The sequence below is a fragment of the Abrus precatorius genome, unplaced genomic scaffold, assembly GCF_003935025.1.
Source record: "Abrus precatorius isolate BTA unplaced genomic scaffold, Abrus_2018 Scaffold5, whole genome shotgun sequence".
In the NCBI taxonomy this organism is placed as follows: Eukaryota; Viridiplantae; Streptophyta; class Magnoliopsida; order Fabales; family Fabaceae; genus Abrus; species Abrus precatorius.
In genome coordinates, this window is record NW_020874395.1 from 9015133 (window position 1) to 9087221 (window position 72089).

General features: G+C 29.3%; 5 protein-coding genes and 1 non-coding gene across 15 annotated transcripts in view; all 6 read right to left on the reverse strand.

Moving 5' to 3' along the window:
* Positions 1-20481: 20481 nt before the first annotated feature.
* On the reverse strand, positions 20482-21854 carry LOC113867724 (UDP-glycosyltransferase 13-like). The gene has a single exon (XM_027503167.1). It carries the CDS (start codon positions 21817-21819, stop codon positions 20482-20484), a length of 1338 nt encoding a protein of 445 aa, XP_027358968.1. The 5' UTR covers positions 21820-21854.
* Positions 21855-26594: 4740 nt separating this feature from the next.
* Positions 26595-34460, reverse strand: LOC113867013 (SPX domain-containing membrane protein At4g22990-like). 7 transcript variants are annotated; one of them, XM_027501918.1, is made up of 12 exons: positions 34161-34390; positions 33959-34065; positions 33378-33456; positions 33129-33249; positions 32597-32908; positions 32402-32506; positions 31809-32263; positions 31172-31473; positions 29666-29841; positions 28415-28605; positions 28035-28168; positions 26638-27231 (listed from the first exon to the last, which is right to left on the reverse strand). In XM_027501918.1, the coding sequence occupies exons 3-12, from the start codon at positions 33428-33430 to the stop codon at positions 26993-26995; spliced, it is 2088 nt and encodes a 695-aa protein (XP_027357719.1). In that variant the 5' UTR covers positions 33431-33456; positions 33959-34065; positions 34161-34390; the 3' UTR covers positions 26638-26992. The 7 variants fall into 7 exon arrangements, with proteins under 7 accessions (XP_027357717.1, XP_027357722.1, XP_027357719.1 ...); XM_027501919.1 differs by having other exon boundaries at positions 26650-27231; positions 33378-33451; positions 34161-34370; XM_027501920.1 differs by having other exon boundaries at positions 26749-27231; positions 29666-29838; positions 34161-34460.
* Positions 34461-48111: 13651 nt separating this feature from the next.
* Positions 48112-53753, reverse strand: LOC113867672 (trafficking protein particle complex subunit 1). Of its 3 annotated transcripts, XR_003505183.1 has the most exons (6): positions 53548-53753; positions 52701-52977; positions 52315-52429; positions 50166-50284; positions 48445-48572; positions 48225-48398 (listed from the first exon to the last, which is right to left on the reverse strand). XR_003505183.1 is itself a non-coding variant. In XM_027503098.1 (5 exons), the coding sequence occupies exons 2-5, from the start codon at positions 52922-52924 to the stop codon at positions 48521-48523; spliced, it is 510 nt and encodes a 169-aa protein (XP_027358899.1). In that variant the 5' UTR covers positions 52925-52928; positions 53548-53753; the 3' UTR covers positions 48112-48520. The 3 variants fall into 3 exon arrangements, 2 of the variants coding, with proteins under 2 accessions (XP_027358899.1, XP_027358898.1); XM_027503098.1 differs by having other exon boundaries at positions 48112-48572; positions 52701-52928; XM_027503097.1 differs by having other exon boundaries at positions 48114-48572.
* A 2695-nt stretch (positions 53754-56448) lies between these two features.
* On the reverse strand, positions 56449-56521 carry TRNAR-ACG. The gene has a single exon. It is a non-coding gene; the product is annotated as a tRNA-Arg (tRNA).
* Positions 56522-57052: 531 nt separating this feature from the next.
* LOC113866613 (cation/H(+) antiporter 4-like) lies at positions 57053-60345 on the reverse strand. Its single transcript, XM_027501430.1, has 3 exons — positions 60124-60345; positions 58778-59803; positions 57053-58183 (listed from the first exon to the last, which is right to left on the reverse strand). Exons 1-3 carry the CDS (start codon positions 60343-60345, stop codon positions 57053-57055), a joined length of 2379 nt encoding a protein of 792 aa, XP_027357231.1.
* Positions 60346-64854: 4509 nt separating this feature from the next.
* LOC113867187 (protein SGT1 homolog) overlaps positions 64855-72089 on the reverse strand; it is a 7391-nt gene continuing 156 nt past the window's right edge. Inside the window, exons 1-10 of one of the 2 annotated variants that reach the window (XM_027502301.1) lie at positions 71876-72089; positions 70733-70802; positions 68720-68844; positions 68403-68526; positions 67509-67605; positions 67311-67376; positions 66926-67064; positions 65603-65688; positions 65415-65519; positions 64855-65170 (exon numbers count right to left, since the gene is read on the reverse strand). The exon at positions 71876-72089 is cut by the window's right edge and continues 156 nt beyond it. In XM_027502301.1, coding sequence (XP_027358102.1) covers positions 65063-65170; positions 65415-65519; positions 65603-65688; positions 66926-67064; positions 67311-67376; positions 67509-67605; positions 68403-68526; positions 68720-68844; positions 70733-70802; positions 71876-72035 — 1080 coding nt within the window. In that variant the 5' untranslated portion in view covers positions 72036-72089 and the 3' untranslated portion in view covers positions 64855-65062. The remainder of the gene's footprint in view (positions 65171-65414; positions 65520-65602; positions 65689-66925; positions 67065-67310; positions 67377-67508; positions 67606-68402; positions 68527-68719; positions 68845-70732; positions 70803-71875) is intronic. The other variant, XM_027502302.1, reaches the window with a different exon arrangement.

Genomic DNA, 72089 nt, shown 5'->3' on the forward strand with positions numbered 1-72089 from the left:
CAACCTGAAAGATAAAAGAGATTCCTTTCTCGCATGTTACGTCCGTTTACACATCCTCCTAATAGATTTAGTCCTTCATTAATAAAGAAGAAAAAGGAAAAATGAGGATAGTAATTTCTATATTTGTTTTAGTACTTGTCATTATGGTTTCTGTAATTTGTGTCGTAGTTGTTTCTATACTTGTCATTAAGATTTCTGAACTTATGAGTTGTAATTTGTGGAATTGAAAATCAACGATGTTTTAGATTAAATTTTTAAACTTTTGATTAATTTTAAAAATTTGATTACATTTAAAGATCATTGACAAAGACTACAGCAAATTATACAATCGTTGATTGTTAACAAAGTATAACACACCAATTTCACAACATAATATAAAAGACTACAACATGGATGTTAATCAATACCAACAACATAAACACGCCAAAAAAGCATCACTATTAATCTTTATGAATTAGGGCCAGCAACATTAGGACAACGGGCACAACTATGGTTTTCGCTTCGACATAGACTACAGCGTGGTGCTTGCCTCATTTGTCTCATATCTATTTCATTAATAAAACGAGTTGATTTGGGACGTCCTTTCAAAGTACACTTTAAGGCGGGGTTAGGACAGAGCTTGGGACCTTGGTATTTGCGCCACTTTGATTCATTCCCTACAACCCCAAATTCTTTTTTGTAAACTTTGCATACTTGATTGATGGTATAGATTTCATTCACATAAACATGCCAATCAATATTTTGACTACAACAAGCAACAATTACATGGCAGCATGAATATCGATCAGTTTTCAAGTTTCTACAGTCATAATAACTTTGTCTCAGATAAACTTGATATTCTTCGTTGTTGGATAAATCCTGAACATGAAAAGCCTTATTGCGTCTGTCAAACTGCGTGACATGAAGGTTTCTTAAGTCATGCTCGTTTGATTGAAGATAACTTGTAATATTTTCTGAGAACAAATGTCCAGCATTCTTCCGTGCATATGCCTCGCTTCCCTTATGTGCAAATAACTGTGCCAGTCGGAAGTAAGTAGCTCTTATAAGTGCTGTGATAGGCAAAATGCGGGCACCTTTTAAAACAGAATTAATGCATTCAATGAGATTCATCGTTATTTGACCCCATCGATGTCCGCCATCAAATGCTAAAACTCACTTTTCTCTTGGTATTTCACTAAGCCAATCTTCATAAACTTGTCCACGCTCCCGTAATCGTTGATAATGAATATTAAATTCATACTCGGTTCTTGAGTAACACCTAAATAAAATCAAATTTCATTAGCATAGAAAAGGTCATCTAGTAATATATTAATAGTATTATTCAAAATACAAAAATCAAGTTTATTACTCATCTGAACAATAAGTTTATGCAAGTTGGGAGCCTTGAATCTACACAAGAAATTTGCAGCAATGTGCCTGATATAATACATGTTGAATGCTCTTGGAGGTTCCCACTGGCCTTTACTTCTTCTGATTGCTGCTATAATTGACTCGTGACGATAAAAAATCAACCCAACTCCATCTTTAGTAACGACATATTTTTGTAAATTTTCTAGGAAAAAACTCCAAGCATCTGCTATCTCACCCTTAACAACAGCGAATGCAATCGACAATATATTCTGATTTCCATCTTGTGCAACAGCAACTAGTAGAACTCTCTTGTACTTTCCATATAAATGTGTCCCATCAACCTGCACAAGTGGCTTGCAATGGCAGAATGCTCTAATGCAGGGACCAAAAGTCCAAAACACTCGCTGAAATATTTGAACATTGGGAACCAATTCATCATTGCGATAAGCCTGTACAACATCTAATTTCACAACAGAACCTTGATCAGCATCACATATTGCTATGCACCATTGAGGCAAAGTTTCAAATGAGGCTTCCCACTTACCAAATACATTTTCAATTGCCTTTTGTTTTGCCAACCACACATTTTGATAACTTATCATATACCCAAAGCGTGACTGAATTTTCCCAATTACTACTTTGATTTTAAAAGAAGGATCAGATTCTACCATTGGCTTTATACATTCCGCAATTATGTCTGTATCCAACTTTCTGTGATCTTGAGAAATGATTCCAACAGTACAGGTGTGTCGACCGTTGTATTTTCAGATTTTCCAAAATACTTGTTCTTCCGGAAACTACATCGAAGAAGCCACCTACAATCTAAGTCATACCTTATACATTTACAATAAAATGTATTTGATTCTGACTTGAATACTTTGTAGTCTACTCCTTTTGATTTACTATAATGCTTTACGACTCTTATCACAGCTTCTTTGTCACTGAATTGCTTTCCAATATACAATTCACCATCTATCTTTGTGTTACCTACCAATAGCGAACATAAACTAATTAACAAAAATATAATTAATCATACTAACATAATTTTAAATATCACATACCTAAATTTACATACTCTGAAAACTCAGTAGCATTCATAGCACCAAGATCTAACTCACGCATGAAAGGTGGCTCTCCAAAAAGATGTTGCCCACCCATATGGGACTCCTTTTCATCATTATCATCGTCAAGATCCTCATCGTTGTCTTCGCCACTTCTATATTCTTCTTCAAATTCGTACTCATCACTTTCGCTGTTGTCGAGTTCCTATTTTATCTTTGTCTCTACCATTGTGCTCAAAAATTCTGCTTCAACCTCTATATTTTTGAAAACAACGTACAACTCAATCATACCACTTGGAGGAGGACGTTACTAGTGTATCTGAAACATTTGTTGAACACCTTCATCGTTGCAAAATATTTTTACTATTGATACTGGACATCGATACATAACACTTTCTACTATTTTTGGAAATGAAACTTCATGAACGTGTTGACAAAGCCAATACTTTAAATCTTCAAATGATATATTATATGAAATATTCACACATGTGAGAAACAAAAGCTTTAGGGACGACTCGTTCTGAAGGCAAATTGCAGTATTTATAGTCTCATCAATTCAAAATCGCCAATAGCGTTTTATCACGTTCTCTAATATCTGTAATTAGTCAAAGGTCGTCATTGGCATTTTTAAAAAAGTTAAAGCAATTTCTGACAGTCAAAGGTCAACATTGGCAATTTTAACCAGTCTTTCATATATTTTCAACTTCTAAAATTACTATTGGCGATTTTACTTTTACAATTTTTTTATTCAAAATTTTCATTGACATTTTTATATTTTAACTAACTTACTGACAATTAAAATCGTCATTAGTGTTTTTATACATTCACCATATTTTCGTCATTTTATAAAAAATCCCATATTTTAGTAATTTTTCTAAAAAAACCCATACTAAAAAAAATAATCCTATGTGACGTTAAATTTAATAATAAAAGTTTCATAGAAATATCGTAAAGTAAAAACAAGTGCACTACCTGCTCATCATTGCAAAATGTTAAGTGGAATAAAAATAAAATTAAATGCATCAAAAACCATCCATCAACACTGTTAAGTTGGTGATGCTATCATCATGCTAACGTACCCACAACAATTATTTATACAGAACAAGATTAAGGCTGCATGGCTGTCAACAATTCATATCACGGTCATGTGTTCATATTATCCGTTCACTGTGTTCATTGCATCGTCGGCAGAACATGCTCGATAATGTGATCACAATTTTAGTTTTCTCCGCCCAGTTGGAATGGTTTTGAAACACTACTAATCTGTTCGTAGAAAGAAAAATAAAGTCTTTATCTATTTCTGTTAACAAAAATTAAATTAAATTATTTTAAAGCATGTTTGAGTATATAGTTAATTAATAATTTATTAAATAAAAATTTATTATATAATTGTAAAAAATAATTTATTTTAATAAATTACATTTACAAATCTATTAAAATAAAATATATGAGTTATAAATTATTTTGATAAACGATTCATAAACTCTCATAAAACACTTCTTGAGTTTGATTAATTGAATGCTTATTCAAGTTTACGTGTATGTTTAGTTAAATAAATAAGTTTAAATTTAAAATTAAACTTGATTATTTTAATGAATTAACCTATAATTTTAGAAAATTGACAATATTATCATTATATTTTATAGTTATTTAAATAAATATTTTTATTAAATTTAAATATTTTAATTACTTAAAATTTAGTCTTTTGATTACATTTTTTAAAATTTTGATTGAATTAATTTCTTTAAAAACACCAAGTTTCTAACATAGGTTAAGTAATTTTAATATAGCGCAGATTGAGCTGGATCTTCGAGCAGAGCTTCTAGAATGAGAGAAGATAACGAACGAGGCACATGCGTTAGTAAGGGGATGATGGCATCGTCGCAATCGAATGGCAATGATAAGATATCATAAACCATCTCAGGAGTATACGTAACCAAGCATTACGTGACCTTTTTTCCTTCAATATATTTATATTATTCTATAATATTTATTAAATTGTATTTTATGTGGATATGAATTTTATTAAATAATATGAATTTTACTTCTTATTTATTAATAACAAAACATACACACAGTGCAATATCTCTTTTATATAAATTTTATAATAAAATAATTTTAATATTTAATTATAATTTATTATATTTAAGTTAAATGAAATACTTAAATTCGATGTAAAAATTTTTAAATTTAGATTATAGTAAGAAGATTCTGCCTCTATATATATATAAAATATAATGATTCAGGTATAAATTAATGTATTTTTTAATGGCTTCTTAACATTGATATGTTATTTCAAGGCTTATATATATATAACTCATATTTATATAATATAATAATAATTATTATTATATGCATAAGTATAACTTCTAAAATAAAGTTTTGAACAACACGTATTTTAGAATTTTGTTTTCGAAAGTCATTAGAGGACATTTTGAAAACAAATTTTTGGATGTCATATACACACATATTTGAGAAATTTGTTTCTAAAATGTTATTTAATGACTTCTAAAAATAAAATTCTTAAACACATGAAAAAATGACTTTCAAAATCTTAGAAGTCAATCAACAATATTGTATAAAAAAATTAGTTTAGTAGTCTAATGAAATGCACGTTTTATTTTAAATAAATATACATATAATTTAATAATTAAAAAATATAATTTTATAAACACAAAACATTAGAATATACTATGGATACAATAGATCAGGGCATTAATGGAAAGTTATAGTTTTGAATCTGTGTTTCAATCATTATGCAATTGGTAAGATTAAGATAATTTTCTAGAATTATGAATATAATTCTTTGTTGAATTTTCACTTGAGTTTTTGTCTCTGGTTTGAAAATTTTGTAAACAACGTTTAGTTGAAAAGTAACTGTTAGAACTAAATTAAAAATAAATATACTTATAATAATATTATTTAAATTTCATTTTTATCGGTAACAAAATGATTGTTTTATTTTAAATTTTTCAAAAATTTATTAACTAAACTATGTAATTTTAGTGAAAAAATAGTTGCCTTTCTTTGCCTTTTTCTTTTTAAACTCATTTAGCTATTGTCACTTATTAATTTGACTTTAACATTGGTTTATACAAGACAAAATGCTAGCTCTTATTTCTGAAGTACATGTCATTCTAAGTAGAATTTCTAGTTAAATCTTATATTTGGATTCTCTCCTATTATGGCATGAACTGTATGTTTAATTTTATTTTTATTTAAGTAAAAATAGATTTATTTAAGCAAAAAAATGTATTAAATGACAAAAGAAGTTACACAATTTGCTTAAACAATTGAAAATTCACTTAAATGAATTCCATACTTTGTTTATGAGTCTGGTGCCCTCTCCAACCTCCCTCTTCTCCCATATCCAACACCCCTTCCCCTCCACTCATACCCAACCCTCCACTTATTAATTCTCTCTCAAAAGTTATTAAAAATCTTGTAACTTTTAGAAATATATTTGTATTTAATTTTATAGTTTATATTGTATTAGTCAATAAGTTTATGGAATCATTTGATATAAATAAAATGAAAAAAGCTTATAGCTTTTAAAAGTTAGTTTTTCAAAAGCTATATAAAAAAATATTTAACTTTCAAAAGTTACCTACTAATATTTCTATTATATTTTTATTTTTATTTTTTAAAGAAATTTTTTTATTATTTAGACAATTAAAACTCTCAAACTTTAATCTTGTTTCTATTTTATTCTTCCTTTTCCTTTTACCTTTTTTTTTGTTTTTTATATTATTATTATTATTATATTTTGTTAGAAATATGAATTAAGTAGATAAAACAAAGAGGCTCTCCTCATCTCCATGGAAAAGAAAAAAAAAGCTTCAATTATTTAAAAGTAGGAATAAAAATAGGCTAAGCTAAGTTAAGCTAGACTTTGCGTAAATAGGTTTGATACATTTAATAATTTTGAAGCTTAAATCTAGCTTATTACTTGTCATAGACTTTTATTAAGTCTAGTCTGACTTTTTTAAAAGCTTGATTTGACCTATTAACTTTTTTAATGGCCTACTTTGTATTGATACATTTAATATGTCATTAAACTATCTTATAAATAGATTATTAAACCATCTAAATAGGTATGTCTTTTTAAAAGTCATAAGATTTATATCTAAATAAACTATCAAAAGAATAATTTAACATCTTGAATATGTATAATAAAATTACATATTCCTATTTATTACTTTCAAACCACATATTTAATTTAATAAGTGAATCACTACACATACAAAAAATACAATAAAATAAAAATTAATTTATAAATCATTAAGCAAATCTAATAGCATAAAGTCTTGCACATTAAATCAATAAATACAATATAACTAAATAAGTTTTAGACTTAAAATTAGCAAATGTAACAAAAAAAAATTATTCACATATAATATAATATAAACAAGTGCATAAGATTGTAAGAAGATGATGATGAGATAAAACAAATCAGTGATAAACGTAATCATAACATCGCAGTATAAATCAATGTTATACATATAAGATATGCAAAAGACTCCAACAAGCATAGCTCTCTTTTAGATAGTACATAGTAGAGACATTCTTTAACTCTAATGAAAAGAATTAAGGTTTTTAATTTAAAATTTTATTATTTTAAAATTTAATTAATTTAATATATTATTATATTATAATTTTTATATAAAATTATTTAATATATTATTATAAATTTTAAATAAGTTATTCTAATAAATTTAATATTTTTTTAAAATTCAAATTTAACCTATTTAATAAATTAAATTTTTTAAAAAGTATAAATTAAATCTATTAATTAAATAGGTTAAACCAAGTTAAACCTTAAAAAAGTTAGACCGTAAACTTTTGTTGAATAATTTAACTTATTTTCATCCTTATCTAAAAGAAATTTCAACTGTTATTTGCTTGAAAGTAGTAAACGTTTGTTTGAATTAACATATAAATGTTTATAAATCTATATTTACTTTAATTTGATTAATTATATATAATTTTTAAACTTAATGTTCATAAAATTTTCAATTATTTTCAGCCATACAACAACACATCATGGACAGTGATGCTCAAACAACCATTTCCTCTTTTTCCAGGATGGCCTTATTCCTGTTCCTACCACTGTTGCAGGCATAATTGGAACTTAAAAAGGTAAGCTTTTTCAGTCTCCTGACTTTTTTTTTTTTTGGATTCTAGCAATTGGAAACAAATTAGATGCTCATTCGTTGGCGGGCTAGAGAAATTAAAAGTATGTTTGTTTGTTTTTTAAAAAGAATTTTTTTTAAATGACAAATAAGTGTATTATAAAACAAACATATTCTAAATCACTATGCTGTCAAAGGTCCTACCCTCTTTCTTCTAGATGATTTTTTTTGTCTTTTTGTTTTGAACGATGAATGGCATTTTACATAAAAGAAGAAAAATATGAGTACATAAAAGGGAAAAAACAAAAAAACATGAGCGCTTATCATTAGACTAAGTTATACACGTACTTTAGTTTAGCCCTTGTGCAACTCTTTCTAAAGCCTGAAAAATAATTATTATTGTTAATATTGCATAATAAATAATTAAAATTATTAGTTTATCATAAAAAAAATACAAATGTTATTTAATTTTTAAAGTATTAAAATAATCATAACAGTTAATTTAAAAAATATAAAATAACACTTAAGCAAATATTTTTTATTTTTCTTACGCAAATTTAAATTTACTCAAGCACAAATTTCGGAAGAAAGGAATCCCTGTGCCTGCTATACGACACCATACAAACAGATTCTACAAATTTGAGAATGACGCTTGAATTTTGTTGTGAGTGATGGCGTCTCTAAAATCACCATCTCTGAGGAGCCTTCTTTTCCTTCTAGCTGTTAAAGCTGAACCTTTTTGGTCAGTGGAAGATATTGATGGAATTTGTAAGACACTGCAAAAAAGAGCATTAGTTAGTGTGTAGCTTCTGATAAACTTTACCTGAACTTTTAGCTACTATATTGTCCTCTTCCTCTACTGAATTATTCTTCTGCTCAGTTTTTACAGCACTCAGTAGTGACTTTGACTCTTCTTTCAATCCAGCAAAACACTCGAGTGCCCATTCTATGAGAGACAGAAGAGGAGGAAAGGAGACAACAAAAGTATTTCTCGGTCACATATATTATTTAAATGTGTCAGAATCATTATCTGATTAGTAAAATTTATAAAGTGATTTGTTAATATTAAATTTATGGCTAAGAGCATAATTGTTATGAAAAGTTATTATATAAATAACATAAGTAATATTTTGATTTGATGAGGAGTCAAATTAAAAATATTAAATTTAGAATGTAACCGATAGAAGTTACATAAATAAGTTATTGTCCCTATTTATAGAGGAAGTTACAGAATGTGTAAAGAACTAATTTTGTTCTTTTCTCTTCATCCCCATCTAAAGAGATATTTGAAAAGGGAACTTAAGTACTCTACATTTAGAAGATCACATACCCACTATTAATTTCATCACCTTTATCGTTTCCAATGACAATTTCAAGTATGCTTCCGCATTCTATTTTCAACATGAATTAGAGTACGGGTTTAAAAGGATCAATCTGTGATTGTATTGTAATGTTGGTTCTATATAGGTAGAAGCATATGGTTAGGCACAATTATTATTTGTTAGAAAATCCAACAATTTGTATCAGACCTACTCATACTTAATTCATGTATGATTTTAGAAATTTTGAAATTAGGGTTCTAAAATTGGGATTTATTAATTTTCCATAATTTTGAGTTGTAGTATATGGTGTTAGTTTGGTGTTATGTGAGTCAGTTTGCGTTAATTGAACAAGGGAATCAGCACATGATGCAATTGGTATCAAATTACTCTTGTTGTTGGCGCTGTGCAATGGATAAAGTACAACTTAATTTGAGTTTCCATTTGGGTTTCTAATTGTACTATGATTTAATGATGGGAATGCCTAATAATAATTGTTCCATAAGTCCAAAAATATCTATGTTGGTTCCTGTCAAATTAGGTTCCTCTTACAATAATTTGGCTTTGCCATGGGTTTTTGGACAACTTAGTCTTGAAACACACTTTTATAGATAATTTGTGTCAGATTATGCTCTTCACAATTTGCGTGATATTTTTTCATTTAACTCTGGTCATTATAATGGTTGTTGAACAATCTATTTTTTTAAACAAATTCAATGTCGATACACACAAACCAATGGTCTCCAAAATTCATGATGAAACATATCACTACGTTGTTTAAGTTATAACACTACTAGAAAAGCGCTATTTACAGATGGTCATTACAGACGAATTTTTTATTTTTATTTTTTTTAAATTTTTCAAAAAATTCTTCTGTAATACAGACAGATTTTTATCTGTCTATAATGACCGTCTGTAGTTGGCTTGTCATTTGGCGTGAAATATTATAGACAGGGATTACAGACAGATTTTTCCTTCTGTAATTTGAAAATGGGAGGGAAATTTGGAGTGAGAGTTACAGATGGGGAAAATTCGTCTGTAAATATTATTTTTTTGACCGACTTTTCATCTGACAATTTACAGATGGATAAATCTGTCCGTAACTATATTTGATGAATTTATAGACAGATAAATCCGTTTGTAATTGAACATTTAAAATGCACCATTTCATTAAATCATTTATACACAGATTTTTTCATCTGTAATGTCGAAACACATAAACCCACGCCTCCTCCTCTTTCTTCCTCATTTTGCATAATTTCCTCTCTATCGCCTCTCTCTCTCTCTGTCTCTCTCTAGGAGCTTCAGTCTTTTGGTCTTTTTGAGTGATTGGAGCATCCATTTGAAAGATAATTTGCATCATTGTGTTCTTGGTATGAAATTGTAACTTTTAATCGGTTTAATTTTTTTTTTATGTATTTTAGAAACTTAAAATTTCTAAGATAAAGTTGTAGGATTGGAGATTGTATGACTGGAAGGAAGGGTGTAGAGGTCCTTCTCCGAACCTGATTATTGTGTGCTATGAGATTGGTTTGTGTTTGCGGAGTTTGTAGAATATGCATATTGTGGAGTTATAAGGGGATGTGCTCTAGAACAGTTTAAGATTGTAATGTGTATTTTTTTATGTCAGCTAGAGATGGATCCACAGTCGGCTTGTAGAATATTTCTCTAAGAAAACATCTAAGACTTCTCCACGTTTCACACAAAACATTCACTTGTCCTCAATTTGTCTCTTGCTGAAACCTGCTTCCACCCTCTCCTTTCTAAAATACCCTTCTCTATGAGTCTCTAATTCTCATATAATTATTAATTCCCAAAACAAATTAATTAAGTTCATATCGCCTCGTTTACCATGGACTTAAACTACCCAGAAGAGTATTCCAAGAGCTCTAGCGAAGAAACTGAACGATCATCAGAGCAAAATCATGATATGGGAACTGGGAGATCTTATGGATTTAAAAACAATTATTTTTAAATTTCATAAATGAATTACAGACGAATATTTCTGTCTGTAATTTACAGACAGATCTTTCTATCTATAATTACAGACAAATTTTTTGGTCTGTAAATTACAGATGGTTTTTTTCATCTGTAAATTACAAACAGATTTAAAAATTTGTATGTATTTATTTACCGACACGCATATTATAGACGAACTGGAACCGTTTGTAATGCTAAAATTCGTCTGTAATAATGAAAAAATTATCTGTAAATCTATCTATATTTTCAGGTTTTCTAGTAGTGTAAATCACTTGAATTTTTGTTTTGTTTTGTGGATTTGGTATATCAATATCAAATTTTTGATTATTGTTTATATATTTTATACAATAGTTTAGCATTTTAAATGAGCTAATTGAATCAAGAAATCGCCAAAGTGACCTATCCTATGTAGATTGTTCATAAGAAATGTTAAATATTTGTATGTATATTTATCCATGCGAGTATTAATCGGCCTAAAGGAAAATTAGTACTTGGCCGGATTGCATGCACACTTGTGATGGTAAACATGTGATAATTGTGAGGTTTTGCTTGTGAATGTTAAATCAATCCAAAGAGAGGTTTATTGTTTGACATGTTTTATTATCAATGTTTGATCATTACATTAAGGGTACCACTAGCAATTAACGTCATTGTCCAAAGACTTGATATTGATGATGCACTAGGTATCTTGAGATGGGTTATGCCATTATTTAAACATATTGATGATTGAATTTTTTATTATGATGTGAACATAATTACATTATTTATTTTGTTTTCTTTTCAGTTACTATTGCTTCAATATCTGCTAATATAAATTTAGTTTCGATTCTTAATGGAAACAAATTTTAAGAACTGGAAAGAGAACATGAAATTTGTTTTTGGCTACATGGATCTTGACCTTGCATTAAGGACTGAGAAACTCACTTCTCATACGGACTCCAGTACCTCTAAAGAGAGGAAAGATTATGAGAAATGGGATCGCTAAAATCCCATGAGTCTTATGATCATTAAACGCGACATTCCTGAGGTCTTTAGGGGTACTATCCTTAAAGAGATAACAAGTATCAAAGATTTCCTTGTTGAAATTGAAAAGCATTTTGCAAAAAGCGATAAGGCAGAAACAAGTGCTCTTCTTTAGAGCTTGATTTCCATGAAGTATCAAGGCAAAAGAAATGTGAGGGAATACATTATGGGAATGTCAAATATTACTTCAAAACTTAAGGCACTAAAGTTTAAGTTGTCAGAAGACTTGCTTATACATTTAGTATTGATTTCTCTTCCTTCAAAGTTTTATCAGTTTAAGAGATCTTATAACTGTCAAAAAGAGAAATGGTCTCTTAATAAGCTTATCTCATACTGTGTGCAAGAAAAGGAAAGGTTGAAGCAAGAAAAGACAGAAAGTGTTCATTTTGTAAGCACCTTTAAAGACAAGGGCAAAAGAAAGAAAACTGAGGAGCTCAAGAATGAAGCTGCTAAGGGTCTAGCACAAAAGAAACAAAACAGGGTGACAATTGATTCTTTTGCAGTCAGCCTATACATATAAAGAAGAAATGTACCAAATATCATGTTTGACGCGCAAGGAAAGGTATGGTTCTTACTTTGGTCTGTTCTGAGGTCAATTAGCCTTTAGTACCTAGAAACACTTGGTGGTTAGATTCTGGTGCCAGTATTAACATTAGTGTTTCAATGTAGGGTTACCTGAACTGCCGAAAACTAATTGATGCTAAAAGATAGATATATGTCGGAGATGGCAAATCGGTGGAGGTGGAAGCTATAGGACATTTTAAATTATTATATGTACTGGATTTTATTTAGATTTAAAAGACACCTTTGTTGTTCCGTCATTTAGGTAGAATTTGGTTTCAGTTTCTTCTTTGGACAAATCGGGTTATTTGTGTTCATTTGAAAACATTGTATTCAGTTTGTCTTTTAATTTAGATATTGTTGAAACTGGTTCACTTTTGGCTTATGATAATCTATATTTGCTTGACACTGTAGCTACTTACAATGAATCCTTAAATGCTGAATCACATGGTACTAAGCATAAAATTAACAATACTAGCTCAAGAGTATTATGGCATAGGCGCCTCGGTCACATCTCTAAAAATAGAGTTGAACGACTTGTGTCAAATTAGATCTTGGATTCCATTAACTTCACAAACTTTGATGTTTGTGTTGAATGCATTAAAGATAAACAGACTAAAACAAAGAAATTAGGTTTGTATAGAGCTACAAACGTCTTAGAACGGATATTTGTGGGCCATTTCCTACACCTTCGTGGAATGTCATCAATATTTTATATCATTCATAAATGATTACTCTAGATATGCATACCTATTTCTTATACATGAAATTAAAGTCACAATCTTTGGACGTGTTCAAATCATTTAAGGTTGAAGTTGAAAATCAACTTAACAAAAGAATTAAGAGTGTCCAATCTGACCATAGTGGTAAATACTATGGCAGATATGACCGTTCAGGTGAACAACGTCTAAGACCTTTTGCCAAGTACCTAGGGAAATGTGGAATCGTCCCACAGTACACCATGTTGGGGTCATCTAGCCTGAATGGTGTGGTTGAAAGACGAAACTGGACTTTTAAGGATATGATAAAGAGCATGATTTGTCATTCTACTTTGCCATAGTCACTATGGGGAGAGGCACTAAAGACTACAGCTTATATTCTAAATAGAGTGCCAATCAAGATAGCTGCCAAAACACCTTATGAGCTATGGGTTAGGCGAAATCCTAATTTGAAACATTTTTATATATGGAGATGTCCCGCTAAAGCAAGGCCTTATAAGCCAAATAAAAAGAAATTGGACTCTCAAACAGTGAGCAACTACTTTATTGGTTATTCTAAAAGATTTATGGGCTATAAATTTTAAGATCCCAAATCAAAGACAATTTTTGAGACAGGAACTGTCACATTCTTTGAGAATATTGAATTTGGCAGGAAGAATAAGGTTAGAGACTTTGACTTAGAGGAAGACGGTAACAATTCCAGAACCGATTCATACATTTGCTTTTGATAAAGCAAGTTTGGAACCTCTACAAGACATTTTTATTGAATCTCCTACTCAAGACAATTCGATTGTTCATAAAGAACAAACTCAAGAACCTATGCTTCATGAACCAATACCTTTGCAGAGATCCAATAAAGAAAGGAAAAGTGCTATTCCAGATTATTACGTGGTATTTCTCCATGAACATGAGGAAAATAATGGTATGATGGAAGTTGACTTAGTCAACTTCTGCCAAGCCACGCAAGATTCCAACTCAGAAAAGTGGATTGAAGTAATGAATGAGGAGTATAAGTCCATGTAAGACAACAAGGTTTGGGAACTTGTATCATTACTAGAAGGCGTGAAACCCATCTGTTGCAAATGGATATTTAAGACCAAATGAGATTCCAAAGGTAATGTGGGGAGGTATAAGGCTGGTCTTGTGGCTAAGGGCTATAACCAAAATGAAGGGATTGACTTTAAAGATACTTTCTCTCTGACTATGGCTCTTGTTGCACATTATGGCTCTTGTTGCACATTATGATTTGGAGCTCCATCAAATGGATGCCAAGACGGCATTTCTCAATGGCAATATTGATGAAACAATCTATATGGTGTAAACTAGAAAACTTTGTGTTGGGAGACCCAATGAATATGGTTTGCATACTGACAAAATTCATTTACGGGTTAAAACAGACGTCTCGTCAATGGTACTACAAATTTCATCAATTAATTTTCTCATTTGGTTTTGAGACGAATCTTGTTGACAATTGTGTGTATTACAAATTTAATGGGAGCAAGTACATTTTCCTGGTATTATATGTTGATGACATACTACTTGCCACTAATGATATAGGCATGTTGCACGAAACTAAGAGATTTCTGTCAAGAAACTTTAAAATGAAAGATCTTGGTGATGCCTCCTTTGTATTAGGAATTCAAATATACCGAGATCAATCTCGGGATACTCTAGGATTGTCACAAAGGAGCTATATCGAAAAGGTACTTAACAGATTTGGCATGCAGGAATGTAAAACGAGGGATACTCCAGTTGCAAAGGGAAACAAATTTAGTCTCAATCAGTGCCCAAAAGGAAACTTAGAAATTCAAGAAATGTAAAAAATTCCTTATGCATCAGCTGTAGGGAGTCTGATGTATGCCCAAGTATGTACGCGTTCAGATATAGCGGATCCTCTTACGAAGGGTGTTTCACCCAAGGTCTTTCATGAGCACACTGCTTGCATGGGTGTTTTAAAGTTTGAGGAAATTTTAGTTTAGTAGAAGTTAGTCATTTATGTATGTTACGTTCTATATTTGGTATTATGTATGCACACTCTTGTATTTGAATATTTTTCTAATCAGATATAAAATTTGATATTCAATTATTATACTTTGTATAATAATGTTGTTGAATGATCTCACTAAGGTAAAGTAGGATCAGTTGAAAATTGACATGTACAAGCTACCTTCATGTGATTTTCATGCTACACATTTCATGATAAGTCTATGTCTTTTGGTTGTGTCAATATTAGTAATCATTAATGGGTTTAGTTATGATGAATATAACAAAAACTGTTTTGGTTCTATGTACTGATATAACTAATAAACAGAATTATTTGGATATGCCTAAGGTATACAATGGCAAATTTTGAGTTCATAAAGTCTGACACATTTGTAAGGATACATATGTGACCAGAGGGAGATTGTTAGTATTTTTGGGTCACATATATATTATTTAAATGTGTTAGGGCCATTATCTGATCAGCCAAAATTATAAAGTGATATGTTAATATTGAGTTTATAGCTAAAGGCATAATTGTCATGAAAAGTTAGTGTAAATATTCTAAGTAATATTTTAATTTGATGAGGGCCAAATTAGAAATATTAAATTCGAAATGTAACTGACAAATGTTACATAATAGGCTATGGTCCCTATTTATAGAGGAAGTTATAGAACATATAAATTAAGAACTAATTTTGTTATTTTCTCTTCATCCCTATCAGAAGATAAACTTGAAAAGGGAACCTAAGGCACTTTACATTTAGAAGATCACATACTCAATATTAATCTCATCACCTTTATCATTCCTAATGACAAATTCAGGTACACTTTGGCATTTTGTTTTCATCATGAATTGAAGTATGGGTTCACAAGGATCAATATATAATTGTGCTGTCATTTTGGTTCTATATTAGTAGAAGCATGTGGTTAGGCACAATTATTATTTGTTAGAAAATCAATACAAAACACCTCAGTTTTCATGCTTGAATATTTTGAACTAAAAATTGATTTTAAAATACTACGTTTATAGGCTTGTTATATCTAAATAATGTTGTTTAAAATTAATTATCATTCTAGGTTAATTCAGCAGTAAAATTTTTGTGCTAAACAAAAACAAGAGCCACTACTTTTCAAAATTTTAGTGTGTGGCGTATATTTAATTAGCTTCAGACCGAGAACGCGACGCATGACGCGTTTTGATGTGTAGAGCCAAGAGATAGGCACCACATTTAGTGTTTGACGCCTTTTAATTACCTCTGTTTGATATGATAAGTTTACTCATAAATTGTCTTATCATAATAATTTATTTTTTAATTTCATTAAAATAACTATAGTTTCATTACATCAATGTTAAAATTTAAAAATAAAAATTTAAGAATTAAAAAAATTAAAAAACTAAAACAATAAATATATTAAAATATTAATATTAAAAATATGTTTTAGCTAAAAAGTTACTACTCTTAATTACTTATTTTTAGTCTCAAGAATTAAAGTTAATTTTTTAAAATAATAAATATTTTTAAAACTTATACTAATTTGGTGAAAAACTTGTTATATGCACGTTGTTTGATAGAAATTCAAAATCATCATTGGAATCAAAATCATCGACATGTAGTTAAAAAAGTACAACACTTGCAAATAAAAAAATAATAATCTTATAATAATAGGATACTTGCTAGTGTATTCATATTGTTTACCAAATCTTTGACAGCATATACTAATGCTTCATTACTTGAATTAACTTTTCATTTCTTTCAAACATATTATCTTTTACTTCTTTTAAATATTCTACCATTATTCTACAATAATAATTGTACTCATTTTTAATAAAAACAATACAGGTACAACCAAAACATAAATCAATTCATTAAAGTATAAAAATAAAATATAAAATATAAACTATATTTAATTTTAACAATAATAAATATATAAATTAACACACAATTTTTTTTGCTGAAATAAATTAACACAGTTCAGAGACGTTGGCGGATTCTTTTTTGTTTAACAATCTGTCCACCTTGAAAATGGCTCAGCCAAAAATAGGATCCAGTGACTGGAAGAGCACTGCACGTCGCATGATATCTGATGCATCATGACGGTCCTTGAAAATTCAGAGGACGAGTGTCTCCTATGCCTGATCGTATTCATAAACTAACACAGTTACTTTCACGTATCCAAAACATATCATATATCACATTTTATAGCATGTAACGTCTCTATTTTTTTTGCTTGAACACAAAAAAATTATTATTTAATTAACTTAGATTGGTAATTAATTTTCTAACATCATTCATTGTTTAGATAAATAATTTTTAAAATAACATTATTTATGTAAAAAAGCCTAAATTATGTTAAAGAAGAAATTCTTTTATTAAAAGAAGTATTAAATAATTAAAAAATTGTTGAGGATAAAAAAATTGCATATAAGTTACTAAATAATAAAAAACTTAATAACTAAAAATTAAAAAAAAATACACTTTCGATGCATGACTTTTAAGATATCAATAATTAATTACCTCATGAACATCAACAAAAATTAAAGCAATCACAAACTTTAGCAATAATTTTATTTTTGTTAACATGTCTCTTAAGTTTGAGGATAAATAATTAATAATAATAAAATTTTATTTTAAAAAAAATATTTTATTTTTATAATTTTATAATATATATATATATATATATATATATACATATTTATACAAAATTATTTACCAATACTTTAATCTAAAGTTAAGAAAACCTTAAAAAAAATAAAAATCATGTATCATTTGATTTTCGGAATTGCCACCGTCATGAAATAAGCAAGAAAACAACAAGTTGTTCTCCTTGAAACAAGTTCTTTTTCACCTTTTTATTTTTTACTTAATACATTACCTATCTAATTTTTTAACTTTATTTCTTAAAATATCCTTTTCATATTTAAAGTAAACTTTCACATTTTTTTTATTTTTTATTTTTACAGAAGTTTATTTCCAGAACTCATTTGTAAATATTCTACTCTATGCACTCTGTGGAAGGAATCGAAACTATCTGAACCAAAAGTTGCAGTTTTGCGTACCCTTTTCAAACTTTACAGCAAGGTATGTGCCATGCTATGCTATGTTTGCATCCATTAGATTACAACACTCTTATTTATTTTCTATTTTTGTGACAGTGTAATGGGTGTTTGTGGAAGCGTGGAAAGCTAAGACTTGAAGGCCTAAAAACACAGTCTTATGCATTAAAAGAGATTTATTATAAAAAAGTATAAAATTTTCTCTGCCTCAACTTACGAAACTACTTCAAATAAAGAAAAATATTCGTAACTCAGTTTAAAACGACAATAGTGCTTAGATTTATAATTTTGTTAGCGTGTTTTATTAATTAAAATTTTATATTTATAAAAAGTAATTTTTAATCAATAAATCATATTAAAACAACTGTATTTGAGATTTGTTATTTTTTATATTATACAAGTGTTATTAAATTAAAAATAAATATTCATTATAATTTAATAATTTTTATATAATAAATACATATTTTTTTGTAAATTTTTTTATTTATAAATATCTAAAATGAGTAGCAAAATCTTAACATTATATTTTTTTAATATACATTTTAATATATTTGGAGTTATTAATTAAGTTAATTAAAAATTATGTAAACTTTATTCTTTTGTATTTTTAAATTAAATATTTTTATTTTTAAATAAATTTTAACTAAATATTAGATTTTTTTTAAAACTAATTTTGTAAATTTAGTTAAACATGCAAATAGCGTAATTCTGTTAATTTTATATAGATAAAAACTTATTAGATGATGATATATAATGCAATCTTATACTTTTATCTCTCATAAAGATAAAATTTAATTAATATAAATAAATTTTATTGTATACGACTCATAAAATAAATCAAACAAAAATATATTTAAAAAATATATTTTAAAAATAATAAATAAATCTAAAAAATAAAAAGGGACAAAAAAAGTGACTATTTTGCGTTTACAATGGCTTTAATTGAAATTTGATAGAAAAAATTAATATAATGCGATAATTGTTGAGCGTTATTAATAAAAGATCAATAAATTTTTATTGATGTATGATCAAAAGCAAAGATTACTATTATATTATTTTAGAAGTGTTTTTTTCATGAAAAATACTTTAAGAATAATAATTTACAAAAATTATTAATTGAGGTGTAAAAAAAATGGATGCAAAAAGTAATCCCACCATATAATAATGCATTACGAGCAAGGTGGCACGACAATTGGGCCTCGATCTATGGAAGAGGGTTTTTCGTTGAAGCATGGTAGTGATTACTTATAGATAAATTTTGTAGACACTTCCACCAAAACAAATTTGTAGACACCCTATTTTAACTGAAGCCAGTTTTTGGAAAAAAAGAAAAAGGAACATATTTTATTCTTTATCTTTTAGAAATTAAAAATATAAAATAAGGATGTTGACTAAGGTATTCAAAATATCTAATGGAAATAGAATTAATTATTAACCAACAATCACGTAAAAAAAATTAACCAATATAGATCAGTAAAATTAGAACTGGAGAAGATTCAAAGTTACAATCAGAAAAAAGCAACACTCGTACCGTTATAGCAGCTCATAAGCCTCCTGTTAATATTAAAATTAAAATAAAAAGTAGGACTTTTTTTAATGATATTTTTTTAAAAAAAACTTGGTCATATTTGTGAAGTGATACTTCTATTTTTCTAATGACATAAATGCGGTATCTAACTTTTGAAAAAAAAATCTTTAAAATGAGTTTATTTGTAAAATAAAATAATAAGAGATTATTCACTTTAAATCTTTATGAATTAGTATCATCATATATTTTAAATTAATCTAATATAAATATTTTTATTTTTATTTTTACAAATAAACTCAATCTTATCTCTAACTTGTATATATCGATTAAAGAAAATACTGAATAACTTACGGTAGTTTCTAAAAGATATATATACATAATACAACTTATATGTGCTAGTACAAAAATAAACAAACATGAAGAATATGACTTTGTTTTATGAGTTATGAGTCACACTGTCACTTTCGACTTATAATAACCTATGCTAGTTTCCAATATTAATAAATAATAAAGATAACAATGCCTACTGTCTAGCATTTTTGTAGACACAATTGCAAGCAATGTCTCTTGAGGAAGAGATCCATGGTTTCCTACTACTTGTTTAAAGTTATAGAAGCTGTAATATAATATATTTTAGTAATTCTCGCAGGAAAAACAATGATATTTGATGTGAAGTATACCAATTATGAAAACACAGAGTTGACCAAAATAAATTACAAGAAAATAATATATAAATTACAAAAAAAAAAAAACACTCTTTTGACTCAGTCTCATTGTGTCCACAACTCAACCAACTCATCCAAAGCAACCCGTGAAGATCCACTGTGACCGAGGGCAGCAACAGCGTCATTTCTCGCACCCAATACTCTTTCTCTGATCTCTTTCCCTCTCCCTTTCTCCGAGTCCATAAGCTCTCTAACTCGGCCCTCCAACTCAGCTGCCCTAACAAACCCATCCTCGTTCTCTTTCAAAGGCAAAGCCACCTTCATCTCTTCCACCATAACCACCTTATTCAACCTTTGCTCCGCATACAAAGGCCACGCCACCATCGGCACTCCCCAAGAAACTGCTTCCATCACCGAGTTCCACCCACAATGAGTCACAAACCCACCCACCGAGTTATGACTCAGTACCTTAACCTGTGGTGCCCAATTCTTCACCACCATTCCCCTCTCCTTTGTTCTCTCCAAAAACCCTTTTGGCAACAATTCCTCTAAACTCAATTCTCTTCTCTCATACCCAATTGGGTCCCTCACAACCCACAAAAACCTTCGTCCACTCCTCTCCAACGCAACCGCTATTTCCCTTAACTGAACCTTCGAGAACCTTCCATAACTTCCAAAACTTAAAAACACAACGGCTCCACTCGGTTGTGAGTCGAGCCAACTTAAGCAACCACCATCATCGTTGTTTGCAAATCCAACGTTGGAAACCAATGGCCCAACACAAAAAACACGTGGATCATGTCTTTCCAACACACAACCTCCATTCTCCAACGTCAATAAAGCTTTATTCTCAAGCTTACTAAACGTGTTAACTATAATTCCGTTAGCTTTCCTCATTTTCATTGACATGTTGACAAATGACTCGTAGCTCCGGCTCCGGCGATCGAGGAGAGGCTCCGGCATGTCCTCCGGCGACAACGGCGGCAAACCGGGAATGTGGCGTAGCATGTCATTGTAATTGGAATGAGTGTATCCGTTCTTGGTGTTGTGGTGAAGGGTTGGCGTGTAGAGAAAAACTGCAACGCAACTTGCGGCGTTGGGGAAGTAAAAGTATGTGGGGATGTTGAGCAATTTCGTGACGTCAGTAGCGGAGTGGTTGAAGAAGTCTAAGATGAAGGCTTTGGGTTTGGATGATTGTGAAATGAGGGATTGGAGGGCGTAGAGTAAGTGTTGGGAGGGTGAAAGGTGGTGGAATGTCATGGACGGCGCGGTGGCGGAGACGGCAGCGATGTATTGGAGGGTGGCGGTGTTAGGTGGTGAAGGGAGGAGGATTTTGATTGAGAGGGTTGTATGGTGGTGGGTGGTGATGAACTTGCCTAGTTCTACCATTGGGACTAAGTGTCCCCAACCATTGGTAGGGTATAGAATTATGGTGTTTTTCATTTTTGTGATTTTGGAGAGGAATGAAACAGTGGTATAGGGTTTGGGTTTTAATTGTATGAAGAAGAGGTTATGGGAGTTTTGATGGTTTCTTTAGGATTTAAATGTTGTGGAAGAAAGGGAATGCTTTATTTTTTTTATGTTTGACTTAGAGAAAGGGATATGACAACTAAATGGTCATTGGTGAACCCAAACTTTGATTGTGTAAAAGAATAAAGAAAGCGTAGAAATTAACAAAAAAATGTGTTGGGTATCCCTTGGTTTACATTGGTTGACATATTTGACAAGTATGAAAAAGTATAGAAAACTTGCCTTAACAGTTGTGTTTACAATTCTTATAATTTTTCCCCCTTACTTTCTTATACTTTTTTTTTATTCTTTTTATATCACATCATTAATTATATTTTTTATTTTTTAAACAATTGTTAACAATTTTTATATTATCCTTGCTTTTTTTAACATTTTTTTATCTTTAATTATATCATTAACTAAATATTGAAGTATAATTACCCTTATGCTGAAAGGAAGAGTGAATGGTTTCACCGCGTCATTGCACATGTCATCATTAATGCTATTTTCAAAGGTTTGAGGTGTCTTCTTTCTTTTATGCAGTTCCAGAATGTATCTAGAAGAAGGTTTTATTTGAAAAATGCATCCGGAAATTGGGTGGAGATCTATCTTACAATTTGAAATGTTGGGGAATCATTGGAACTAATTGCAACACTAATTATTAAGCAATTGATAATATTTTTAATTTCATTTAAATTTGTACCTACTTTTATAGGAAAAAACAAAACAAAATAGTCTCATTTCTCCACTTTTTTTAAATATACTTTTACTCCAGACAAAATAAGTGTAGAAGACAAGGATAAAATTTAAAACTTACCCTCAAGAAATTTGAAATGTAAAAAACACTTCGCTTTAGTAAATTTCCAAGAATTCAACGACAAGAATAAAAGTAAGCAGCATTTTATAGTCAAATATATATGATTGCATAATACTTAATATACACGTAAAAGTAGGTGTAAATTACAAATGTTTGTTTAAAATTCTTAAATTACATGTTCCTCTCTTTTTATTATAAATTATACACTTCTAATTATTTGATAATAAAGATGAATATATTTTTGTCTTTCTATATAAATGATTTTTTAAGTGTAATGAATGATTATGAGTAAGTTCCTAAATATTATCCTCTTTTTTTTTTCTTTTCATTTTTTAACTTCACTTATATCTAATTAGGATCATATTTATATTTTAGCTTTTAAGAGATAAAATGAAATTTAAATATACTTATTGTTAACTTTAAAATTTATCTAAATTATTTATTCCATATTCTAAGGTCACAAAATTATAGTAAATATTTAAAATTAAGTGTTAATAATGTTTACGATTATCATGAAATATATATATTTTAAAATATTTACGTTAAGTTGAACTTAAATATAAATATATTTAAGTGTATATTTTAAATTAAGATAAAAGGAGAGTATAATTAAAACATTACTCGAAGAAAGAAAATTTAATTTACTCTAAAATGAATTAAACATGATTTACTCTAAAAAAATTAAATATAATTTATTTATCATTAATTTACTTCAAATATTAAAATATAAAATGAAAAATAGTCATACTAATTTGGCCATCAATGGATCGGACTAAAAAAATGTTGACAAGACATTATGATTGACTTAGTTTATAATATGCAATTAATCTTGGTGGCAACTACATAATCGACAAGCCTTGCCAAATTATATATCATCCAAGCTTCTAACAATATGAAAAATAAAGATAGAGAAGAAGATGAGTGATCAGCTAAGAAAGCCATTGAAGTTCAGAAAAGAAAGACTGAGAGTAACGAAGATACACAATTATTAGGTCATCATGTTATTGATAATGACGGAGATCCATAATAGATCCATAATTCCTGATCCGTGGAACTAAATTTTAATGTAGTTAAATTTATTTTTCCTTTTATAAAAATAATAATAAATTACATTTTTTATTTTTATTAATATATTATAATTTTAACTAATATTTATAATAATTATTTTATATTGTCATTTAATTATAATTATAAGTAAAAACATTTTACTTTTGTTATAATTAATATAAAAAATTATACCTATTGTGATCATTAATAAAAAAAATTAACAAATGTAAATTTATATTTCATAATATTATATGACATGTTTTTTTTTTAAATGTTATTTTTAACAATTTCAAATTATATAATAATCTCAAAAACTATTTTTATAAAATTAATGAATTGAAACTAAATTCATTTTTAGAAACTACAGTAATGTTAAAAGCTAAAAAAGAAATGATGGTAAAATAGATTAAATAATAAGTTTTGAAACTCTCCTCCCTGCAGATAGTTTTAATCAATGTACAAGGTTAATTATATATAAGAACTCTTGATTATTTGTCTATTCTATACAAAGCAAAATAATTTAATACAATTTTGTATGGGATTGTTGAATGTGATCATGTTAGATGAGATATAAATTTTATTTAATATTGCAAGAAAAATCAACGTGAAATGCATGTATTTAAAAATCGATAATAATAATAATAGAAATAAAATTGTATTTTCTAATGGTATTTTAGATGAGAGAGAAGTCCTAGATTCTATTATTATGAGGTCTTAAAAATGACTATCACTTATTAATAAGGAAGAAGCTATTTTGTTAGCTAAGTGGTATTTGCATCTACAAAATTGCATCTGTTTTAGCTTTGTATAAGTATATTTTTGCTTTTTATTTCTCTAAGTAAGTAATTTTTTTCTGTGTATATGGGTTTTGAGTTCCCTTTGAACTCTCTCTAATAATATTTATTTTGCCTATAAAAAAAATAATAATATAAAATTATTATTATTATTATTATTATTATTATTGCTTTACGTACTCCTCTCAAATTCTTCTGGACAGTTATAATACTTTTCAACCAAAAAAAAAAATGCTTAACTTTTATTTATAATTTTTTTATAAAACACTCAAATAAATGAATAACTTATTTTCATTTAGATTTTTTAATTACAAAATTGGGAGTTACGCCATTAATTATAGTAACGCAGTAAAGATTTTCATAGAATTTTACTTCTCTATCACCTTTTATCGTTTTTAGCGAAAAAAAGTCAAAATATGAAAAAAAAATACAAAATAAAAAAGGGGTTAAAATAAAATTATTAAATCTAAATCTAAATTTTAAAAAATTAGAATGGATTTCCATGAAATTATTTCCTTGACTACAATAAAAACAAAATATCATGTCAATAAAATATATCATTAATGAAATGAAAAGAATCTGATACACACACCAAGTCTGTAATGAATGTATTTAAACATCTCAAAATTTTGTAGGTATGGTTGTGATCACCAAATTAAAAAAGGAATAAATAGAGAATGTGAAAAAATTATGCGTTCTTTTTTTAATTTTCAACAATTGATTAATTTTTAATTAAATTAAATAGGTAAATTTTATTTACACGTTAAAATGAGAAATAAGAGTCAATGTAGAATATTCCCTTGCAATTTTTATCCTATTTTTATACTTTCTTCATTTTGTTTATATTTTATAGTTTAAAGTTTTTTACGTAACAGGTTTTCATCAATTTTGCATGTAATATATTTCTATTTATGCTTTTAATTATTTTAGTTATGATTGTTCTAATATATGTTCAATTACACTCGTTAAGAATTTAAAAAATCATAAATTTTATTAAAAATTATAATATTTAATGTTACCGTTGCTTAAATTTTGTAATATTTTATTATTTTTAATAAAAATTACTATATATATATTTTTATTGTGTATGTGTGTCCCTAGATACAAGTTAAAAATTTTGTTTTATTTATTCTTCATTGAAAATTTAAGAGTCTTTGAGAATTAATGTTAAGAAAAATAAATAAGAATGATTAGTTAAATTAAAATTATAAATGTAGAAAAAAATAAAAAGTATTAAGAATTTAAAATAGAATTTTAAAAAGTAAAAAAAAACAAATTACAACTATTAAAAACGTCACATAAAAACATTTATCACTTCTTATGTAATTAAAACATAAAAGAAATTAGTATTCATACACAGCTGAATACGACAACCACGTGTGCTTTCTTTCTTTGGTTTTTGTCTTTTCAGCTTGGACAAGCCAAGATCATGTGCATATATCTATTTTGTTTTATTTTGAAAAATAGATAAGATTTAAAATTTGTAAAACATTCGTGGACCATCTTCTTATATAGTCTTATAATTTATCGATTAATATAATTACATACAGTAAAACTTGTTTATATTTGACCCTTCTCTTGTATGTTCTTTGAGAGGGAGTTTCTTCTGAACGGCATTACGTTAACTTACATTATCCATATAAAAGATATTTCGGCTTTCCTGCCTACATTTCTCACATCTCAGTTAAACGGATGATCTACTCATGTCACCTAATAATATGACTCAACTGCATCACAATTTTATAAATAACATAGTTGTAATAGTACAATATATATTACTATCTACATTTTCTTTTAGAATTAAAATTTTGTCAGTGATTAAATATATAAAATTCCACAAGAAATTAATAAATTTTTAACACCAACTCTTTTAAGATTGAACTTGAACCATTTATATAATCAAATCTAAAATCCAAATTTCAGTTGATTTGTTCTAGTAAATTAACCTGATTATATATTTCATAAACAGACTTCAAATAATTCAAATTAGTTACGTCTCTGCTTTTAGTAGAGTTTATATAAAGAGCGATATTTAAATACAATATCATAAGAGTTTTTAACGCTGTTCTTCAACTAAAAGTAGACATTTACATTAGTAATCCAAGTATTAAAGATTGGTACTTAATATTAATGCAAAACTCCAATTTTAATTAAAAAAAGATACCAGAAACACCTTTGGTACTGTGCTTAAGTTCTATCCTTTTGCCAAAGACATTTCATTTTGTTATTAGTAGACAATCTTTACAGCAAAAAGAAATGATAATTGATGAATCCATTCCACTAAGAATTCACATTTGGACATCCTACCGTGATAAACCTAGCTACTTTTCCAACTTTTTGGAGCCGTTGAAGACTTGATTGATCAAAAATATTGAATGTAGAAAGAATGCAGAGCCAATTGGTAAGGAGACTGAGGTCTTGTTGAAGAGCATATTCGCCTCCTCCCATTTTAATATAAAGAATTGTAGGTACAGCAAGTTGCTATGATGGAGGATATGCAGATTAAGAGTGAAGGAAGCAGGGTCACATTAAGGAGCCTACTCTCACCAACAAATCCAGCCAGGGTAATAGTTGCATCAGCAACCACTCTAGCAACTGTGCCAGCCTCAGTCGAAAGTAGACCACCATTATAGGTTCCACGCGAAAGCCTTGATGACATTACTCGCGACAGCAGCGACAAGTTGACACCTGGAATGATAGTCAAAAGGGCATTCAAATCAATTACAATCTGGTCAGGACTGAGGAAAAAAAAAAAAAGATAAAAACAAACTACATCAATAACCACCACCAAAATTCTTTTGATGCCTGTGTATGCAAGGAATAAGAACTGTCCTTATCAAACTTGCATCAATAATGGCAATGTTTATGTAGTTCAGGTCTAAATGACCATCTAATCACCTGTTATACAGTTGAGATTATGTACTCTCATGAAACGATATAATGGACAAATATTGAGCCGTCCAAAGCCTAAACTCATTTCATGTTCCTCCATGAAATGTCTTGTCATTTAGTTTTTAAAACAGAAAGGTGGGAACCCATTAACAGATGTGGTGTATGGCCCAAAGGTAATAAAAAAAAGTGAAACAGAAAATATAGGACAGTCTAGTGTACAAAATACATACTTAAAAAACATATTAGATAATTATAATTGTACAACATCAAAGAGATTCAGGAATTTAACAGAATAAAGATGAGTGAAAAATAACCGCATGCTCTTATTGCCTCTATAATACTGTTCCAGATGCTAAAGTTAGAAATGTTTTATCAATATCAGTTTTGATACAGAAATTTTGTAATTTCACTAAATGGGATGAAACGTAGTGGGCTAACTTAATCCAAAATCTTGTACAAGAGAAAAGGATTGTCCAAGTTTTATACAGAATACACGTACCCTAGACAGAGAGGCTTTGATATCTTTTTAGAAATAGATTAAGCTTAAACACTGTCTATAATCATAAATAGTAGTATAGTAAAGCAAAATAAGATCTTACCTTCGAGTACTTCTGCAGAAACAAATAAAAGGAGACCCGAAAAGATGTATTGTGGCTCAGAATAGGGAATGATTATATGGAAACTCAGTAGAACGCCTAGTAAAACCATAATTTCTGATGCCAACAGAATTTGCCTAAAACAGATTAAAAAATTAATGTAAATCTCCCAGACGCATATGCAAAATATTTCAATTTTTCAACAATTTAAGGCCTAAAAAGGATCTCGTAAGAGACAAAGTGAGGATCCAAATCTCTAGACTTTTTTTCTTCTCATTTTTATTAAGTATCAACATGATTATATGTAAATATACATCTTTCAGCAAAAATCCAACCAGAGATGGATGACAATCTAATGAAGGATGAGTTTAACTAGACATTACCTGTCCTCAAACAAGTTGCTTATATAGCTTCCAACAACAATGTTTACAGGAAGAACTGTCAAGCCAAGGCAAGCAAGAAAAACTGCAACTGTGCTTGTTGACCAGTTGAAGTAGTAGGTTGTGATGACACTAGATTCCGATAGCAAAATCTCCATTGCATATTTGAGCATGAAATATATCAATAACTGAACCTGGAGATGTTAGACAAATTTGGTCAGGTAATATGTTTTAACTATCCCAATATTTTTTTTCTAATCATAAGAAGAAATCTTAAATTATCCAAAATGGTAGTCAATAAGCTCATTGATTAAAAGGCATTCATCGTCTCAAGATATATTTGATGTCCAAATAATTTTGCATGACATAAGAAAGTGCCCATTCTACAAATGTAGCAGCACTTTCGTGCGGTAAGTCAAACATGATAAAGCCATAGGTATCTACAAACTATAGTATCATAGATTTAGATATGCAATTATTTTGAGTATGTACTTATAGTTCAATGCAGCAAAAAGCCATGATGCATCCCAAACAGTTAACAAATGGAAATCATGTAAAGAAAAAGTAACAGTAGTAATTAACTCTGTTGGATGTATTTCTACTGCATGTTGAAGAGACAAGTAACCTCCGCAAAACCATCTCATCCACATGTCTCTCTAGTTTGTTTTGCTCATATTTGATCTAATGTAAAAACTGGAGATGCCGGTTATCTTTTTAAGCCATTTGATCCTATTCAAAGATCAACTACTTTGAAAGCCAAATTCATACCTAGTGTTTTTCTTCAAATTTGAAAAGTTAAGAGTTAATATAACCTTCAAATTTAAATTATCCAAGTGTAAAAATAGTTTATGAAAGCCAAATGTACTGTGTGTTAGCCACGAGGTACCTATGGAATGTAGTCATATATGATGTTAACTATTATATAAATTTAAATTATTACATTCCAAACTTGAAAAGAGGATTATCTCTCTTATAGATACAAGTCTAGTTCACAAGTTTGTGAGCTGTCAGAAACTAGCTAGTATAGGTAAAACGCAATTAGCAGTTCAGTTCTCTTAATTTCTCATGTATAATTTCTACAAATAACAAGTCTTTCATACTCATCCAGGACCGTACATGTGTCACTCCCACATCAATAAACCAGTTTTCCATCTCAACATTTAAAAAGGACTTAAAACTTAACACATCCAATGAAATCAATATTAATTGATAGAGATCCAATATCTTAGAGGTGACAGCGAGTTGCTTACAAACCTTTACGGAAGGGGTAAGGAGTCTGTATGCTGATGCCATTGAATTGGCTGGTTGGCGAGATTCCTCTAGAGCTTCTTCGCTATCATCATAATCTTGGTCAGCATCTTCATCCACCCCATCCTCTGAACTAATTAGCAATGGTTGTTTTAGGCCTTTTTCAAGTGCACTGTTTGCTTCTATACAGGGAAAAGGTGTCATTTTCCATTACTTGTACTGAGGCTCAACAGAATAATAAAACTCGTATAAAAAGAAAATACACACAACTACGACATGATATAAAATAATAATGAAACCATAAATGATTTTAATAAATATTGAAGGGATTGATAGACAAGCACCTCCCTCATTTATACATGACTCAGTTATAGCTAGAACTATTACCTATGTTTGTCCATTGATTTGTACAGTATAATATTTTGGAAGCAGAATTACCAATTTGCTAGTATTCCAAAGAGATATCATATAGAGATTATTGCTTAAAGTCTTAAGATTTTAAGGCTGATTTCTTCAATTTGACATTTTTAGTAGTTCTTATGTGTATCATGTAGAATATCAAAGGACAACAAAATACATAGCAAGTTGCTATTACAGATATTGGAACTGAAAAGGAACATGTCAAAATTCAGAACAAATATAAATTAAGACTCAACAAAATAAGGGTAAAATTCACAGAGCTCCACTGAGCTAAAGACTATACATAAAAACAGAAACAGGTTATTAAGGTTCTCAAAAAATACTCTAGTGTAATATAAAGTAGCAAGGACAAGGAGAGGTCATTGATTCATTCACAACTGTTTCTAATAGAAATTCAAAAATAAAACTCTAAAGAACTGGATAGGAACAGGTCGCCAATTCAAGTCATAGTAATGGCATGTTAACTACCATTTTAAAAAACAGAAACCTATACTTGATGATTTTTTTAAGTCCCAACCAAATTAACCATTCAAGTAATTCAGGATTAAATATATTAGAGAGAACATGCTAAAGTAGGACCTATTGAAACAGAGTTGCACCTAACAGATGGTTTGATCATGTGAGGATATCAGAAAACTAACAGACAACCTGGTAAGAAAAGTCCATAAGACAGAGAATAGCCCAAAAAATAGAGGTTTAGGAAGACCAAAGAAAAGTCCATGATAAACCATTAAAAAAGACCAAGATATAAATGACCTTTCTAAAACTTGGTTTCTCTGCACATGACAATGGCATCATTTGATCCATGCAGTCAACACTTCATCAAAAGTTTCATGAGCAATATGATATACTATGATTATGGACTACTTTCATTTATTTTTAAATTTAAGATCCTCAAAATAAACTAATAACCAGGATGAAAAATGGACTCATGATTTTTAGAAACTAGAAGCCAAAAACTTCAGGAATCAAAAAGTTCCTACGGATATTGAATATTTGTCACAACAGTGAAATTAGATGACTAATTGTACAAGAACACTAAAAAAATATTTAAACAATAAGCAACGAGTTGATGCAATATAAGTAAAGTACCATCATTTGATTGATGCGGTGCATGATTTTCTTCAACTTCATGAGAAGGTTCCTTAAAAGTGATCCACAACCATATTAGATATATCAGCCAAGCTACAGCCATAACCCACCCAGGCAAGGTATTCTGATTGAAGGTAAGCTTGTAAATCTTAAATTTAGTTTGCAGTATGCCAGCTAATGCAGGACCACAAGCCATTCCAAGAGCACTAGCACTAACAAAACCTGCTGATGCTTGCATGCGGATTTTTAATGGCACACAATCACTGATATAACGTCGGTTAACAGCTCTGGCAGAACCGAATCTGCAATAATAATCAAGTGTTTGTCAGCCAGAAAAAGTCTTGAGGCAACTAGTACCTCATAACTCCTACCGTGATGACAATCAGTGAATATACAACTCAAGTCAAGCATAAATGTACCATCAAAACAAAGGTATATTAATCCCTATTTTAAAACCAACTTTATGTCCTTTTTTAATTTCAATTAGGATTAACTTTTCCCTTGGAGTCAATTTTATGAGGTGTCTTATTCTGAACCACTGAAAATTGTGATAAGATAATAGGTGAGACAGAGTATGATCAATTATGCTCATCAAGTAATGACAGGAGGAAGATAAAGAAAAAGGAAGATAGCTTACCCACAGAAAAGGCGACCAAGTAAGAGAATCCATATTGATTTAGCATCATATGCCAAGGCATACAAGACATTTCCAAGAAAAAGAACTATACTACTGAATACAAGAGGCCTGAAGTATGATTTGTTTGACCATGCACTAAAATACACAGATGAAAACACTTGTGCGACAGCCATTGCCCCAATCACAATCCCACAAACTGTTGGTGCAGCCCCAAGGCTCATAGAGTAATCATCTGCTGTAGGGACAATAATATAAGTATTGACCATATACAAAAAGGTGTTTGCCAAGTTCAGGAGAAGTGACATAAAATGGTATCTTTGATTGTCAACATGTTCTTCAGTAGGAGTAGGCAGCTCTTCCTGCATAATGAGTGCATGTTGCCCAAGAAAGTTAAGGAAGTTTGTTGAGTTGGTTAACCTATCAACAGCTGCGTTTATCGAATCAACGACCGGATCCTGCATATAAGACCAAGTATATTTGATGAAAAATCACCACCAACCTTGTGCTGCACCCTAACCAGTACCATACCTGAGAACACTTAGAAAGAACATAACGAAATTAAGTGAATGATGGAGCAAAGTAAATGCAAGAACCTGGAGAGGAAGAGAGGGCTGATCATAGATTGATAAGTAGCTTCCTTGACGGTCCTGAAGATCATGGAGATTACGAGATAAGGCTCCCACAACAGCTCCTAATCCCTGCAAATTCCATATTCATTGGTCAATATACATTCTTCAAAATTATATATAATTCTGCTGTAAAGGTCATGCTTGAACTAAACATATTACCACATGCTTGAACACTTGTTGCAGCTGGGAATAAGGATGGTTAGCACGAGTTTTGACATAGTAATCTGTGAATCTATAGCCAAAGCGTTTATCAAACTTTTTCAATATCTTACGCAAACCAACAGCATTGATCTCTACAAAAAAGAGAAGCTTTAATAGATCTTGTCCCACTGCTCTATATGCTTCTCGTAGTTCAATTATTTTGTTTATTTCAGGCTCCTCCTGAAGAGAATCACGCTGCTCTCCAAGCTTTGCTATCCTGCTTGCCAAGAGCCCTTGTTGCTCCAACAGGAAAAGGACAATCTTCTCAATCTGAATTGCAACCAAAGGAAAGTGATTGAAACAAATGTGAAACTCAAAAGATTCCAAACATACTGCAAAAAGCAAAAACACTGTTTGATGAGTCATTCTACTCGAATTAATCACTTTCATTGATTCATATAAGCACAGTCTAATTTAAGAATTAAAAGTAAGGGCTCAACCTTCATCCAGTATTACATAATTAAGCATTCAACAAAGAAAACAGTAAAACCTGATTATCCAGCATTCGCGAGAAATCCTTGAGTACATGCCGCCGATCTTGTGTTCCAAGTTGAATTTGCTGGGCATATTGTCTGACTCGTTTCTTCATAAGTTTGTAGTTTATGTAATATCTATAACAAAAAAAAAAAAAAGAAAAAAGCAAACCTATGAACCCAAAGCAACACTAACAGGGGACTAACAATCAACTAGGAAGTTGCTAACCCTCAAAGCAAGAGCAAATACATACATACACACTTACCCTTGCCATTCTTGAATTTGTCTGTCTTTCAACTTTTTCCCAAAAGCAACCATCTCTTCCAGCAACAGTGAAAGCTATGCTAAACAATCAAAGCACACTAAATCAATTAACATCAAGAAGGGACAAATAACTCATTATATCCAAACCAAACTCTTCAACACCATAAGAAGTTCAGTTCAGAAAAAAAATATTTTCATCAGGCAAAACACAACACTTGCGATCTTTTTTCTTTTTCTACAAAATTGCTAAAAACCATGGATAAGCTACCCCATTTCAAGGCCCAAACACATCATCAAAGGCTTAAAATTAAAATGCTACTTACTATTTTTACAACAATTTTGAATTGCTGGCAACTAAAAATTAAGCTTTACAGCATACGAATCTTGCACCCCCACTTCGACATTCCCACCTCAATAACATATTACTTCTATCAATAAACAAACACGACAGAACAAACGTTCCAAAACACCCATACTAAAAAAAATTTAAACATAGCAAAAAAGAAAGAGATAATTCGAATAAAAACCGAATAAAAAATTTTTAAAATGTTAAAAAATTGAGATTGAATCGAATAGTCACACCAGAGTTCAGTTGTTTCCAGCTCAGAAACGAAAACACGATCTCTATTTTTTAGTGTTTCTTCCTTTCAATTTTGTGAAAGATTCTTTGGCAATCATCAAACAGAGCACTAACAACAATCAGAATATTATAATCAACAATGATGACACGAGATACCAATAACAATAAATTAATAATAATAGGAAATGAAAATGAAAGACTTACCAAAGTGAATTTCACAATATATTTGAATTGATCATTCAAAACAATAAATTAGGAAAAATAATGATTGCAGTTAATTTTACTATTGAAAAGAAGAAAGAAAGTGATTGAGAAGAAAATAGAAAGATTTGCAAGAGAGGAGCCTCAAATGAGTAATGGGATAGAGATGAGAAACAGATTCCGTGTGCTTCAGCGTTTTATTAGCCGCCATGCTTTAATTTCAAGTATCTTTCAACAGAAAAAAGTAAAAATAAAAATTGGAGTGTATCGTTGTATGGTGCAGCCCTTACCACAGACTCCAGTGACCTCAGGTTTAAGTTTGAAAGATTTATATATTAAAAATTAAATTTGATATATTTTAAATAAACTTAAGTTATATTTTAAATTTCTCAATATGATTTGATGAATTTATTTTTATATAAATTTTATATTTTTAAAAAATTATGTATTAATAATAATATTTACAAGTTTAACAAATAATTATTTATATATTATGCTATTATATATATTTTTTATATATTGCTATTATTTATTTTAAATATTATTATAAAACACTTTTACTTCATTTTATATTTTTATGGCTTAATTATACATAATATTAAAATTAGTATATTTTGTTAATAAATTGAGTTGATTTAATTTTGTTACATATATTATGGAGTTTTAATTCGAGTATTAGAAAAAAAATTCTCAAGATTTTGAAACCCGTGAGGACAAAAATAAACTCATCCCATTCCTCTTGCACAAACTCTTATAAATGCTATTTTACATTTATCAAATGTCAGATATTTGAAAATAATATTAAAATAAGTTTATTATATAATATATTTTTTAAGAAAAAAGTATTAATTAAAGTGATATTTTATTTTAATAACTTTTAAATTATATTTAATTTCTATTTAATGGGAAAAAAGCCAAAAATTAAGCTAAATATTGTAAAGTTAATGTAATTAAATGATGAGGATTATATAATTATAATAAAATAAATAAATAAATGTATATTTAGAGATATAAAATAATAAATTAATAAATACCATATTTTATTATGTGTGCATGTGTGTCAATGGATACTTTATCATATTACTCTATTTTAAAGAATATTATATTTTAAAAGCTTAAATTATAAATTTAATTTTATATTTAAAATCAATTTAATTTTTGTACAAAAGAAATATAATCTAGTCCTTAGTAAATATTTTTAGAATTAGTTTTTACCATTAAAATCTATTAACTTATTTGATGAAAGGGATCAAAATATAAAAAAAATATTTAAAGATTAAAATATAAAATTATAAAAATTAATTTGTAAATAAATATCAATTATAAAATATTAATATGTATACTCTAAATAGAAATAAAAAATAAATTTATTTTAAAAAATAAGATATTAATGAAAAACATCACAAAATTTTAAGAAACTAAAAACTCAAATTAACAAAATATTGTAAATGAAATAATTTTTTGTTAGTAAAAAATAAATATATTCTAAAGAAAAATTGAATTATAATACAAGTTATTTTTATTTATAAATTAATTTCTATTACTAAAAATTAATATTTTGATCATATTTTACGTTTGGTCCCTCTATTTAATATCTCAACACATATTTAAGTGGCAAAAATTAATATAAAATATTTATTCATGTAGCGGCACAATTGTAACATTTTTTTTTATGGAAGAACCAAATTAAATAATGCGTCAAGTGTAAGACTAAATTTTATAAATTTTTAAAATATAAATATTATTAAAATTTAAGTAACATATTTATAAATACATAAATTATGTAAAATTTGATATACATATTATGATGATGAAGATAATATAATATGATGTAATAATTGAATTAATTAATTTTGTATTTTATAAAAATTATTATTTTATAATATTTATTTTTTATATAAAGTATTATTTTGTATAATTAAATTTAAAATATTTGAATAAAAAATTTAAATGAAAAGTGATAATAAATATTTTTAAATCTTGTTATATATCTTTTTAACCATGTGTAAGAGACTCATATTATATATATTAAGATAAGCATGTTGCGTAACTTTTCCTATGAAAACTACATATGTATTTAAATGCATCTAATAAATGCAATTCTTTTTATGAATTATTGTAGAAAGATGTCTTTCAAAAATAAAGTACTTCTCATATCACATCACATATATGGACAAATTATGACTGCTTCCACCCATTTTTGCATTATTGCTTTCTCCTTTTCCCAACCACAACTCACATTATTTTAACTAAACCGTTAACTTCGTTTTCTACAGCAATTATTTAAACTTATTTCAACTTGTTTAAATTTTATTCTGCTGATGCTAAACTATTAAGAAAAGGGATGGTGCTGCATTTTAAAATAACTTTAACTTATATTTACGATTGAATTAGAAATTTAAAAATCATTTCATTTCAATGCAATTAGTGTTTCCTTCTATTTTTAGATAAACTTTAATTTTTTATTCGTTTGGAATCAATCTTTCTCACTCTTAATAAAAAGCTTCCGTGGATTAGTATGACATGAACGTTTAGTACCCTTTTGTTAATATGTTATAATTGATATTTATTCATGTTTTAATAACATATAATATGTTAAAATAATGTAATGCATGATATAATTATTAATTTTACTTTTGTATAAAATTTTATTGAATATACTTATAAGAATTTTTAAATTACTCTAAAAAAATTTTGTACATGTAATTTGATTTTGATGCATTGTTCCTTTTTAAAGTTATACAATATCTCAGTCAGTAAAAGTACACGAGAAGTAAAACTTTTACATGCATATTAAAAAATAATTTTTACTGATATTATCATCATTACATGATAATCATAAACGTGTACATTGTCAATCCTTTTTAATTAAATTCATATTATTTTTATTATATTTTTTAAGAATTTGTAATCTAAAGGATAAATGTATAAGACTCTTTATCAATTAGTTTTTCATTCATATTAGTTTTTCTATTTAATAAATATTTTATTATATTAAATAGAACTATATTAAGAGATAATATTTTAATTTTTTTTACCATTTATAAAAGAACATAAAAAACAATAAATTCACGTACTCTTACTTTAAAGAGTATATTTCACTCTTATTAGAAGTGAAAAGAGAAACATATTTCACTAAAAAAATAATATAACGTGGCATTATGTGAAAAAAATAAATTTATAAAACCTTAGTTTCAAAAGTTAAATAACTTTGATTCACAATATCATGCCTGCTAGCTAACTAAATCCTCATGCATGTACTTGTTACCTCGTAATTCGTTAACAAAAAGAATATACATTTTTAATATATTTTTTATGAACTGATAAAGCATAATTATCATTACAAAAAGAAAGAATATATTTTAAAAATACTTTAAATAATATACAAAATTATTAATAAAATCATTTTTAATGTCAAATAAAATACAGTAAATTATTTTAAGAAAAAAATTTTATTTAAAATTTTAATTATATATATTATTTATATTAGTGTAAATAATGAATATTTATATTGTATTTTTGTACTCGTTATATTTTGTGAGTATTGGATTCGAATCCAAAATTTTGGATATGCAATACCAAAACGCTTGTCATTTGGATCAATTTTCATTAGTTTTTATTTTTTTGTATTTATAATTTACTTTATGATTGATGCAATTTAAATTTCCTTACATTTCTTGCATTTTAATATTTCTTACAAATTTATCTTCCAAAGCCCCTTGATTTTTCATCAGCCTTTATTTGGAATTATTTTTATTTTATATATCGTTCATGCAATTTACTGTTTTATATTTTACTCTCTTTTTTTCCATTTAATTTCTTGCTCTCTTTATTTTAAACCACACATTTTCTTGCACTTTACTTTTGGGGCAACTCTTGCGGTGCTCAAGGAATATTCATGTGCACTGATGAATCATATAACATAGCCATTGATTTAACATAAGTTATAAGTAAGCGTTGAGATTTTAAAAATGGTAACCTGATAAATTGATAAACGCTTATCTTTCTGTAAATTGTAAAGTTGACCTATATCAAACTTCCACCATTTCCTTCACCCCTCAGCAATGTCAATGAGGTGTCTAAATACATTGTGAACTACACCTTTATTATTTAATTCAAAACATATAATTTTAAATTTTATTTATTTCTGTTTATATTCATACAATGCACTACACGTGAAATGCTACTTCATTTATAGATAATTTGAATGTGAAAACATAACAAGTATATCTGCTCCTATGTTTTTTTAATCAATCCAACGTACATCTTAATACAAATTTATTGTTTTAATTCCTTAATCAGTACTTTAAGACAATGATTAGCAAGACTTTTTATTATATACTTGATCTATTGATGACACCATGCATACTATAAATAAATAAACACGTGCACTAGTTAAAAAGTAAATACCAAATCAAATTAAAAAAAAAAAAAAAAAGAACAGCACTTAGCCACCAGTAGATTCCTGTTAAATTATGTTTAGGTAGACCATAAACATCCTAAACCATGTCATAAAACCATTTATAGAGTACACGAACCGTGCCAACTATCATACATAGCCATGCACTCATATGAGAGATTCAAATGCTCAATTTCAGCTAATCTTGAAACCATTCTTGACCATAATTGAAGTTTTCAAGGACAATATGTATATGGACACTCCTTGATTGATTGTCTATTAGAAAAGGATATTTAACCACCTCCAAAGCATAAGTTACTTTTGGTTTAACAACTTATGAAGCAAAAAAAATAATTTTTTTTAATATATACATAAGGATACACAATAAAAATTGTATATGTAATATTTTTTACTAATTTTTTTTATAAAATTTAATATATTAATAATATGAGATACTATAATTTTCAAATAAATTTTATTATTAATTAAAATTTTTTATCGTCTTTAATATACATTAAAAAAATTGAAAGAATCAATCCCAAAACAGCTTCTCTTATAAACTCCGTGCTAATTATGGTTTGTTGGACTCCTGATGATCACAAATGGTGGGAAGTGAAATGACGATTATATTGAAGATAAGTCAATGATCACAGAGGATTATCAAACAGGCAAAAGTGTGCGGTAGGTACTACCTTAATTATGACCTGAAAGTACTTTTGTGGTAGCTAGAGAATATAAGTTGCTGTGACGATTATATTGAAGATTTATATATTGACGATAGCATGATACCATTATGTGCTCATAGTTAGTTCATACCAAATGAAAAAAAGAAGGGCGAAATTTTCTTATTTTTATATAAATAATTATCTTTTGCTAATATTTTTATGTAAAAAATATTTTTATATAATGATTTTTTAATATCTTTTAATGCATATTAAAAATTAAAAAAATGTAAATATGAAAATATAATGATTTTTTAATATCATTTGATGCATATTAAAAATTATAAAAATTAAATAAATGACTAAAGCAAATATCCAAATATACTAAACCAGAAAATTATAATAACATTTAATGCACGCATGTAGTACTTAAAACATTATTACACACTTTTTGTGAAAATGAAAGTGTTCACATACAGAAATTAGAACTTATATATTATTTAAGTAGATTATATAAATATAAAACAAAACTTATATATTATTTTATAAGTATTTTTACACGTTATAATGCTTATTAATTGAAATTAGAATTTTAACTTTAATTAATAAATAACATGTGCAACAAGTAATAAACTAACTTTAATTTGGTGTTAAATACATATAAAATTAACTTGTGAATAGGTGTGGCAGTTATTATTCTTTTAAATTAACAGAGCTTTCATTTGATCCGAGTCATACCCCACCAACTACCAAAACAATTGAACAACGCCAAATGGCAGATACATTGATCAGAATTTGTAGCAAAACCAAATACGTGGAGATCAAAGAGAGAACAGAGTGACCCACCAGTAATAGAGCCACAAAAGGTTTCGGCTGAAGCATGTGTAGCAATCTCCAAATCTCCATTCTGCAACCTTTTTCTAAAGCATGTAGACAAAAAGCTTTCGAAACTCTGCAGGTGGCTGAGAAACTTTAGGATTAAATTAGTGCAATAAATGAATAATGACAAATGAGCAACTGTACCTACTGTTGATAAGCTGCATGCTGGAGACCAATGTTGGGAAACCCAACCTCACTACGCATTCTTCTTAAACAGGAACCAAATCACATCTTTAATGCATTATTTAGGTATGAGAGGGAGAGGAGGAAAAAATTACAATGAAAAGTAGGGGATAAGATCACGAGATTTTTAAGTTATTTAAATTAAAAATAATGAATTTAACTCCTCAATAATTAAATAAATAAATCTTATTATGCCTTTAAAAATAATTAAAGATAATGTGTATTGCCAAATTTGATGTGTAATCCGACTTATTCTAATATGAAAGAAAGGGTTCTAATTTTGTATTCATAACACGTAAGCTAATTTACGTGTAGTTTTATTAAAATCAAATAATTCAAATTTTAAATAATTAATTAACTACTAAATTTTACAATTTAACGTCTCAGTATTGTCAACATTTATATTGTCAGCGTTTATATTATCATATATTTAAAAATAGATGATAACTTAATAAATTAATAAATTTTGATAAATTAAAAATATAAAAATTAAAATCTTCTAATTAAAAATTACAGGACTAAAATTGAACAACCATACAAGTAAGGTGATAAAAAATTTAATTAAGTAAAAAAAGAAAAACTTAAGTCAAACTCTACGATTATGACTTACACAAATTTTTTGTAGAGTTTTTAAATTTTATATAATTAAAGTGTTAAGCTTTTATTATTATTATTATTTAAAAATAAATCATAATTATTTGTTATATTATAAAAAATCAGTTACATTATAAAAAAAATACTTTAAAAGAGTAATTGTATAGTAAAATTAAGAATAATCCTTCGAATTAGTTCGTAAAATTATAAGCATAAGATAATTTAGTTTCTCATGTTTAAAAATATATTTGTTAACTATTAACTTTGTCAAAGGTCAAACACTTTAATGTAACTAATAACTTTTATTATAATGTTAAAATTTGTTAAAGTTAAATTAATTGACTCATAAAAAGGTTGAGGTGACACTAAATCACGATCTTTTTTAAGTAAATTTTTTTTCTTATATGACAATGAGTGGAATGTCAACTTCTCTGCACCGAACATTTTGAGTCTCTATTTTTGCATATTTTCATTGTGTTTTGCTAGAATTTGTCTTAAAACTTTGACAGGATGAAATTGTTGCAATTGAACTTAGTTTTAAATGATATTGTTGCTTTGTTTGTGTCGAGAGCTGATAAGTCTGTAATTAGGCTCACTTTTACAGTCTATATATTCATATTTGACCTTTATTCTATTTGAGTTTTACACTAATTTGTATATTAATTGTGCAATTTAGTATAAAGAGACCGCAAGTAGATTTTTGGTGCATTATGGGCCTAAATTGATGAAAGATTAGAGCTTCCCAACAGTCAGCACGCCCAGACCCATTCAATAAGCACGGGGGTACTTTGAACCCATGCACGGTCGTACTTAAGGCCTTGCACGATCGTACTCATTTGCGGGAAGCCCAATTAATTAGAGTTTTTAGGGTTTTCAAACCTATAAAAGAAAAGATCAGAGGCATCATTGGATATACACCGTTTTTATCTTGACTTTGGCTCGAGAATACATATGATCTCGTCTCTGTTGCACGGGATCCTTGGCACATGCTTGACGAGAATTAGAGCTTCAAGTGATCGTACTTGAAGACCGGGAACTCATCTTATTCTAGTTTGCTTTTCTTTATGGCTTTGTTTATGATTGTTTTAGTTCTTTTCTTTAGCATGAGTAACTAAGTCCATAGTTAGGGCTATGAGAACTATTATTCATGAATTTATGGGATTTTGACGTTTGAATCTAAATTTGATTTCCGTTTCGTGATTAGATTTTATCCTATTATGCTTCTCTCTTAATCCTAATTAATTATATCGTCAGGCGACCGTACCTCGGTTAATTAATAGATCTATAGGATAAAACGAGACAAAAGATTAGGTGGACCAAACTAATTTTTCTCTTCTAATCGTTGTTAAATTAACAAGTTCATAAGTTCCTTAAGCTTTCTCAAATTGATGTCTTGCATGACCATTGGGGATGTTAATTTAGAGAAAAGAATATTAATATTGCATGACTATTAGTTATTAATAGTATTTGTATGAATGATTGGTAATCACAAGAAAATCAGATTTAGAGTTAAACAGAAAAATAACATAAAGGATTGAATGAGAAAACTCATACACCCTAGGTTCCTCTCCAATAAGTTTAACCAAGACGTACATTGTATTCCTTACTCTTAGTTTTATAATTGATTTTATAAATTATTATTTTTAATTAATCTCGTATCTTTGAAACTTAAACAATTGAATTAGAAAATTCTTAGTAATTAGAAATCAATCCTTGTGGAACGATATTTCGGAAACTTAATTTAAGAATCTTTTATTACTTCTCGATGGGTACACTTGTTAAAATTTTATTATAATGTTAAAATTTGTTAAAGTCAAATTAATTGACTCATAAAAAGGTTGAGGTGACACTAAATCACGTTCTTTTTTAAGTAAATTTTTTTCTTATATGAAAATGAGTGGAATGTCAACTTCTCTGCACCGAACATTTTGAGTCTTTATTTTTGCATATTTTCATTGTGTTTTGCTAGAACTTGTCTTAAAGCTTTGACAGGATGAAATTGTTGCAATTGAACTTAGTTTTAAATGATATTGTTGCTTTGTTGTGTCGAGAGCAAAGTAAAAAGATAGGTGACGAGGTATATGACTCAAATTTGGAAATTGAAGTTAGTTTTAAATGATATTTTTGCTTTGTTGTGTCGAGAGCAAAGTTAAAGGATAGGTAAAAAGGTATGTGACTCAAATTTAGAAATCAAGGTTCCTTATGTTTTTTCTATGTACGTTGATATTGTGGTTGGTTGGTGTTTTGGATTTTTGAGTTTTAAAGTATGAAGTTGTTTGGTAAGGGATAAGGTATTGTTTAGGGTTCAACGATATTTATATACGTTATGAATTATGAGTGTGATCTTCTATTTTATTCATTTATAATATTTTTTTTGTTTATTTTTAAATGAATGAGTATTATGGACAAGGAGTGTGATCCCTGTGAGTTTTTCTGTGAGTGAATTTGTGAGAGTTCCTTTTAAATTAACATCTCAATATTGTATATGTTTTTTTTTTTTTAGTGTAAGTGATAGTCATTCGTGTGCACCACAATGGTGTGAAAGAAAATGAAAAAAGAAAGAGTTATAAGTAAAGCAAGGTGAAAGTGTGGCCTTATTGTGATGAGGACATGATTCCTTTGGCATAATCACTTGTAATAAGGAGTTAAGATATCAAGAATTGATCAATATGTGTTGGTTGGATCATTCAAAGAATTTTGAAGACATATTGAGAGAGTTAAAAGTGGATGTAGACATATTAGAAATGGTTTATGTTGTAACGAAGAATGATAGAGAGATACACATATATTATGAACATTCAATAAGTTGAATTCATAGAAATGAAAAATTTTAATGAGGGAGAAGAAATTGAAAGTATTGATTGTGAAATACCTAAAAAAAAAGAAGACAATGTTCATGAGAAAAAATAGAAAAGAAAAGGAGTTAGAGAGAAGCATACACCAAAGAAGAAATTAAGAAAGAATATGACATTAAAGTGTCATGGTAAGAGGTTAACGACTAAGGATAAATGAAAACAAAAAAGAAGTTGAGAAAAATTATATGAAAGCTAATAAGGGAAACAAATTGTTATGTCTAAAAAGATGACTATAGGCATCAAAGCAAGAGTGAGGAAGAACATTAAAGGAAAGGAGAAAGTTGTACGGAGTGAAAAACTTGGTTGAAGGAGTAAACTAACTAAAAAAAAAAAACAAATAAAATAGTTCAAAAACAAAAGAGAAAAAGAAAAGTCATAAGGAAACACAACAATGCAGTAGTCATTAAAAATTATTTAGATGCAAAAGTTAATGTTGCTGGTTTCTAGTGAATTGGTCATAGGACCATTTATCATAAGACTAAGTTTGTTGGAGTGAGATACAATTCTTGGATTCTAAAGAGATAAAGACCCTTTTTCACTTCAGATGAGGAAATAACATCAAAAGATGTGTTTCTTGAATTTAATGAGGAGGTCACGTTTGAGCATGTACATTGGAACTGAGATGAAGTTTGTAACATTAGAGGCTTTTAAACAAGGAGTAAAAGGTTACACAATTTAGTTAGGAAGTTAGATCATATGGGTGAAGAATGACAATATAAGAATTTAAGGTAAATAATGTAAGAGTGAGTTGTGTAATTGAGAGATATATTGTGCCAAGAACAATATTAGGCACATTTATCAAATCAAGACATTCAACTTAGACCATACATGTGAAATAGCTTTTTAAAAAAATCAAGCTAATAAGGGATGACTTATTGCAAAATTAGTAAGGAACTTGATGAAAATTCCATATATGAAACATGGAAAAGTTTACGATTACATTACATGAAAGTCACATAGTGTTTAGTTGGAGGATAAGAAAATATATAGGACTTTGAAGAAGGCTAAGAAGATTGTTGAAGGGATCAAAAGAACAATATAAAAACGACCACATTTAGGTCATAACACATACATACATTGTTTGATGCAGAAAACAAATATAATTGAAAATGATTTCTCACACTATTACATAAGGACTTGAGAGACTACAAACAACATGGATAAAATTTTATCTTTGAGATGAAGAAGGTGACACATCTTGTTGGATTTATTTGTGCCAATTTATATATTATAGGGACTTATTTATTTGATTTTAATTAACTTGAGGATTAATATGACTTATATGTGTAGGGTTTAATACTAGCACTCAAGAGGTAATGTCAGTTGCAAACCATAAATTTTATGTGTGACACTGTGGAATTGTGCAAGGTCAACAACCTCACCTCAATTCAATGTACGAACATGAAAATTATGAAAGAAGTAGCATGGGCTTATCTATCCAAGTTTTCTTAGGAAACATGGACTTTGCAACAATAATCGTAAGGTGTTTAATGCAAAGATTGTGTCTCCAAGGTGTAGACCTATCATTATAATGCTAGAGGAAGTGAGGTGCTACATCATGACCATAATATGTGTCAACAAGTTGAAGTTGACTGGCCATCTAGGTCATTTGCCCTAAATGTAGCAAAGCAAACAAGAGAAGGGAAAACATTGAAAGTTCGAAGTGGACAACTATCTAGTCGGTGAGAAATATTTTACCATGAAGAATTATACCATTTATTTTTTGGACCTAATATCATTTCATGGTACAAGTGATGACGATGGCCATAGATTTGAGGTCCAATGCAGACCAATCAAAAGTTTGCTAATTTAGGAACTCATTGTTGCAATTGTTAATTTAAAAAGCTATGACATTCATGCTCATTCCTTGACTTTAGTTACATAAATTATTTGTTGGTAGTAATTGTAATTTTTTTGTGATTAGTTGGTTGTAATTGGGCAGAGCTCCCCTTCTTACTTACTTATTTCTATTTTAATATTTAAACATATAATTACTTTTGTTATTTTTTTTTCACTTATCAACTGCTTTAATTAAAGAAATATTTTTCTTGGTGTATGGAATTTGTGAAATTGTTAGTTGATATGAACATATATTGCTTGCAATAGACTATTATGTGAGAGCAATTGTCCAAGTGTAAATAAAAGAAATATATTATTTACATTTTAATTGAAAAAAAATATATGTAAATAATTTCACAATTCAAAACTACTAACTTGCTTTTATTCATAAAACAAACTATCGAATATAAGTCATATAGGTTAAATAAACTCATATGTTTACACATTACACCACCAGTGTACTTTACACATGCTTAATTCCAACAAACTTAGATAAATAGCTACATTTTAAGCATTGAAAATAAATAACTACCACAAAGGCATCAAACAAAATATTAAAATACATTAAAATATTATAATCAATCTAAATTTCCTAATCTCAACTTAAACAAATGACATCTTCTTCATCACATTCCGCTTCTAATCTTTATATATAGAGAGTGCACTTTTAATGGCAGAGCTAACCTTTAAAATATCAAAATCTTCCCCTACACCAACAATATTCTCAACCCATAAATAATACCTACAATAGTTTTCTGTTTGCAACATTCAAAAGATGAATAAGATAAACTTCTTTATTTTGATAATAGTAATAAAAAAATAAAATAATTTAAACATCTAATGCCATAATTTAGACACTCAAAAGATAATTTGTCAATTTTTTAACACTTTTATCAGTTACTCTCAATCTACAATAATAAACCCTAGGATTTGGGTTTCTATACTACATACATGTTGAATGAGGGGCTAAACTCTCATTATTAGAACGACTATTGTTACTTATCATGAGATGAAACAACAATGTAGACAATGAAAACTAGAAACAATCTACTAATTTTGGAGATTAGGACAGGATGTAGATGAAGAAGAAGATCCATAAAGTTAAAGTGTGAAAGGTAAAAGTGAGATTAATTAAGAAATAACATCATTTAGAGTTACTTGGCATTTGACAAAATTGAGGATTAAGTTTATTTTAAAATGTTAGGAACTAAATTACTCGATGCTCACAATTTTGGGGACTACTTTAGAAATTTACTCATACAATTAGTGTAAATTTTAAAAATTTATAAAATTGATTTTATATTTATTGAATTTGACTTATCCTAATTTTTAAATTTTTTTTAACATGTATTAATCTTTGACAATTTTAAACATGATTTTTTTGTGTGCTTTTTTAAGTAGAAATAAAAAATACTCTATTTTAGTAATTTTTTAAAAATTTCCCTAATTAAATATTTTTTTAAGAAGAGTTATCCAAATTTGTAAGAAAAAAAAAAAAAAAAACCACTTTTTAGTATTTTTTTATAGTGTCTAATCAGGTTGAGCTTGATGTCCTAAATTTATAACTGAACTATTAAGTAACAATTTTGATCTTTAAAATTTATAAATAAAATTAATAACAAGATTACATAAAAAGTAAAATTATTATAAAAAAATATAATTTCACATCAATTTTTTTTCAATTAATTTTAATTTTAAAATATACACTACAAATTTTTTTTAAAAAATAGCTTTATTAAGTACTGCCATAAGTAACAGATTATCTTTCCTAAGTAATAGATTCATTTACGATGTAGAGATTGATTTTGAGTAGAGATGCTAACATGACAAATAACTTGGCTGGGAGATGAACAGTGGTGTGCATGGGCTGAGTCATTGAACACTCGTTGATATAACAAGATCGGACGAATCTATGGAAGACACTTCAGCACACACATACAAAAAGACCAATCGTTGTATGTCAAAATTGGAGATAAGAGTCATGGGCAGCTGTCAACCGAAAACAAAGCTGAATTTATAATAGATATATTGAATGGACTTGCTTTTACCAAAAACTCTATTGAATAGACCCAAAAATGGCAAAGATTTCCACCATACGTACATCTAGAATTGGACAATAAAGTATCCCCAACATGTTTTTTACGGGGAGATTATATTTAACATCACCGCATCTAAAATTAGATGATAAAATACCGTCAGCATATATTTTGAGAAAAGTTATTTTTTACACCGCCCTATTTTTCTAGTTAAATCACCTTTTTTTTAATTCTTCTTAAATTTAATTTTCAAAAATATGTTCAATGTCTTTATAAAATTAAATGAGTAGTTTATAAATTACTTCAACAATTTATTTCTCAAAATGTACAAAATCATTTTAAAAATTAAATTCTAAAAATAATTATAAATCACTTAAATAATTTAATTGTTTAGAAAATAAACATATGGTGGTGTAAAGAAAAAAAAAAGTGTTTTTCATGATTGGTTTCCGCGGATGCATGGTTCAAATCAAAATAATACAAATGCTCCTACAACCCAACCACGTCACAACACAACAGTTAATTGAAATAATTGATGAAGATCCAAAGATAAGCAGAAAAATGTTAACTGCCAAGATTTTCCCACAGAATTTCTACCAGAATAACTCTAATTACACATGATAAAAGAATATGTTCAGTACAATCCACATAAACCAAAATGAGTTAGCCATACATATGCAAGGTGGCGACAACAAAAAAGTTAGGGCTCGTTTGGTTTAGATTCTGGGCAACAAAATCTTATCAACTATCTATCAACTTAATAAGACCCTCCAATGCCGTAACAATATAGGAAACAACATGAACCACATGGCGACTATCCCAAGTGTTTCTAACTGGAAATGCAGTGACCACCATCAAAACAAGGCGTTATACCACAACATGTCATCAACAATGTTGAATGGAAGCCACTCAGCTTCTACGCAATGCCTCTCACATACTGGTCCAACGTTGTATTGAACAGCTCACACCTATGAAAAACCCAGCAAAAGTTTATCTAGTCAAAAAACTTTCTTGGAAGCAAAATTGATTTTAGTTAATTAGCAGCTGATCAACTTAAATGAAGTATAAAATAAGCCATCAGGATGGAAACAGGATGCAGTTATAAACAAAGTAAACGCAAAATTTGCAACAAAATAAAACAGGTGCAAAAGCCAAATCTGGTCATTGATCAACAAAGCACAAAAATAAAACAGATCAAATGAGTCCTTACTGGGCCAAGATGGTTAACCAGCCATGTTCTAGCCACAATCCCAGGAGATATTGTTAAAGATAATGTCACAAACATGATGCTTTCTTTCCTAAATATATTATACTATGATTTATGCACTGGAAACTATAAAATTTAAATGTATTTTTGTTTCCTCTTTTTCTTACAATATATTTTCTTCTTTTTATGCCCTACTCTAATAATATATATTTAGAATTTTGAAAAAAAAAAGATTAAATGATAAATAAAGAAGAATTGTTACATTTATTGATAAAACATGAATAAGAGTTAATATAGACAGAATTTAGATATAAATCTACTCCAAGTTCTGTGTTGTTGCAGCAGATAAAATCATTAAATCAAGCAAGTAAAATCATAGAAAAAAAGTTTAAGTGAATATGCGGCATGTCAAAAACCTATAATGGATGAACACATTGCCCACTTGCCCATGGGCTGAACTTGATTAGGGCAGGACCATTTCATGGCTAGCTCATAATCTATTGAGTGCAGCAGTAGAGCACAAAATGGTAAACGGCCACTAATAGTGGCCTAGTTAGAAGACAGTTAGTTACTAGTGAGTAGATGTTGGTTCTATGTTGTTCAGAAAATAAAACAAAGGTGTAGGTTCTATTCTCATTTACTGTATCGAAAAATTGTTAACAATTAATCTGATTTTACTATATAGGAACAAGGAAAAGAGTTACTTTTTGAAATTTATGGATTAAAAATACTGTAAAACTTAATTCCTCTATTTACACTTGATGTGCAGGCCTCTGAGCGCAAATCGGTTGCATGAGGGTCAAGGTTTGGGGGCACATTTATCAAATTGACTGTCTGACCCTAGCTGACTAACCCATTTGACAGCTCTTCACTGCTTAAGTACTGGGAGGTATTATAAAGAATGCAAGATGGTTGTTCCATGACAGTCTTATCTTTTTTCTTTTTCTTTTTTTTTTTCTCTTTGATGTGTCCAATTTTGAGGTCAAGTGGTGTCGAGGCCACCTTATGAACATTTCAACTAATTCACCTCCTTACTTCAGCTACAAGCAAGCCATCCACATTAGAATTACAGGTTCACAGGGACATTCGTAGTGGTGTAACCCTCAAATAAGCAAAGATAGGATCAGAACCTGTGAGTGTGCCTAACCACATATTACATGCTCACCTTCATCACTATTGCTGAGGGTTTTGGGGCTAAGACAGCCCATATGTATTAAAGGTATAGAATGGTGCCAGTTAAAGAAAGGATTGGCCATGGATGACAATATGAAACCACATATTCAAAAGACATGTATGCCGTTCTTCTTTAGGTGAATGATCAAGTATGTCATATAATGGAAGTATAAATTGTTACCTAATAGGAGATCCTGGTGTATACAGAGGATTCTTGACAACATATTCAACATACAAATTATAGATATATTTTAAGGATTCCCGTAGATCACCAGTTCTGGGATGAGTCACCAAGATAATCTGCAAAAACATGAAAGTCATGGCAGAGTCACAATAGGATCACAATAACAACCATGTATATGTGAATATTGCTGCATTTTTTTTTCTGAAAGCATAATTTGATTTGATAATATGTGACTGTTTGCTGTAGTTTTTTCTATTTAATTGCTACAATAGCTCAGTGTTCCAGAGCTAAGTAGTCCATCTTACTTTACCCAACTTTTAAGACAAAACTCCCTAAAAGAAGATCTCAGTGAATTCCACCAGACTCCAGTATCTACTACCATTTATGCTGACAAACCAATGCCAGATATAGAGGTCATAGCATCATATAAGCATGAATGTAACTGTTCCAGAATCCAAATCAAAACCTCAACCAAATGCATACTGAACAATTGAGGGAACAACAGCATTATAATTCAGTCATTTGCTTACTGAGTTTTCCACAGAAATTCCAAAGACTAGAAATATATGCCTTAACATATTCTTTATGAAATATTAGTTTTAGCCTCACATCCTAAAATAGAACATTTTGCAATTTGACATCCTGATGATTGATATACTTTCATTTCATCACAATCAATAGTGAAGCTAGCACATTTCAACAATAACCTAATGTCATAGTTATTTCCATGATTCATTGTATGTAAAAGTAACCTGCTTTGAAGAACAGCTCTAAACTTTTATTCCCACACAGAAATTGATATAATTTTCAATAACAAAAAGCTAATGTGTTAATTATGTTGAATGATAACAAAAATGGTGAAGCTAGCACATTTCAACAATAAGCTAATGCCATAGTTATTTCCATGATTCATTGTATGTAAAAGTAACCTGCTTTGAAGAGCAGCTCTAAACTTTTATTCCCACACATAAATTGATATTATTTTCAATAACAAAAAAAAATGTGTTAATTATGTTGAATGATAGCAATCTCAACTTCAATCCTACTATTCACAATCTCATCAAATATGGATAAATTACTATTTATCTTATTTCATTTATCTTTCTCAAGTTTTCCTTCTGATTTCACTTCCATCTAGTACTTCTTTAGTTTAACACATTCAATAATTATAATCAATAAATTCCAAATACCCTGATTAAGAATATATTATCCTGTGCTAAACATTTATCCTTATCCAAATCAGAAAAGTAAATAGCCATTCTTGTCCCTAACTTTTTCACAGAAATATATAACTTCCTACATTTATAGGTTGATGATCCACGTGCAAATCTGTCTAGTAAAACAGAGGTGAATTAACAGAAGGATGGATGTATGTGGCTAACAAATTCATTATTCAGGGACCACTGGTTAGGGTTTTTTTTTTTTTTTTTTTTTTTTTTGTGTTTGTATTTACAGACTAATAAGTTGCTGCTAAAAGTAAGTTAGATTCCAACAAGATTATTTACTCAATCTCCAATCTGATCCAACCCAAGACTATATAACATATCAAATCTTAAAACACCCCACATGCAATGGACACTGGGTTCTCCTCTTCCAAAAGGAATAAAAATTAGCCCACACCTGAAGCTTACAAAATCATTTTGTCACCTGAAGCATCTTTTCTTTCCTCATTCCACACCCTCAAACCAAGCCAGTGTGGTTCTTATAAACATGTTTATTGTTCTTGAACCAACATGCAGCTTTACAAGCTACATTGAAACGAACAAAGCCAAAAACCAATCATCATCATATTTGGTTCAAATAAATATGGATTTTTAATTCATTCAGAAAATTATTTAGGCCAGAACTCCTAAATCCAAAGATCAAATAATGGTGTTTTATATTCTTTCACTTTATCGTTTCTTTTTTTTCTCTTCATTCTTGTAATCTGTCACTTCAGTTTTTCACTCACATCTTAGGTCACTAAACCTAACATTTTTCTGACAAAAGAATGGGATTAATATTACAACTATCAAATGTATAAATGAGCAAAAGCTAAGGTGTAAAATGTTTCAACACTAAATTTCAGAATCAGAAGTGACTTCATCGATAAGGATATCTAATAATAACAATATATACAAGACACAAAAATATTATTGTAGCTGACCTTTATTCCAGAAGGACTTTCCATGAAACTAAGTTTGTATGTATTAGTGCGGAAACTGTGAAATGAACAACCTTGGCCAGGTAACTGAGGCACACCAAGGTTTCCTTTCTCAGCACTGCACAAATAAGTTGGAGTATAGTGAATTAAACCTACCAGTGAAACATACAATGTATCAATTCTTTTAATAATTACAGAAAAAAAAAATCATAAAATCCATGATGTAAAGAATAAGAGCATAAACAATCTTCAACTAGCTTTTAAGGAGACAATTTACTACCTGAATTAAGAAAATAATCATGGAAGTAAAACTAAACAGTACATATTGGGGAGAAAAATAGCGTTTAAAACAATTTGGCACACATTCAAAATCCAAGAATTAAGCATACCTAGTGGGGTCCATCTTGGCAGTTAATGACTTAAGAGAGAAAAGCAGACCAAACATTAACTTATGGTCTTGCTGGGCATTCAACGTCCGCAAGGGGCGATTCCACTCCCTGTAGAGCAAGCACACACCATTCCTATTGAACACATACATCATATGGCCATTGTTTCCTGAAGCTGTCGGCGCAGGCGGTGATGGACTGATCTCAGAACTCCCAAAGAATTGCATTTTGCTCAACAGAGACAAAGAATAGGATCAATACTAATGGAAAAGCCAAAACCCTGAAACATATGCTAATCACGTCAAGTACAGCGCTTCACAATTGGCCAGTAAACACTATCTACACAGGGCACAAGTACACAGAATTGGATTACACAAAATTAAGGGCACAAATACATGGCATCGGCAACTATTAAAATAAGAAAAACAGATTGCAGAGGTAAATATTCGACATAATTCATTCCAAACATCATCACTTGTTTAGATGCCCATCATGATTTGCTACCATTGTTAAGTTATGCCACTAATTTTTTATGGATCACAAGTATTCTTTACAAAAAGCAATTCAGTTATATATATGCTCAAACTTGAGACCAAAAATGTAACAACCTCGTGTTAGCTGATTCATCTGCAATTAAGTTATACAACTGATTTAGTCATCAATTAATAATAACAACAGTAATCTCCAACAAAATCAAAGTCTGATCCCAAATCAATTGTGCGACATCCAGATTTGCAGTATCGAAACATGCGATGAACAAGTTATTAAAAGTAGAATATAAGAGAAGAGAGAGAATTTGACGGAGAATGAAAATAGATAGGAATTGAAAGCGCAAATGTAAAGAAGTTACCGGCGAGGTGCGGCGACGGCGGAGCAAAGGGTAATGGCGGTGGTGTGTGCCTTTATATGACAGGTTTGGGCAAATGTGAGTGTGGCTCTCTTCAGATTCGGAGCTCCCAAAATCAGTTCCAATCACTTCAGTACAACATTAATGCTCACACTTCTATGATACTTTCAATATCATAATATATCATATAATTAATTTTAACGAAAATAAAAAATAGTAATTTTAGAAACAAAATCATAAAAGAATTGGGTTAAGGCATTGTAGGGTCTACCCTTACTAAGTACCAACCGTCCTTCATTGCCTAAAAATAAGTCAATAATTTTTTTTTATAAAAAAAGTTTGTTTTAAATAAGAAAAAATAGAAAATATAGATGAGAACATTTGAGGTTTTAGACTTACATTTATCTTATATAAAATCGTAGCTTGAAATGAAATATGAGTGCCTAATTTTTTTTTTCTTTTGAAAACAATATATAGTTTGAAAGTGTTTCGAAAAATTAATAAAAAGTAATTGTTTTAAAATAAAATAAAGGTAAAATCAATACTTTGGTCTTATAATTTTTTATTTTATTTTAGTCTTTTAAATATTTATAAATATTTATATTTATCTAACTATCAATTTTTACAAGTACTTATATATGAATAAAGTTATGTAATTGAATGATCCAAATTTACCTAAAGCAAATATATTTATTTAAGTAAATTTGTAAAATTTGTTTAAATTAATTTTACAGAAAAAAATTTGTCATTTTTTTAATTTTATTTAAAGGAAAATAGAATTAGATATTTAATTTCTGCTGCAACGGAAAGGAATGTACATTTGAGAGTACTATATATATTCCAAAATATGCATCTTAAAAAACTATTTATTCTCATTCACATTACTCTAGTAACAACTTTAATAAAAATGTTCAACTTAAATAAGCCATACAATAGAAGAATTATGTCTTTATTCAGTAAATAAATCATTAAGTTTTTTACTATAAAAAAAATCATTAAGATTTTAAAAATGCATGTTTTTGAAGATATAAAATAATTTAACATCTTATTGATTCTCTATTGTAACTTCTTAAATCAGAATATTTAAAGAACCTATTCTTTATTATATCATGTATTTATATTTATTTTTCTAATTCAATCTTAATTTAATTTTAAAAATATTTTATAAATTTTTTATTTAAAATTGTTTATTTTTAAAATTTTGTCATATTTAATATAATAAAATATTCATTAAGAATAAATGTTTATATATAAAATTAATTTATTTTAAAATAATTATATACTATATTTTTATTTAAAATATTCATTTAATCAGTCCTTGATATGTTTGAAAAATTCAGTTAATAATCCCCTAATTGACATTGTTTTGGCTTCATCTTAAGCAAGTTATTAACCGATGCCTCCTTTAATAGCTTGTTGAGTCCCAATATTTTTAAAATCGAATCGATGGAGACTCCACTTAAATTGGGATAAAATCAATGATAATAAAATAATATTTTAATATAATAAATTTAGTATAAATTTTTTTAAAAAAAGTAAACCAAAAATTTTAATGAATATAAAAGGACATTTTATTAGATAGAAATTCATAATAAATAGTTATGTAATAGTCATTATGTTTATCTCATACAGAATCGTTTATTTATTTAAAATTATTTTAGCATTAATTTAAAAAAATATATTAAGAAAACCACAAATCATTTATTTTAAAAGATAGATTAACACTAATTTTATAGAATCAGTTTAGAGTGGTTTTTAATTAATTTGATCGACTCTTTGTTTCTCCAATGGTGACCGATTCAACCAATTGAATTGGCTAGTCCAATCCAGCTTTTAAAACTATTTTTAATTATTAAATATGTTTTAGATTAGTTTACTTTTATACATGTTTAATATTTAGTGCAAGTTATACAAGTTTTTGCTTGACAAAAATTAGCATAACGATAGTTGAAAGATAAAATACTAATTTAGTTGTTAAGCTGCTGATACATGTAAAATAATAAACAAGGGTGTTATAAGTTAGGAGATCAAAATTTAAAATTTAATCGATAATTATATATTTTTAAATTATAATTTTCAATTTATTTTAAATTAGGATAATAAATTTTTAATTTTACTTTCATTCATTAATATTTTATAATAAAAAATTAATGACTTTGTCAAAATTTTCTCAGAATATTAACATATTATTGCTTTTCAAAATAACAAATGTTCGGAATTTATTTTCATCATTTGTGATAAAAATACAATGAATTTGTTTGGTTAACCTTTTAAAAAAAATTATAAAATAAAAAAATAATATAAAAATAAGTTTTCATAAATTAGAAATAATTTATATATTTTTTAATTTTTTTTAAATTTTGAGAAACTCTTTCTATTAACTTCTTTAAAATTTAACGAAATAAATTGTTTTTAATTTATAAGAGAAATTTTTTTTCTTTTAATTATTTTTTTAATAAAATTATTTCTAAATGAATACCAAACTGGTAGCTAAAAGTTAAAAAAAAAAAAAAAAACACTAATATGAATATCGTTTCAAAAATTACTAATAATCACTCATGTCAATTACTTTATCAAATAATGTTATTTTTATTAAATAAGCTTTTCTTGTAGCAAAATAAATGTTTAACTAGTTAAGAACCCTTGCTACTCCAAATAAATATTTAGATTCAATACAGTAAGTTTATATTAAAAATTAAAAAAATTATAAGATAATATAAAATAACTTAAAAATAAATAAATAGATATTTAATTCTAAAAGAAAACTCAATGTACATAAATCTTTAAAGAATTAATAAATTAAGAAATAATTTCTTAAGATTACAAATGAGATATTTTAGTTCTTCATATGCAAAAATGAACATTTATCTAATAATAAGATGACATATATTTATAGAACTTACACGACTCCACTGGGGATCGAACCCAGAATCTCTGGTTCCGTAGACCAGCGCCTTATCCATTGGGCCATGGAGTCCTGTTGATCCTGTACAACATTGAATGACTACTCTAATTAAATTTATACTTTTTGTTGAAAAAATTAACAAATTCTGAAATAAATGCTTTGTATAATGAGTCTAAAGGGAGATTTTGAATACAGTTTCATTATTAAATCACATAATTGACTATATGATATTATAAATAATTTTTTTTCTTTTTCATTTTTTTAATCTTTTTTATACATATGCATCTTAAAGGTTAAAAGTATAATTTTTTATTGTCCTACTTGTATTAAAAATATTTTTTTATATTGAGATATAAAAAATAATAAAATGTCCTTATAAACAAGTTGACTAGTTTTTGCAATATTATATGATGTAATTTGTCTAATAATTTCTTTTGTCAAATAAATGTCTCATAATTTAAATTCCTAAAATGATAAGGAGAAACAAATAAAACGACAAATTCCCATTCCTTTTTTTTTTTTTTCATCTTATCTACCTTCTTTACAAAATATATTTTCTACACCCCAAAATCAAGGACACCAAATCTAAACACAAATTTTCCTTCAAACATCATTTGCTGTCCTTTGTTGTTGTATGACAAATATAGAAGCTTTGCCAGCAGCATCAGTGGAGGCTAGCAAATCTCCTAACACCCCAAGTTCTGGATACTCACTCCATTGTAGCAACCCAGAAGTTTGAGGAGTTTCAACCCCTAATTGTCTCCCAACAATGATCAAATCATACTTACTAGCCAATGAACGAATCACCAAAGCTGTTTCTGGTCCATCTTCAACAACCTTTTCTATGTACTTCACATAAGCATCACCCACCTTGTTGGTCATCTTAATATCATCGAGAATCCTAGTGTCAAGCACCGTTTGCCAATCTTTGATCTCTGAGTTTGACTCATTGTTTTTTGAAGCTAAGAACCGAACCACAGTAAGCCTAACATGTGGGTTTTTGGTCATTCTCTTGGCGAAGAAAAACGCCTCTCTATCATCTTTTCCTCCAATGAAAAGCAAACAAACAGTGTAAGGTGTCTCAGGTGAAAAAATATGTGTCATTTGTGCTTTCTCAATTAAGATACCAACAGAACATGGAGCTCTTTCCATGACACAAAAATTCAACTCTCTTAAGGATTCATCTTCTAACTCAGTGGAGCTTCCATCAGAAGACCACTTTTTATGGAATGGTAAAACTATGAGTGATGTGAACTTGTTAAGTGCCAATGTGCAAATGTCATCATACATCATCTCTGCTGGTGAAATAGCTGTGAAAGTGTTGACAACTAAAGCATCCTTGAACTCTTGCTCAAAGTTTTGAAAAGCATCTATGAGTTTCTCAGCCATGAAGCTAATTGAGTCATTTCTCTTCTTTTGCAACTGGTGACAGATGAATATTGGTGATGCCCTTCCAATAAGTTCTATAAGTTGTAGTACATAGGCACAAACTGGTTCTTCTTTTGCGGGGTATGTTGCTTCTAGAAGGTTTATTGTTGAGGGAATGTTGTCGGGTCTATGAATGCATGCCAGAACTCTAAACTCTGTGTTGCTTTTGAGATCAAGAATGTTCCTCTTTGTGTAACCTGTGTATTTCTTCATAGGATCGTAGAGGTTACTCAAGATCATTGGCGTCACTGTGGCATTCACTATGATGCACATCATCACCAAAGCGAAGACATTATCAGGCACGCCCTGTATTACAAACAAATGAAAAAATAATTTCTAAAAGGATTATATTAAGTAATTAAGGTCTTATGTATTATCAAAATTATTGGGCTACTTGAAAAGTGATATTTCCTCATTATCATTGTCTTGTTTTCAGCATTATCTACTCAATAAAATCATGCCATATTAATATACATCATCAACAAAATAAAATGGGGTCATATAATTATATTCTATGCAATAGTAATTTTTCTAAAAAAAAAATATTAAAACTTAGATTAAGTTACATTTAATGCCCCTATTGTTTTTAAGTTTTAACCCTACACAATTCCCTAAAACTATACAGCAACACTAATCTGCATACCTGTCACGTTAATATATACCTCAATTTATAAATTGAGGTTTATATGAAGGTTAAAAAAAAATAGAGGTATAGAAAAATATTGCAAAAATTTTAAGTGAGAATGGAATAATATTTTCTTTAATACTAAAAAAATCTATTTTAAGTATTTTTATATACACCACAATCTTGATCTCAATTTTGCTTCAAGTCAAATTTATGTCCAAGAATGAACATCAAACTTATTACTAGATTAACAAAAGATGAAATACAATGCTTACCATGACATCTCTGACCACCGAGTATCCAGCCATTTCAACTATGCCTTTGCAATTCATAATCAAAGAGAGAGATATAGCATCGTTCAAAGGCATGCTCCTATATAGAGGAGGCAACGTGCAAGCAATAATTTTGACAAGGGAAGTTACTATAATAACAACCACAGTTTGCACCATGAAGTCATCAACTTTTCCATCAACTTTGTCTCTCCAATTCATGAAATCTCTGAGGTCTATCCTCATTGCACAGGTAGTCACAAATATAGGCATCAAAATCCCATTAACAAAAGTATCAATCTTTTTAATGATGGCAGTGCCTAAGGGAGGCCCTTCAGGAATAGCCAAACCCAATATAAAAGGCCCAAAGAGAGCAAAGAACCCAAAACGATGTGTGGCATATGATGACAACAAAGCCATTATAAGGACACAATAAACATAGTGATCACTTACAGAGGAACCCTCTGGGGTCTGTTTTATAATCCAAAACATGGCAGGGCGTATGATGAATATAACCGATAACATAAACAAAATTGCAGCTGTAAGGTAAATCCAAGCACTTGATGGACTTTGGTATATGATTTTAGTGAATGCCAAGATTGATATCATGAAAACATTAAATATCTCAGCAACTAGAGCTGAGGACTGACCTAATCTTCCCAACTCCGAATTCAAGATCTTTAGATCACTTAAAACTGAGGAAATGACAGGAAAAGGGGTCATAGAGAACAAACCACTAATAACAAGAAGTTTTGTTTGTTGAGCAAGGTCAAGGTATTTTCTTGAGTGAAAATGCACAAAAGCCACGCCACATAAAAAGGGAGCCACTATTGCAATAGACCCTATGTTAGTGGCAGTCCTTCTACTCCTGTGCACCACACTCATATCTGTTTTGACCCCTATGTAGAACAAAAAAAGCATGTAACCAAATGCAGAAAGCAACCCCAGATTTGCTTGTGAATCAAAGAAGAACAACTTTTTCCTCCTCTCAGCCCATATTTCATTGAAGGTAGTTGCAAAGATTATGCCAACCTGTTCAAAACACCCACCACCATATATTAGTCAACATTAAAAAATAATGATATAACCTCTATATGCAATGTTCCAAGAGCAATATATTCTTGTATGAGCATAATAATCCCTATAAATTCAATATGCATAATAATAATAGCAATGAATGACAAGAAGGTTATGGGTGAAAGTTTCATAGATGTTGTCTTAATATTTTATTGATTGTGCTTATAAATATGTGTTAGGGCAAGAGTTACTCATGTCATAAATCATTATTTGAAATTGACAACGGCAGATAGAAATGAAAGTAGCAAATCAACATGTTGAAGGGAAGGAGTTACAATGCTCATAGAGGTGAATTTGGGAATTCCTAGACGACCCAAAAAGAGGTGGAAGAAAAAAGTTGCAAAAAAGATGAGGCACATCTGCATCTGCAACATTGGCAAAGCATTTTCTGAAGGTAAACCCCTTAGGTTACTCCATAGCTTCTCTGAATTTACTCGGGGGGGCAAATACGTGCATGATCTGAAATAAAAAATTTTCTCGTTCCCTTCTGTGGACATGCTTTATCTTCAATTCAACTCTTGTTTTCTCCTAATTTTTCCCCTCTCTATGCATATGAAATAACATAAATTACAAGAAAGGAAAAATTAGCACAAAAATGGAGGCTTAAAGCCCAAAAAAATTAAGAAGTTCACAGTAGTCATCTTTTCATAATTCTCATGGTTAATCATAATCATCAAGAGCTCCAGCCAATGCGAGCAGTCATTTTGGTGATCGTTTACAACTAACAAATCACTTCATGTAGTTGACAGTTTTTCATTCTAATAATACAAAACAAATTTAAATTTGTTGGACATTGCAATTGTTGTTGTCAATTGATATATTGTAAATTTTTCAAGCTTCTAAATTTAGAAAACATTAGCTAAATTATACAGTTATTTTTAATTGGACATAGCAAGATTGGAGGAAGTATCAACTAACTCTGAAGTGCACGTTATGATCAAATAAATTTCAAACTTATATATATCAAATACTAAATATGAATTATAAATTAAACTATATTAATGGTTCGCATATTTTTCTATTATTTACGCGTTTTCTTACTTTGGAAAAGTCAATCCTGGTCATGATGGTACATTTTGAAAACCTTTACAACAAAATGTTGAATCTCATCTATGGTATATTATTTTAAAGCAACATTACCAAACTTTTATTCTTTTGGGAGGAAAGTTTATTGTAACATCATGAGAATATTATTGTCATTCAAAGTATTTTACAATACATAGATCCTTTTGTTGCAACTTCGTCAACTATTTACTACAATTCTATGCACAAATTCAAGAAAGTTCTTATTTGATTAATTCAGGTTTTTCATTTAGGCTACTACTTTCTTTAGTAAAATAAGCTCAAAGTTGTAAACTTCGAGTTTCTACTTATGAAGCTAGCTTGCAGATTTGTAGTTTATAATTATATAAGTAGTTTGTAGAATTAAATTTTTTTGACAAACTAATTGTACAACTAGTTTATTTGTATTAAATAACTTAAAAGAATATATATTACTTCATTAACCTAATGTTAAAATTAGTTATACTTATTTTATTTATTTATGATCGATTAATAAATAATTATATAAAAAATTAAAAAAATTTGTTATATATATTTAAACATGAAATATTATAAGTTATATTTTTTAATATAAAATAAATTTAAAGATAATAAGATTAATGTATGTTCATCATGTTTTAATTGTACATTGGATAAGTTATTTTTACAAAATAAAAAGTAAAAATGTAATAAAAATATTAATAACTAACTTTTTTAAAAACTAAATACTACTTTAAATAGTTTTTAAAAAGTTAATTTTAAAATTTACAAACTTCTTTTATCTTTTATTTTTCAAATCATTTTGTGAGCTTATTGACTAAGTCGATAAATTTCAAATTATCTTTTCCAAATATAGCTTACCTCAGAATTCAATTTTTTTTTTCTAGGTATTTTCGTTATACTACTGTCTTAGTACATGAGTTTTAAGTAGTCCTTTAACGCCGGAAAAGAGTGCATAAGATGTGTTATAAAGTAACACCCCATGCAACGCAGGAATCAAAGAAAGCAATTTTTTGTCTCTCTCTCCCCCCCCCCCCCCCCCCCCCCCCTTGTTTTTTGCAATAACTATAAATAAAATTTAAGAAAAAAAACTCATGTTGGACTTTATTTCCTAAGACTATTTTTTATTCATAGACAACTTTATGTTATTATTTATAAAGTTTAAAATAAAAAAGGATTGAAATTCTAATTGTAAATGAAAAAGAGATTCCTCTCAAAAAAATGCAATGTGGTATTTACATATGTTTGATAATAGTTAACATGAAATGTGAGCTTCCTTTTTATTATTTCTTTTTTCACTTTAAATTTCCTATTACAATTTCATAATAATGTTATGCCAATTATATTAACAAACTAACTTATGTATTCATGCAGAATGATTCAATACTTGTGATGTATGAGATATTAAATTTACATGAAGAAATAATTTCTCATAAAAAATATTGAAGTGTTTTGTTATATGCCTTCTATAATTTTTAAAACACATGTGAGTTGCTCAATTTTATTTTTGTGCGTTCATTATTTTAACATTAGTTTTTAGTATATATTGCTTGAAATAGAGACTTCCTTAATTAATAATGGTAGGAATAGTTTGCAAAGATGTCAATTCTTATTTACATTTTATGATATCATTTTACAAAATATAACAACTTGGATTGTAGCTCAAACAAAACATATCTTCAAAAATTATTTGACTGTTTTTTTTTCTATTATGAGGAAGGGATAGAGATTGGAGGAGAGGTATATAAGCTCAAGAACAACATCCATCAGCAACACACGTGTAGAAATAGACAAAAAAAAAAAACACGTGTAGAAATGAGGCATATTAGAAAGGGAACCAGAGGCAAAGAACATACCACAGATTACATATTCTTTAGGACGCAAGATAGCATTTGGACCATTCAATATCGAATGCAAAAGTTTTGGGGAGTGGCAATGAGACACAAGCGCCCTGCATTCGGCTTCTCAAGCAGCTCAACTTGAGCAAATAATACCAAAAAGGAAAACGAAACATACCACCAAAAAAGCTAAAAAGCATTTGACCCATCACCAAATCCTCATGGACACCCTTTCTTGCATTATTGGCTTTTTTATTTAAATAATATATTTTTAAAAATAATTTTAAATTAATTTTTTTGTCATGTCAATAATAATACTGCTCCGATATAGATGATAATAAATTATTATTATTATTATTTTAATAATTTATCGTCTTATAATGGCCTATATTACTGAGCAATTGAGACGCATCTACAGCATATGTGTATCGGAGGAGATGAGGCGATAGTAACATGATATTTTATCTTGCAACTTACATACTCTTTTAGAGGGGCCAAGAAGAAATAGGTGATACTGTTCATTTCGGATCTTGCATTCAAGATGAGATTTTGCTTTTAGTCGATCCATAGGCAGGTTGCATGAAAACTCAAGCTATGAAATAAAAGGTTTCAAGAAAGGGGATTTCATAGTTTTGTGGATTCGCATTTTGGATGTTTAGATCATCGTTCTGAAGGAACGGTTCCAAGACTTTGAGGGAGGACATCAAATGGCATGTGTTAGAGCACTTCTCAGAGTTACCAGGAATTGGAATAATAAGGGAGAAGTTTAAATATTACAACAAGTATAGTTTGGAATGTCAATTTCTATTTCAATGAGGGACCGAAGCATTTCTTTTAGGAAAAGTGATGACGATGATATCAGTAAAATATGGATCTGATTTTAGAATTTAATGAAGAAAGTAGATTTCAATATAGAAGTAAGTTAGATCTTCATATATATATATATATATATATATATATACGTAAAGAAAGTAAGTGGCCCCTCCAATAATGAGAAATTTCACATTACTGTCGTCCCATCTTCTCCTATACACGTACTATCGCCCCATCTCCTTTGATACACATATGCCTGTCAATTTCTAACTAATATCAGTCATTGTAAGATGATAAATTATTAAAATAACAATAAAAATTTACTATTGTCTGTGCAGGAACAATATTACTGTTGATATGGCAAAAAAATATATCATACAGAAAATTAATTTTAAAAAAAATTATTTTAAAAAATATATTATTTAAATAAAAAAACATACATCATTACACTAAATATGTAACTAAACATATAAATAAACATTAATTATTCGATTTAATTTACTATTCTTCATTCTTTTAAATTCTCTTTAACTTTTATCTTATTTCTCTTTCTTTTTTACTCTTATTTAGCATTTGCATTCAATTAAATTAGGCTTTATTGGAGAGTTTAAAAAAAATAAAAAAGTTTATAAATTTCTTCATTCTCATTTAAAAATTTTAATAAAAATAATCATTACATAAGTCTATGTCCTCTCTTTTCTTTTCTTCTAAAAGTCTAATTCACAAACAAAGTTCTAAATATTATCCATCTCCTTTTAGGCTATGTAAGTAAGATGGCTTTGCCTATTTTTTTCAGAATATCTTTTCTTTTTCTCCAACACTACTATTATAAATTGTTAATTTGAATAATTTAACATTGGAATTTCTTCTTGTTAGCGAGATAAATCAAGATTTATCTAATATACTGCAAAATTTGCCTCCCCTATTAAATTTAACTCATTGTATTATATCAACATTTACTTAATGGCCGAACTACAGGTGCATATGAAAAAATTTATTGAAAACTTGTTAAAGTAACGTGAGTCTTAATTTTTTATTTTTCTTTTCAAGTTATATTAATAAGTTTCATAATAAAAACTATGACAAATTGTCATGAATAAAGAGTTCATTAAATACATAATTGAGTTGTTTATCCACACGTCAACTATATGAATAAAACAGACATTTGTGGCTACAAATGACTATAATAATCTTGGTTGAAGTGATTATTTGAATTCCTCACCTATTCAGATACCTGGTTAATCCTTTATAAATTATATGACACACTTGGCTCGTGTATTAGTAGTAATTAGAACTTGAAAGACAGAAAACTATAACACAAGTTGCATTATATTCACCAAAATAAATCCTCAGGTCCTCAACCAACAACCATGAATAACCAGGTCTTAGTGAAGACAGACGACTCATAAAAATTCAATCAAATTAAAGGAAATATCTTTTGTTCATCAATTAGCTGACCAAAAACGACATCCAAAGTATAATCCCACACCATAATTTATATAACACTGATCCATAAAATACACTAATATTCCCATTTCTTCAACTCCATGCCATCAGGAGGACTTCCCTCAACCTTCTTGGATCCCACTTCTTTCCAGTTTGTAGAAAGCACTGTTCCATTAGACTCCACCTACAACAAAATTGAACAGAAATCAGATGCAGCGTATACAGAAGTATGCAACAAACACCACCTCCAATCCTTTCGTCACTGGGGATCATAATAACACGACAATGTTTTGCCAGAAATCATGTCGTAAATGATGTAAGCAACAGTGTGTGGTGTTAACAAAATTTGCTGGCATTCCCCAAATGAGGAGGAATTAAAAATTGGCACCTACGATAACCAGTATTGAAGATAGAAAATGTAATCTTACAAATGACTTTTTCATTGCTCTTCTAGTATCCTCATCTGCATCTTGATATATTTCCCGGAAAAATTTGTTCAATGCCGCATCGCCATCAAGCTTTTCATCTTTCTCCTGAAACAAAGAATGTTAGGAGCAAGAAGTGCACTCACCGAAATACTAAGAATTAACACATTTTACATGGGCAGCAGACAAACCTCTTTCTTGACTTCAGCTTCAAGCTTATCCCAATCTACTCTTGTTGCTTTTGAGGATGGGTAAGAAGGTCTATGACTTCCAGTAACTGAAAAATTCGGGGAAAGAGATAAAGCATTATTGTACACAAATAACGATATAAATCGAGGGATAGATATAATTTAATGAATACATTTGCAAATAATCAGGTCCAACAGCAAGCATAATTCATTTCAAATCCCCAAACCCAGTACTCATGTTGACATAGAAAGCATTGACAAATCAAGTAACCATTGAATGTATTAAATGCACTGCTCCTTGCCATGCACAGGTTTTCACCAGTATTGTAGCTAGGGCCTCGTATACATAAAATGGAGTAAGAATATTTAGAGGGGGCATCTAACATATTGTAAAATGGTTTATTCTTCCAGAGCTCAAATTCGATGGCCTTTCTTAATGAAATTTTTGTCACACCTTTACCCTTCCGTCTTCAAATTTCTATTACCCCCTCTTTAACTTGAAAATTTTCCACTCTATCCTTACTTAAACCACCCAATAAAACTATATTTTACCTCACACCCTCTTCCACCAATTGAAGTCCTGTCTTTCTGGTTTCCCAATATCCATAGCATAGGGTAGGGGCCCACCTTGTATCTCACACCAGTTCATGGCGTGCAGGGATTTCACAGCCTTCTGTCCTCATAATGTATGCTCACAGCCTTCTACACACTCACAAATGCAAGTTCAGTCTTCTATCCTCACAATTCACAAATGCAAGTCCCCATCCGTTTCAATTTCAACCCAGTACTCTTGTTTCTGCAGTAGCCCATGGGCTACACCTGTTTTGCACTGTCTTGACCTGTTTTGGCAAGTTCCCAGTATCTAAAATCTATTTCCCACATCTTCCTGCTCTGTTTCAGCTTTAAGAATCTGTCAGCATTCCCAATTAAATCTTCTTTCAGAAAGGCTCTTAATTTTTAACATCATTTTTTATTTCCAAGCACAAGAATCTATAATCATCACCCCAAACTTGCCTGTTTTCTTGTGGTTCTTGTTATAATTAACTTATTATTAGTTATGCTTTAGATCATTGATAAATGATTAATTATTAGTATATGTGTGCTAAAAAATTATTTCTATTGTATCTGCTATGTTTGATATAGCAGATACAAATCACCACTATTTAGGTTTAACCACGGGGATACAAATTAGCAAGGGGCAAAATAGTTGATCATAATACTTCAATACAAACATCACAAAGAAAATGGAAACTATTGTTCCCAAGCCACCAAAAATGATAGAGTAGAGAAAACAGCTGAGAAAAATCTAGATAAATCTGAATTTACCTGAAGAAGCATTAACCCTCTGGACAACTGCAACGTCTCTGGTGAATTCTAGTGACGTCCAGTGAATAGGTTCTGCTTTCACAAGGCGAATTTCAATTTTGGTGGACAAAACTTCATACCGGCATCTGGAAGGTATGATCTGATCGGGGAAAAAAATCAACATGATATACAGAATAAGGCTAAGGTAAATAATATCGAGGAGTTTAAATGTGACTGTTCCAATTCATGGGGGCTTGAGACCAATGAAAATAGAATAATAAATGTGATACCCAAAATTATAGCTATAAACAGTATCCAAACTATACCAAAATTATAGTATAAGCCACACTATACCAAAATAAAGGCTGTCAAGCTTATTATACAGACAAAAATCTCTCATTCATACCTTTCCAAATAAGCGAGGTTGAAAAACATATGCATCTTCTCCAGGGACATTAATGCTAACACTAAGCTACAAAAGGAAAGAGTCAGAGCAGTAAGCTTAGAATGTGATCCATCAACTTGTCCCAACAAAACAAATGGAATTCTAATAAAAGCAAGCATAAGAAGCATTGACTAAATATCATTATAATATGAACCATACTATTTGTTCACCAAAGTCAACAGTAATGCTTTCCTTTGGGATTTTCTTTGCAAATATTGTTATAACCACCTCATCAGGTTTCTGGTAGAATTCATGCCTGCATATATTTGAGAAAACTCTCGTAAGGTACAACTAACCAATAATACATGGCATGGAACATTACAGACGCCAAACAGACTTATTTTCAAGTTCTCTCAATCAAATCCTATGTTGACAAACTGTAAAAACGTAAAAATAAAGATGCTGTGGGAACATTCTCTTGAAGTTCATAGACAGATATCAAACCATCCATGATATTTCATCTAACAGCTTAACATTTTACGATTATAGGTTCATGGCATGCTATGAAAGCCAACCTCCTTGACCAAGTGGTTTAGAGTTTGATCCTTAACACCCAACTACTCTAATACAATGCAGAATTTTGACACAAGGCTGGTTGGATTGTCGCTAGTGCATTGCCAACGCTTCAGGCCCAAGGGGCCACTGAATGAAGGTATGTGCTAAGAGATTAAATACAAAAAACTCATTCATTTGCCTTCACCCAAAATGTTAAACTTTTGGGATAATTAGTTCTTGACTCAACATCAATGTCTCTATAATCAATTGGTCAGATGTTAGATCTTGCCTCCCCTCATTTAAATAAAAGTTGAATTTCAGAAAGAGGTATGTTGGACTGCGCATTTTTCATGCTTCAAGCCGAAAAATGTAATGTGTTAGATATAGAACCATTCATGAACTTCATCAAATAGCTTAAGAACTTGTGAGAACTAATTTTCAACACACGAATAACAAATACTAAAAGATATGCACAACATATACAATGACAATAGCGCTCTAAATGTATAAAACAATAAGCCTAGCAATGGACATAAACAACCATTAAGCAGAATTTACCTATATTTAGGTTTAGTCACTGCCACAGTTGGCTTCTCTGGAAGATTGTCCTCTGGCTTAACATCTTTTGGAGTAACGTCCTGTGCTGCAGTCTTTTCCTGTATAGGTATGGTATAAGATTCTTCTGTTCAACACAATATATCCATCAAGCTTATGTCAGTTTCCTAGCCAAATATGACATATATCCACATTTTCCCTTTCAACAGTCAAGACACCATCATGAGTCAAATAAAACAATCTAAATGAACGAAGTAAACCTAAAACAATTAAGTTTCAGCAAATACAAGGAATTTCACCACAGAGAGAAAAAAGATCACCTGCAATGAGCTTATCACATTCTTTGATCAAATTATCAAATCTTGATTTGTCTGGAGACAATGAAGCACCCATCTCCAGAGCAGCCTTTGCAGTCTGGTATTCCTCAAGCTTCATGCATGCAGTACTGCAATTGAAACAACAAATCAAAAATTAAATCAAGATATCTAGTCCAACAGCACAGTTGAACAAGGATAGTCTCGTATCAAAATATAAAATATGATGAGATCAGATGATGCATTGGAAGCAATTTCAATCAACTTTAGCCACAGATATCCATGTTAAGATTCAACTATCACATAAAATAAAGATATACCAGTATCAATTTAAATTCGTTTGTAATATGAAAAATATATTATCATTTCTCCCCAACTGAATTCCTGCCTCCCATTATTCCTTGCCAGCTCAGCATTTGGTTATGCATAAGACTTGCGAACATGTATATTCTCTTTATTTCTTTGCTTGTAGTATATTGCCTCAGTAATAGGGTCATCCTTATTGGAATGGGATACCCCATTAAATTAGATGCCCATTGTCATAGTTATCTAATACACAACTCTCTTCAGGAACGGGTATGTGATAAGCTGTATGTTAGTACTTGGAAAATACAGTATGTGGGAGGGTATAGTTGGTAAGGAACTTCACATCACAGTACGTTTTTATTAATTATTTAAAATAAATACATTATAAGTTTTTAACTCATAATATTTAAAATATGTTCTCAAATTCTTTTATCTTTACCAGATTAGTAATGCATCATTTATATGTTATTAACTTCTCAAACTTTAACTTTTGACCATTAATTATTAATATTTTTCATTTGGACATTACTTTTTATTTTTCAGCATATATATGTGTGCAGTATAATCTAACATTTTTAACATTTGGTCATCCCATTATCCACTATCCTGCTATAGTGTTTTTGATGTCACTCAGTCACTCCACATCGCTGCTTGAGATTGACTACTATGCTAATTAGGTAATGAAGTGAGTTATAAAGTTTTCTGTTAGGTTACATCCTAGACAGTAAACCGCAAAAAGAAAAAACCCACAGTTTGGCCCAAGCTCAAGAAATATACAGATGTACCACCAACAAACAAAGACACTAGACCTGCAGCATGCTCTCTGCAACTTGAAGTCTCGAACTGAAAGAAACTTGACTTGTGCCTTTATTTGTCAATAATTTGACTTAGGGTAGTGAGAGGGAAAGATTTCAACCCTCCCTCCAATTTTATTAAAAAAAATTCCTAAAATCATTTTTTTTTCCAAAATGAGTTTTGTAACCCAAACCACTTTGTGGGTGCAACCCAGCTGTGCAGGAATCAGCAATGCAGCTCAGATTTGCAATTCATCCGATACTCGAGGGATTCACATGATTCAAGCTGCGATTCAAATTTGAAAACTAGTCTCCATGTGATTTATATTAAATTGGTTTCTTCGGAAATCCTTTCAAATCAAGATACAAATCTGATAGAGCCCAAGCCCGAAGGGGTAAACTTTTGGGTAAGCGCAATACGGGCCCAAGGATTTTGAGAGTTTATACTAGAAAGAAAAAAGGGACACGTGATAGCTAAGAGGCAGAGGAGGCGGTTATGCAAAAGGAAGATTCTATTGCAGCTGCAATGAGGGTTAAAAAAGGAACCAATGGTGGTGGGGAGGTGTGCAAAGAGAATTGAGAGAGTAACGGCCAGGGACATATGACCCACAGCACTGGCAGATTCCTCTTTTCCTCACTGCCGTCTAAATACCAAATTCTGAATTTTCATCAGAATCCATGCAATTATAACTACCATGCAAAGCAATACACCAATAACGATAATAAAGCCTTATCCCATTAGGTGTTAGACCGGGTAAAGAAGGAGGTTGTATTAAGATTTAGGCCCTTGGCAGTCAATGTAAATTCATCAAAACCCATACATAGATCAGTCACAGCAGTATTGTACAAAGTGTTAAGCAATAATTATAATAAAAACATAGGAACAGGAAAGGAAAAGACAAGGTAATGTTGTAATTACCCTTTGCGCAAATATGCTTTTGGCAGAGAAGGATTCAACTGAATTGCCTTGTTTGCATCCGCAACAGCCTCTGGACAAAAGCAAGAAATTTAGTTGCCAAAATTAGTAAAATGTTATAACTACATGTCTGTAGGCAACCATGAATATACATCCCAAATAACAAATAACATAAAAAAACACACAGAATATTTATCGTTACACACTTAACTAGGGACAAAGGATATTAACAAAGAATAATGTCCTAAACTCAAATAAATGAATAAACAAGCAGATCAAACAAAAGGATTCAATCAAAACAGGATGCCTTTATCACAACTCTATCTCAACTTACTAATCATGTTCATCTTGTACTTCATGACTTAATTTCTCAATTCTTATATTTACAACAAGGTGATTATCAAATTAAAGGAAGAGCCAAAGAATTTCAGATACTAAAATAAAAGATCGTGTTTTTTGTTGCTTACACCGTTCTTAGTTTTGATCATTGAAATTCATAAATTATTTCCATCCATTGCTGAAAATAAAATTCTTAAGTTTTCTTCTTCACCTTCATATATACCCTAAAAAGGTTGCAATAAACATACTACTGGTATTTCTTTTTACACCTAATCCTTAATTGAAATTTTTACTATAGACACAACATACATCCTGTTCCATTCAAACGTTCAAAATTCTACTAATTACCCTCGTGCAACAGGAGTTCACGGACTAGTTAAATAAAAATTCAGTAAAAGGCAAAGTAGGGCAAGTATTGTCCATGCTTCAAGCCAAGTATCTTTCACTAGAGAAGGCATCACGTTAAAGACACAAATACCGTACAGCACCCTCACAACCCAAGTTTCGTGAAGAGCCACTAATTTATAGTAAACAACCTCCACATGAAAAAATCCTCGATAAATATCATTTTTTTTTCTTTTTTCAGAAATAAAAAAGACATTAGAAGTATAAGCAAACCCATCTTTATCAAATTCCCATACTCCAACCAGATTCTATACCCAGAGGCAGAGTAGATGACACAATTGAACACAATTTCAGTTACAAACAAAAACCCAAATTTTTATACAAAACAAGCAAAAGGGTATTCGAAAAACAAAAACTTTTCGAAACATAAGAAGAATAAGAATAAGGGGTAGGTGAGGGCACCAGTGAAGTTTCCGAGTTTGATGTTGGCTTGTGCACGGTCCGCATAGAGTTCAGCTTTGTTTGGTTCGAGATCAATGGCCTGAGTAAGAAGTTCCACAGCGAGTTCGAAGTGATCTTCAACGAAAGCCTCTTTGGCTTTCACTTCAAGATCCGAAGCCATAGGAGACACAGAGAGAGAGAGAGAGAGAGAGAGAGGAAAAACGAAAAAAGAAGA

What these genes read in the sequence shown, in the direction of transcription:
- LOC113867724 (XM_027503167.1), bottom strand. Translation starts at nt 21,819, where the DNA reads ATGAAAAACACCATAATTCTATACCCTACCAATGGTTGGGGACACTTA.
- LOC113867013 (XM_027501916.1), bottom strand. Translation starts at nt 33,430, where the DNA reads ATGGTTGCTTTTGGGAAAAAGTTGAAAGACAGACAAATTCAAGAATGG. An exon ending in CTTGGTCGCCTTTTCTGTGG is followed by an intron (nt 31,474 to 31,808) that starts GTAAGCTATCTT and finishes TTATTATTGCAG; the next exon opens with ATTCGGTTCTGCCAGAGCTG. An exon ending in AGCAACTTGTTTGAGGACAG is followed by an intron (nt 28,169 to 28,414) that starts GTAATGTCTAGT and finishes AATCTGTTTTAG; the next exon opens with GCAAATTCTGTTGGCATCAG.
- LOC113867672 (XM_027503098.1), bottom strand. Translation starts at nt 52,924, where the DNA reads ATGCAATTCTTTGGGAGTTCTGAGATCAGTCCATCACCGCCTGCGCCG. An exon ending in GCCAAGATGGACCCCACTAG is followed by an intron (nt 52,430 to 52,700) that starts GTATGCTTAATT and finishes TTATTTGTGCAG; the next exon opens with TGCTGAGAAAGGAAACCTTG. An exon ending in AAAGTCCTTCTGGAATAAAG is followed by an intron (nt 50,285 to 52,314) that starts GTCAGCTACAAT and finishes ATGTTTTTGCAG; the next exon opens with ATTATCTTGGTGACTCATCC.
- LOC113866613 (XM_027501430.1), bottom strand. Translation starts at nt 60,345, where the DNA reads ATGTCCACAGAAGGGAACGAGAAAATTTTTTATTTCAGATCATGCACG. An exon ending in AATTCACCTCTATGAGCATT is followed by an intron (nt 59,804 to 60,123) that starts GTAACTCCTTCC and finishes TGTTTTGAACAG; the next exon opens with GTTGGCATAATCTTTGCAAC. An exon ending in CGGTGGTCAGAGATGTCATG is followed by an intron (nt 58,184 to 58,777) that starts GTAAGCATTGTA and finishes TTTGTAATACAG; the next exon opens with GGCGTGCCTGATAATGTCTT.